At 48.9% G+C, this 70,688-nt stretch overlaps 3 protein-coding genes across 5 annotated transcripts in view; 1 reads left to right on the top strand and 2 right to left on the bottom strand.

Moving 5' to 3' along the window:
• The first annotated feature begins 10,693 nt into the window (after positions 1 to 10,693).
• On the top strand, positions 10,694 to 30,354 carry jupa (junction plakoglobin a). Of its 3 annotated transcripts, none has more exons than XM_066698892.1 (16): positions 10,694 to 10,843; positions 23,669 to 23,719; positions 23,846 to 24,034; positions 24,129 to 24,382; positions 24,624 to 24,862; positions 25,003 to 25,204; positions 25,303 to 25,447; positions 25,549 to 25,652; positions 25,934 to 26,272; positions 26,393 to 26,548; positions 26,819 to 26,938; positions 27,136 to 27,286; positions 27,419 to 27,540; positions 27,858 to 27,900; positions 28,069 to 28,225; positions 28,794 to 30,354. In XM_066698892.1, exons 2-15 carry the CDS (start codon positions 23,707 to 23,709, stop codon positions 28,212 to 28,214), a joined length of 2,223 nt encoding a protein of 740 aa, XP_066554989.1. In that variant the 5' UTR covers positions 10,694 to 10,843; positions 23,669 to 23,706; the 3' UTR covers positions 28,215 to 28,225; positions 28,794 to 30,354. The 3 variants fall into 3 exon arrangements, with proteins under 3 accessions (XP_066554989.1, XP_066554990.1, XP_066554991.1); XM_066698893.1 differs by lacking the exon at positions 10,694 to 10,843 and adding an exon at positions 10,860 to 10,997; XM_066698894.1 differs by lacking the exon at positions 10,694 to 10,843 and adding an exon at positions 23,273 to 23,292.
• Positions 30,355 to 30,688: 334 nt separating this feature from the next.
• LOC136746181 (protein AF-17) lies at positions 30,689 to 47,484 on the bottom strand. Its single transcript, XM_066698896.1, has 22 exons — positions 47,017 to 47,484; positions 44,651 to 44,730; positions 44,493 to 44,495; positions 44,350 to 44,365; positions 44,073 to 44,108; positions 43,645 to 43,754; positions 43,455 to 43,558; positions 43,209 to 43,302; positions 42,787 to 42,900; positions 41,415 to 41,510; positions 39,274 to 39,439; positions 38,190 to 39,041; positions 37,793 to 37,959; positions 37,186 to 37,303; positions 36,888 to 36,954; positions 36,417 to 36,562; positions 34,994 to 35,155; positions 34,336 to 34,424; positions 33,783 to 34,123; positions 33,614 to 33,689; positions 33,210 to 33,512; positions 30,689 to 32,930 (listed from the first exon to the last, which is right to left on the bottom strand). Exons 1-22 carry the CDS (start codon positions 47,123 to 47,125, stop codon positions 32,898 to 32,900), a joined length of 3,282 nt encoding a protein of 1,093 aa, XP_066554993.1. The 5' UTR covers positions 47,126 to 47,484; the 3' UTR covers positions 30,689 to 32,897.
• Positions 47,485 to 67,491: 20,007 nt separating this feature from the next.
• LOC136746197 (SKI/DACH domain-containing protein 1-like) overlaps positions 67,492 to 70,688 on the bottom strand; it is a 3,518-nt gene continuing 321 nt past the window's right edge. Inside the window, exon 1 of the mRNA XM_066698897.1 lies at positions 67,492 to 70,688. This exon is cut by the window's right edge and continues 321 nt beyond it. Within this exon, the coding sequence (XP_066554994.1) occupies positions 67,670 to 70,276 (2,607 nt within the window). The 5' untranslated portion in view covers positions 70,277 to 70,688 and the 3' untranslated portion in view covers positions 67,492 to 67,669.

Raw genomic sequence — 70,688 nt, forward strand, 5'->3', positions numbered from 1 at the left:
GAGAGAGAGAGAGAGAGAAAGAGAGAAGTGAAGAGCTATGGAGGAACACAGAGTCAGATTAGGGATTAGAGTTCCCTGACTTATTAATTTTCTTTTAAATGTCTCTCTCTCCAAGTACAAACGTCTCGTCACCTGAGGGAGCTGGTGAATGCTCAGAGGGGGGTCCCGGCCTTTGGGGATCCTGAAGTACCAGTGGATCTGTATGTCTTTGCTCTGTTGAAAAAAATCCTAGCAGCTGCAGGGAGAGAGAGGGATATAGAGAGAGAGAGAAAGAGGGAGAGAGAGAGAGAAGCATGACGTGAGGCGGGGAGACACAGATGGCAGCTGAGTGTCCAGTCCTTTTGGATAAGGCACAAACATTTTCAGCAAGAGCTGCCTGTTGGCATATGGTACCAGTCCCTGCTGCCCCTGGAGAGGGATGCCACCCCCCCCTCCCCCAGCCCCCCAGCCCCCCAGCCCCCCAGCCCTGGCCTTGGCTGGCATCCTGCGCTCTGACACCCTCTGCGGGGCTGTGGGCACTGCTGCTCCCGCGGCCCAGTGAGGCTTGGGCTCTGCAGGGCTGCAGCCTCAAGGACAGAGGTGTCGAACCTCTGGGCACAGCTGTCACCTTGTGAGTCAGAGTCCGGGCTCAGGAACTGCACAGGCAGCTGCTGTAATGATGCTTCGGACACACTGACACACACAGACTTACACACACAGTCACACACTCATGCACACACACAAGAGGAATCAAAACACATTGCAAGAGACAGGAGGGGAACCTGACATGTAAATAATGACAACGACAGAAGAGACAAAATGAAGAACCTCCAACCTCTCTCTTCTCCTCCCCTCTCTCTTGTCCTCTGCACTTCCTGTGCAGTTGAAAGCTGAGTGGGTGCAGAGTTGACAGCTCTCTCCCCTGCCATCTCAACTCTGTTTCAATCTGCCGGACTCTCCTCCGCTCTGTGCCGACGGCTGACTCAGTGCTCAGACTACTCTGAAATTAATATAATTGACAGAAAAAGGTACAGTTTAATGAGCCATATTTACTAAACTAAATGAAATAGCATGGTTTCAAGAAAGAACTGTTCCCGAAAACCACTTCCAACAATGCACAGGGCAGAGCGAAGAGCCATTGAATATAGGGCAGGCTCTGCTGCAGCAGCAGGGAGGGGTGAGGTGGCATGGAGGTGCGAAGAGGCAGGGAGGGGCGGGGAAGGGCTGAGTGTCAAGAAGAAGCCAGGTGGCAGAGCGGGGCAGGTCATGGCAGAGCAGGGCAGGGGTCCCTGGTGCGTTCCCACACACAAAGGCCCTCAGCCAGGAAGGACAAAAAAAAGAAAAAATGATCAATAATTGATAGTGCTATAGCTGAGCTCTGCCTCCCTGCTGCTGCAGTTCAGAAGCAGCGCAGGGCTGAGGGCCGTGTGTGTGTGTGTGTGTGTGTTTCTCTATGAGTGTGTGTGTGTCAGATAGGTAAAGGCTGTTCCTAGCCTGCTCTCTGGCAGGACGTGTCAAACTCTGCAGTGGAGACACACTGAGTCGCTCCAAAATTTTAATATGAATATTTAAATGTTACTTGTTTTACCACACAGTCAATCCTGAATCCTCAGGCTTTTGCCACCAGCCAGTAAGGGCAACCAGTAACTGCTGTATGAGTGTATCAGTGTGTGTGTGAATATAATTGTGTCAGTGTGTGTGTGAGTGACTGTGTGGAAAAATAAAAATGTGTAAGCTGTAAGTCACACTGGATAAGGGCGTCTGCTAATAAATAAATTTGAAGAAAAACATGAATAATCTTTCACTTAATAAGGGCCTGAGGGTGTGAGAGCCTCAGTGTTCCACCTGGGTGTGGGAACACTCTGGGACCTATCTGTCTGTCTGTCTGTTTGTCTGTCTTCTTATTTGTTTCTGTGTGTCTCCTCTCTATGTTCTAGTATTTTGTCTCACCTTACTCTCAGGCCCCTGAAAACACCCATTCTCCCCCTGTCTCCCCCTCACTCTCTCTTTCTACCTCTCTCTCTTTCTCCCTTTCTCCCTCTCTCTCCTCATATTCCTCCGTCTCCATCAGTAGCTTCCACAGTGTAAGTCTGTCTTCTTCACTCTCAGTGCATTTTCCTGACAGGCAAATCAAGCCAACTGTCAGTTCTGGGAGTGTCAGATCCCAGGTCTCAGAGCAGCAGGCCTGGCCGCCAGTCAGGGCCAGTCAGCGCTCCTGACACTCAGCTGCCTGCACGCCTGGGTTTCGCATGTCCACTGTGCTTTTTTTGGTATTTCTTTCACTGCTTACTTTCTTTCCTTCAGCTCTTGCAGTCTGAGTCTCACAAGCAGGCTGAAACAAACAGCAACAGCTATAAACACACACACGCACACACACATGCACGCACACACACGCACACACATTCTCTTACTGTGCTGTGTAGAGGCTGGCAGTGCAGGGTGTCAGTGTCATGGCCTCGGTGTGGGAGTCTCACAAGCCAGGGCCTCGTACTGCGGTCAGCACTGTGAGTAACCCACTGTGGGGAGCCACACAGGGCTTCGAGGTGGACACTGCTGACCCTTTGGCCTCCAGCCCTGCTTAGACCTGACCACTGAGACCCCAGGAATATAGACTCTGAACTGCGGTCAGAGGCAGCACCCCTGGTACTGTGCTGTTGACCAGAGGAGTGAACCAACCCCTCTCTCCCCTGGACAGCGTGCGTGTCCTGGCTGTAGGTTCCTGACCTCCTGGACGCTGCTCTCTCCTTGGCTGGGCTGCTGAGCTGGACAGCTCACAGAAAGAGCCACACAGGGACACAAAGCTGTCTTTCTTTCTTTCTTCCTTACTTCCTCCCCCTCTCCCCCTCCCCTTCCTTTTTCATGTCCATTAATAATTTACTGCTCTGTCCATTAATCCACAGTGCGCCAGGCCCTGCCATCTCCTCTGCGGTATGGGCTGACAATGGGCCCTGTAGCTGGGGCAGCAGGCTGGACAGCGTCTCTTGTGTGCGTATCTGTGACTCTGGAGTTGGTGTCAGTCTCACAATGGACAGTGGTGGTTGATCCCCCCCCAATTCCCCTCCAGGCCTGGCACAGTGCCAAGCAAGCCAGCCAGCTCCCTCTCTCCCCCTCTGTTTATCATTCTGTTTCTCACTCTGGCCAAGCGTATCGGGGCCCCCCCCCCACCCCAGCTTCCCATACAGGAGGCCCCAATCCGTGCGGTTCACAGCAGCCTTGCAAACTGGTGGCAGAGCGCCGGCCAGCCTGCCATCCACATGCTGGGTCTATGGGATCCACGCTGTGTCTGTTTCACTCGTGCAGTGTGCATTACATGCACATGCGCTCGTGTCACATGGTCGCAGTGTGTGTTACATGCACATGCAGTGCAGCTCAGGTGCTGTGTGGTTGGCCCCATTTTAATTAAGCTTGTCACAATTGATACGCAGCACTGCAAGACAGTTTGGACTCAGAACCCCCCCACCCTGCCCCCTGGCCTGTCTGTCACATGCATGTTAATGACATGTGAGCGTCAGACCCCACTGGGCATACCTCTGAGCACCTGGTCCAGCTCAGCCACCAGCCAGCAACGAGACAAGCAGGGGGGTCCCGGACGTTGTGCGGCTGATAAAGGCGCAGGGGCTGGCCTATGTGGTCAAGAACTTCCAGGCTGCTGGCAAGAAAGTGAGTTTTATGAACCGCTTTTATTTTGCCAGCAGCCTGAGACCATTCGGCCTCTGTGCCATGGATAACACCAGGCCGCACTCGTGGGATCCCCCGCCGTTCTACAGGGCACTCCGAGCCTTGGCGCTCGAAGTAGGCCTCCATAAAGTCGTGCTGGCCTCCTGGGATTACAAGACCATCTGTAGTCAGATGAGATCTACCCAGGAGACCAGCCGGACAGAAGATTTCCCTCCCGAAACCTGCTGGTTTATCTGGGCTAACGCTACGCACGTTTGCCTCACAAATACGCAGAAAGATGTCTCCTGGATGGCTGTGAGTCGGTGTCTCCCCACCCGAGTGTTCATGCACAGAAGAGGCCTAGCCCCTTATGACATCTGCCCCTACAAGGGTTGCCTGGAGAAGGAGAAGGAGGCTCACGTCTTTAGGGATTGCCCCTCCGCCTGCAGGGTCTGGCTCCTGTTTTCTCCATTCCTCCACAGGTTTGCCGTTCCTGTGCGGGCGACCGCCCAGCAGATCCTATATGGTCCAGCCAGGGTACTGATATCTTCTACTCTGAGGTGCTGGTGGCGTGTCGTCTGCGCAGTGAAACAGGCCCTGTGGGAGGGATGGAACATCTGCTTATTCAACAAGCAGGAGCTGGACCCAGTCGTCATCGCGCGGAGGGGCATGGTACTAATTAGGGACTATGTCAATCTGGAGGTCCATCAGAGGGGCAAGGAGGAAGCCTTTAAGAACTGGCAAATACAAGATCTGGGGAGCTCAGGATCTCGTGATGGGACCCACCTCTGGGGACGGCCATCTCCCCCTGCTGGAGCCCGAGTCCAAGATCTTCAAACCATTTTTATAAAAAGATTGTTTTTAAAAAAAAAAGACTTTTAAAAAATGAATTTTTACTGTTTTTAAAGATTTAGTTGATTTTAAAAGCACTAGTTGTTTGGGTTTTTTGGTTGTTATGTTTTTTTATTTGTCAAATACATCGACCGTTTGGATTTTAATTTTAAATGCATCGGACTGTTTTGGTTTGTTTTTTATTTTATCGTTTTATTTGTTTTTTGCTTTGTCCATTGCATTTTCATTTATTTTCAATGTATTTGACTATATTGTTTATTTGTTTAATTTGGCAGTATTGCCCTTATTCACAAGTTTATTTGATTTATTGCACGTTTATTTGAGTTCATGTATTTTGTTAATCACATTAAGATTTTAATTTTTTTTAAGTGATTTTAGGAATTGATTTTAAAAATTTTAATCATAAGTATTAAAATTTTGAATGTTTTTATTATTGATTTGTAAAATACTTAACCTAATAAAACAGCAACGAGACAGTGTGGCGTTTGTGACAGTGTGTGTAGTTTTAATATGTGGCAGAAAGGTAGGTCCCTCTGTTTTCCATGTGCTAAAGATAGTCTGTGTTTGTTTTCTTGATTTGTTTTGTGTACATTTAAAGCATATGGGAGTGCATTTTGAATATACACTCACCTAAAGGATTATTAGGAACACCATACTAATACTGTGTTTGACCCCCTTTCGCCTTCAGAACTGCCTTAATTCTACGTGGCATTGATTCAACAAGGTGCTGAAAGCATTCTTTAGAAATGTTGGCCCATCTTGCAGTTGATGGAGATTTGTGGGATGCACATCCAGGGCATGATGCTCCCGTTCCACCACATCCCAAAGATGCTCTATTGGGTTGAGATCTGGTGACTGTGGGGGCCAGTTTAGTACAGTGAACTCATTGTCATGTTCAAGAAACCAATTTGAAATGATTCGACCTTTGTGACATGGTGCATTATCCTGCTGGAAGTAGCCATCAGAGGATGGGTACATGGTGGTCATAAAAGGATGGACATGGTCAGAAACAATGCTCAGGTAGGCCGTGGCATTTAAACGATGCCCAATTGGCACTAAGGGGCCTAAAGTGTGCCAAGAAAACATCCCCCACACCATTACACCACCACCAGCCTGCACAGTGGTAACAAGGCATGATGGATCCATGTTCTCATTCTGTTTACGCCAAATTCTGACTCTACCATCTGAATGTCTCAACAAAAATCGAGACTCATCAGACCAGGCAACATTTTTCCAGTCTTCAACTGTCCAATTTTGGTGAGCTTGTGCAAATTGTAGCCTCTTTTTCCTATTTGTAGTGGAGATGAGTGGTACCCGGTGGGGTCTTCTGCTGTTGTAGCCCATCCGCCTCAAGGTTGTACGTGTTGTGGCTACACAAATGCTTTGCTGCATACCTCGGTTGTAACGAGTGGTTATTTCAGTCAAAGTTGCTCTTCTATCAGCTTGAATCAGTCGGCCCATTCTCCTCTGGCCTCTAGCATCAACAAGGCATTTTCGCCCACAGGACTGCCACATACTGGATGTTTTTCCCTTTTCACACCATTCTTTGTAAACCCTAGAAATGGTTGTGCTTGAAAATCCCAGTAACTGAGCAGATTATGAAATACTCAGACCGGCCCGTCTGGCACCAACAACCATGCCACGCTCAAAATTGCTTAAATCACCTTTCTTTCCCATTCAGACATTCAGTTTGGAGTTCAGGAGATTGTCTTGACCAGGACCACACCCCTAAATGCATTGAAGCAACTGCCATGTGATTGGTTGGTTAGATAATTGCATTAATGAGAAATTGAACAGGTGTTCCTAATAATCCTTTAGGTGAGTGTATGTGTTTCTGTCATCCTTTTATTAACTTTATGTAAATATAGATACGTGTCAGACACACAGCAGACTGATATCAACCTTTCCGTTGGTTTAGAACAGAGACATAGCCTCTCCCACGCACACTGATGTACACCCCGACGCAGACACAGCCCCCTCACCTGCCCAGAGCAGCGCCGTGGCTGCCGGCTCCTCTGACACACACTCACACACACACAGGCACGCTACGCCGACCAGGGCTCACAATTGATCCGGAAACAAATTACCTAATTGCTTTGGGCAGACGTCAATCAATGGAAACGATTCAATGTGGGAGCAGATCTGGTGTTGCCAAATCTGTCTTTTGAATAATTTATGTTTACATGCATGCAATTAAATAATACAAATAATACTAATAATAATAATAACACAACACAGTATATATTCACTATTATTTACTTCTCCGAGATGGTCAAAGCTTCAACTCCAGCCCTCAGCCCTGGCCTTGGGGGGGGGATGTGGAGCAGCAGGATCAGCCTTCCTCTCCAGGCTTTGCAAAATAATGACCATGCAGTGCCATGGAGCAGCAGGATGGCTGTAATTCAATTATTATTATTATTGTTGCTCATTATTATCCTTACTGAACCATTCTATGTCTGTAGTTAGTTAGTTAAGTGAATTGCGGTGCACGCTGGGTAGACTCGACTGTGGGAGCTGCTGCTTGCCCCCTCGCAGCTCTCTCACACACACACACACACACACACGAACGCATGCACGCACGCACACATGCACGCACACGCACATGCACATGCACGCTTACAGAGAGAGAGGGTCAGGGATGTAGATACACATACAGCCTGTGATGATATTGATGTAATAATAGTTCTGAATTGTGTAGATAGTTGTACTCAGTCAGTGTATCATTTAGTCAGTCCACAGTCCTGTCCCAGGGAGCTGCACAGGAGCCCTGTAATGCCACCTGCAGAGAGCCTCTCCACGTTCGTCATGTAGTCTTGCCATGCGTGTCTGAAGCTCCCATCCTGAGTGTGTGCAGGAGGGCAAGGGGCTGCTTATGAGAGAGAATTATGCATACAGTGACCCCCTGCCTCCACCCCCCCCACCTCACCCTCAACAACCCCCCCTCCCCTGGAGCTACTATACCACACACTGACTCACCACCTGCCAGGGCTGTCTCTTGTTTGACTGTTTTAATTAGTAGAAAATTGATTAATTCATAAAGTCCGCGCGGTCTCGGGTCACACGCCACGCTGGTGATCAGGCAGGTTAATAGCAAAGAGACAGATTGCGTTGCTCATATCTCGTAATGCTCGTATTCTGTTTCTAATTCTTCCTTCTCTTCTATGTCCTCTTCTTCGCCGCATACTTCGCATGTCTTTACGGGGCAAGGGATCCTCCAGGACAGGTCTGAGGTGCGAGAGGAAGACATGGGCCATGCGGACCGCCACATCCTGTGTCACCCAAAGCCTCTCAGTGATGTTGGGGCACCAAGGGGTTAAAAAAGAGACATGGTTATTGGACAGTCTGCCTGCTGCCTCTGTAGGAGCTAATTTAATTCCAGCCTTATGTTCGCAGACAGAGCCTTCTATTTATGAACAAAGCTCTGATGATTCTCTCACAACTGACAGACTTTCAATGCGAATCAAATTTGATTCATCCGGTTATGATGGCGTGGAGCTTCTGTGATTTAATTAACTACGTGGACTCATTTCCTTTTGGAATCAAAAGAACAACACAGAGACACACACACACACACTCACAGACTCACACACACACTCACATAGTGTGTAGAGGTGGCTGTCAGTGACTGGGTTCTGTGAGGACAGAGCTGTGACGTGTTTGAGTCGAGAGGAACAGGGAATCGGGTCAGTTAGAGCTGCACCTCGCCAGGCTCTGCTCCCATTATGCCCCCACACCCCCAAAGAAAGGGAAACTGAAACACAAAGCATTACGAAGTGCCTTTTGTGCTCCATTATGTGCTTCGTCTTTGTTTTTTTATTTTATTTATTTCGTTCCCTACAAGTTGGGAATTCGCTCTGCAGCCCCTGAGTACATTAGTTGTTTCCTCTTTAAGTTTTAATTATTAGTGCCGAGACTGGGCTTGCACTGCAGGCTCCTATTTATAACACCAGTGCCCAAGGGGGGTGGGGACAGTGGGGGGGTTATTTTAGGAGAACTGCCAGCCCCCCCCCTCCTCTATTCTCACAGTCTGTCAGCTCTAACACAAATGGCATTTTGGAGATTCAGTGATTCCCACTCCTCTGCCAATCGGTGTGTGTTGGTGGGCTGTGCCAGGGCGGCAGGGCTCTGCGTGGGCAGCCGATCGTGTGTGGGGTGTGGCAGCCGTCTGATTCAGTTCTTAATTGTTTAATTGACTGTGTGGGTTTGAGTCCCTCTCAGGAGCAAACACTAGACTGGGGCAACAGTCTCAGCTGAGGGGGGGGGCACTCAGTAATATCCTAGTCTCCTGGGGACGCCTTGTGTACTTTGTGCAAGCAACCATTGCAAGTCTATCTATAATACATTATAACATATTACATAACTGATTATGTGCTCAGTCTGAATCTGGTAAGCACAGGTTATTGAAATCCTCACTGAGTTTGAATGACACGAATGACTGATAAAACACCCCCCCACCCCCAGGAGTCTAATGAGGGCCAATTTAAGGCTGCTTCATGTTTGGCAGACCTGCCATTCCTTCCTTCAGCGCAGGAAGTTCCTGAGAGTTAATTAATTTCCAGCTCCCACTTCCACAGCCTTAAGAATAAATTAAGGTTTTGCAATGCATTCTGTTCCAGTTCTGCTTCTGTGCTGTTTCTGGAAGGGTTGCTCACCAAACCTGGGTTAACAGAGACATCAAAAGCAGCCAGTAGCCACGGTGATGTGGACATAATTGATGCATCTTGTTTAAAAGGTTGTGATGTGTACTAAGAGCTGCTGGGAGTCAGTGTCATGTGTAATTTTACAGTAAATGCCAGAAACCCACTTTACCTCCATCACAGACTGGATCCGGCATGGAAGATTAAAAAAAGAAACACTCTCTCTCCCTCTCTCTCTCTCTCTCTCTCTCTCACACACACACACACACAAGCTCACTCAGAGACAAACACAAGCAAACAAACAGGACATTAAGAGCCTTCAAACAGTGCCGTTAATTCACAAGCTGTCAGCTGTCAGCGGGGGCCCCTAACCACACTGAACTCAGCACAGCGAGCTGAGGGACGAGCATTCGCAACTCGCACAGCACACGACTGCGGCAGATGACACAAAATAAAACCAGCGCAGGGTGGGGGGGGGTGGCAGGACAGCAGAGACCCCCTGTGATGGGTTGAAACAGAAGCAGCCCTGCTCTGCGGCTCCGGCCCGCCTGTCCCGGGTCAGAGTCTGTCCTGGCCCTCTCTTCTCCGCCTCTCTCCAGAGAGCCTGAGCCGGCTAAACCCACACACAGCTGTCCATCGGGGGCAGACGTAAAAATACCTGCTCTCTTGTGTTACACCTGTGAGAGAGAGGTGGGGGAGTGCATATGGACGGAGGTGGATGGATATTCACACCTTGAATAGTTTTAGTCTAATTAATCTAGAACAACATGTTAACTGAGTGGGGGAGTGCTCGTGAAGAATGTCTGAGAAACACATTCTGTCACAGAGCGCCAAAACTCTGTCCACTGCAGGGGAAAGAGAAAGTGATGAGTCATAAATTATTTGTTTTATTTTAACTCGTAATCCTTTAATCCTACACTTCAATAAGCCTATTATGGATTATGATTATTATTACTTTTAGCAGAGAGTCACATTACAGTGGGGGCAGTGGCTCAGGACCTGTAGCAGTTTCAAATAAAGTCGCTACAGAACAACTAGCATTTGCGCAGCCAGTCTGAAACACACAGGGCACAATTCAGTTTGTGAGACAGGTGTCGGATGAATAGTGTGCATGCAGGTGTGTGGGAATTTCTAATCTCTCTGTCATCCACCCGCGATGAGTCTGTCTCGCTTTTCCCGACAAGCCCGTGACTCACGACTTGCCCGACTGCAGTTTCGTGACGTCACTCAGGTGTGGCCGCTCTGCAGTTTACCTGTTCTCAGGTATCGTGCTCCCTAGCCAAATGTGGAGGAGGGGCGGGAGGGGAGGGTGTTTACGCCTCCTCCCTTCTTATAACGTCACTTAACCCCCGCCTCCCACCCGCCCCACTAGCCAACCAGACCACGCTACTGGGTGCCACTAGATTGACACCTACAATTAACAAATCCCCTTTTTTTTTTTTTTTTTTCGTTTGGAGGGGTTGGTGGTCTCGCCGTCACTCACGCACCGCCGAGCCAACCCTGTGCCCACCTCTCCCCCAATGAGCGCTGTGCAGGGCGGGCGGCGGGATCGTGGGCGGCGTCGTGAGTGGAGCCGCGCTGTCACTGGCGTTATTGTTCAGTCGGGGCTGGAGCGGAACGACCGGAGGATTTGAGAGGAGACAAGCTTTGATACAAACTTCAACCCCCCCCGCCCCCTGCATCCGTGGATTTGCCGTCCGTGTTTCTTTCTCCAAAAGGTAACTCGCCTTTTAAACTCCCCGGTGTCGCTGGCTGCTGCTGCTGCCGCTTTCAAGGAGAAAGTGCTCCGTACTTTTGCGTGCGCCGGTGCTCACGGTCCTCCGGCACAGGAGACGGTGGCCAGGCAGCACAGTACAGTGAGATACAGTTTGGGTATGCCATTTTATTTGAGTGTTCACTTTGCTATCTATTTTAACCACTTGTTTAGTTATTGCATTGCACGAATGGCTGTTTTAAATATCTAGTTACGCCTGCGGTGTTGTATGTGTGCGTCTACTTCTGTGTCATTGTAGAAAGGCTTTTTTTCAGCGATACCGAAAACAACTGCTAAAACGAATCTGCTGGATTTCTCTCGGAGTCTCTCGGTGTGTTATTGTATTTGTAATAATATAAACTAGGTCTTGATTGCGTGTAGGAAATGCGATCTGCCGTAAATATTTCTCTTTCGGTTTATATTGCTCAGTCAGGTGTGTTGCTGGTATAGGAGGGAGAGCGCAGTGTGGTGGGGGGGATGTTTTGCGTGCTTTCTGATCCAGTTTCGTGTAACATTTTCTGTCTGCTGTGGGCTGTGCCTCAAAAGTTACATCATGTGCAACAGACGCGCTGGAACAATACCCGGGGCTGTGGGACCATGGCAGGCCTGGCGGCAGGGAACTCCCACGACCCCCGGGCAGCGCAGCGCCAGAGCCCCGGGGATCCCCGCCACGGGAAACGCGCAGGTTGAACGAGCATAACAGAGAGCGAACAAGAGCCGGGGTGGGGTTAGTCGGGCGGGGTGGTTGAGGCACAGGTGGTTCCTTGGTTGGACAATGCAGTGTGATTATGGGGAACATGTTCCAGGTTGCTTCCCTAGATGGTGAGTGCAGCCCAGCCCAGGCGCAGGTCGGGGCAGTGTGGGGGCCGTGTGGGACCGGGCTCCCGCCGCCACACCTCACACCCCACAGGTTGGGCTAGATCTTAGCGCAAGTTCAGTTCTGAGAAGTCTGCACCTGCCTTCATGTGCCCATGCGTGAATAGATTAGGCTTTCCAAGTTCAGGTCCAAATTCCAACTTGGGTGCATGCTGTTACAATAGTAATGGTTATTATATAACAGCCTCACACAAGCATTACACGGGCTTGCTAGCTAATATGTTTTTTAATTGGTTAATGTATGGAACTTTATCATGGTTGGGATTGTATGTATAGTTTATTACTGTCTGTACGAGCATGCGTCCATTGAGACAGTGAATAGAGGCTGTTGTTAACTAACCCCCCCCCTTTGTTTTGCTCGATTATTCACGCTGACCGGGCGGGTCTGTTTCAATGTAAACAAGCCCCCGCCCTAATGAGACGCGCTGAGAGTGCTGGTGATTCGCTGATTGTGACGTCACTTTCAACTTCATTCGTGTCCTGTCGCTGTTTGTACTTGACTCTAGTGCGCTCCTCTCAGGTGAACCGCAGCGCCGGTTACGAAACGTCGCCCTCCATGTTGCACAAGGTGTGGTTCCATACCTGAGTTACCTGCGCTCACTGTACTCTATTGTACAGTGTGTACATGCCTGTACTGCGTTATGTACTGTACTTTACTGCACTGCTCTGTGATGTTCTTCCATGTGTGAAGGCCTCTGGGTTCTGCCTGCTCAGCTCTCCAGCCTCTCTGATCAGATCTTCACTGTGTCTTGGAGGCAGTCTGGCTGCCAGAGATGGTTTCTCAGATACTGCTCTTTCCCTCTCCTTGTGGTTAGAAACCACACCAGTCCAAACTTGTTTAAACTGGTATGGGTGCGCTACCTCTCAGCCCCAGGGAGAGCAGAGCAGCAGCAAGTGCAGATGCTGTGCTGCTGCTGCTGTTTAAATATAGCTTTTTGTGTGTGATTCCAATTTAATCGATTGTTAAGTAAGCTGCCTATAGTGAGTTATTTGGGTGGGGTGGGTGGGGTGGGGGGGGTAGGGGGTTGTCTGCCTCCCATGCAAGCGATTAATTAAATACAAGAAAGTGAGTACCCCCGAGCGAAGCTGTGTGTGAAGTCAGCCATTAGTTCAGTTCTGCGCTGTGCTGTGGGGGAGAGCAAGAGAGCCAGGAGCAGCTGTCAGCACTGGGCCGGTGGCAACTGAGCCACAACTGCTGAGCGGAACAAAACAGACAATGAGCAGAATACCCAGCATTCCAGTGCGGCCGCGGCGTGCGCAGGCCAGCGCTCCATCCCGCACAGCCTACCCCAGCAGTGGGAGAGAGGCAGAGCGAGGGTGTTGACATCGCCAGGCCTACACAACGCCACAGTGTTAGTGCTTAAATCCAGCTTTCAGGGTTGGAAGCCAGCTCAGTGCACAGCTGCTGGGACGCGCGGGCGTGTGGAGAGGTCAGAGAGGGGTCAGGGCCCAGTCGGTCTGCTTCACTGCCATAACGCCCTCTGTTGACGCTGCACGTGTGGCCAGTGGCCCAAACCCCCATCTTCCTTAAAACAGTTCTAACAGACTTCTGTCTATTCCAACCTGTTGATGTATGTTGTTCATTTATGTAATACTCTCTGTAGAGTTAATATGCTAAGATGTCTCTTGCTTTTCCTCTCTCACTCCGTGTCTCCCCATACCTCTCTTCGGTCTCGGCCCGTATGTGTGTGCAGGCGTGCCGTAAAGCGTGTGGTGCTGTAATGCCAGGGGTTTTGTGTGGAGCAGATGGCACCTTCCCACAGCAGCTTGTGGTAGATCAGATCTTTAAAACTATGCCACTCTTGAGGGGGGCAAATGGAGGGAGGTGGGGGCGACTGGTTACTTTTATGTATTTTATTTGGTTGTTTGTTTAATGTGTGGTCGGAGAGGGAGGGAGGCTATGCTGTCTGGCTGTGCTGGAGTGTCGCCCTCATGCTCCAGATGCTGTCTCCCACAGTGGGTCAGCCAACAGTCCCCACAGCTCAGCCCTGACCTGCGGTCATTTTGCACACATCCACAGCAGGCACTCTGTGCAAAGAACTGACTTTTTAAAAATGTTTTCTTGTATTTAATTCAGTCACCATAAAAAAAAATATATATAATTTGAAATTTAATTCCTGAAACGTGCTGCTAGTCAGGTTCCTCCCAGCCCTGCAGCCTCCGCTTATTTAACGAGTGACCCCAATGAGCAGGCGGAGAAGGGAGGGAGGAGTGTTCCCCGGCTCAGCCCTGTCCTGCAGTGCAGGTGTGCGAAAGGCATCCCTCTCCCACCTGCTGCACCTGTGCTCTTTACTGTGCCGTCGTCTCTGCCCGTGTGTGCCAGTCCGTTACCGTGCTGTCGGAGCTTGGGGTGAGGGTGACCTCAGAGGAAGCAGACCCCCTATGGAGCAGATACATGCGAACGAGGTCACAAATAGTTCTGTCTCCATCGTTGTTGTGTGGCCCGTGAAGCGGCTGTAGCTGTAGACGTCCGTGTCCTGGCCTGGATTCAGAGCAGTCTGTTATTTACTGCTCTGTGGGTCAGGATGACCGTAATCCTGGATATTGTCCTGCTCTAGCGAGAGAAGAGGCTATTAAATACACTGTGCTCTATAAATACCTCTAAAAAAAAAAAACAGAGATCCATTGAAGAGCTTGTCATTATGAATGCTTATCCCCCCGCCCCCCCGCGGCCCTGTTTTTAATAGGGTGTTTAATTGCTTTTGGAAGGCACATTACAAAGGCTAGGCCCTAATCCTCTTAAACACAGCCTCTCTGTGCAGATGTGAGTGTATGTTTTTATCGGGGGGCGCTGAGCACTAATCGCCGCGCTCGTATGCCTGTGCAGAGCAGAGCGCCGATCCCTGCTCCCTCGGCCCTCGGTTCTCCAGCCTGGCTCCACACACGGCTACAGCCCTGCCCCTGAGGTACTGGGGCTGTGTAGGCCGGCGCTGCAGAGGGAGATGCAGACGGAGAGAGAGAGGATGGGGAAGAAAGAGAAGATGGGGAGAGACAGACCAAGAGAGAAGAGAAGATCCTATTATCACTGCCCTGAAACCCAGTCTCTGCAGTGATAAACTGTACAATTTCTCAATAATACAGCATGCCTACCCCCTCCTCTTTCCCCCGGAGTTGAGTTAAGATTTAATAGCAGATTCCCTAATCCCCATTTGACCGTGTAAACAGACCAGAGGAATCTGCTTATCAGACGGCAGCAGTCTTCTTTGTGCAGATTAGCGTAGCATCGCTGTGCTAATCCACCCAGCTTAGAACTGCGCCGAAACCCGAGCCTGTTCATGCAGGTAATGAGGACCCTGCAGTGCTCTTTCACTCTTTCTCTCTCTTTCAATCTCTCGTTCTTTCCCCCCCCCGCATCTATCTTTCTCTCCCTCCCTCCCTCCCTCTCTCTCGCTGTGGCTGTGTTTATATACCTGTTCCTGGTGTTGCTCTTATCCATGCTGTCACGTGGCTCGGCCTGCGTAGCAGCCTGTCCTAGCATGTGATGTTAGCCAAATGTAATTCAATTCACCGAACCATTAACCTGAGCAGATAAGGGAGTGCAGGGGGGGAGGGCAGAACGAGGCGGAGTGTTACACTTTGTTTGGTTATTTGGTTTTACCTCTCACTCTCTCTATGTCAAATTCAAATTTAGAGGTTGATTTATTGACCTGACCAGCAGGAGCCAAAGCAGTTTTACACTACATAAAATAAGTGAATAACAGGAATAACAGCAAAATAATTACATAAAATATAGATGCATAGTATACACACACACACACCCGTCTCTCTCACATTCTCTCTCACTGTTGGGCAATTGGTTACCTGTGAGTCAGAAGAGTCCCCTGGGTGGCCACGTCCCTGTGGCCCCAATGTGGTGGAGCAGGAAGTGGCCCTTAGCCTGAGCAGCCTGAGACCGCACTCACACAGTCAAAATAATCCCTCGTAGCACAATGGGATGCCCCCCACCCCGGTGAGCGTGCAATGGGAGATAATGTCCTGTGGTCTCTCCTCGCCATCTCCCCCCCTCCCCTGCAGTTGGGAGAAAGCTGTGGTGAGATTGATTTTCACAGGAAAGTGCTTTGGGACTCATTAGGCCCCTGGGGTTGAGCTGCTGCAGTATTAATGGATCTGGGGGGGGGTGGTGCAGAGGTGGTCCTGGGAGGGGGCACCTGGAGGGAGATTACTTTTATCATTCTTTATTCAACCAGCTCAAAAGTGTACATTCTGACTGCTGGAGACATGGTGGGAGAAGATCAGACCGTTGTGTGTGCAGTAACAATTTATAGAAGTTCACTGGGGACTGTCAAACCTGCGTTGCAGTGGAACGCATTACAGTGCTGTGGGGAGCTGCAAAATGACCTTGTACAGAGATTAACTTTTCACAGGGACCCAGTTGAAACCCTTGCTGTTCTTGTATGCAGCCTAGGGGCTGTGCGATGTGTTGCGGGGAGGGGTGGGCTGTTGTGTTTACAGAGACAGAACAGCAAGTTGACAGGCAGCTGGGAGATGGCCAGGAAACAGCAGGGACAGGAGAGACAGGGACGCACCAGCCTGCTCCTCCCGCCCGTCTGGACAACTGTGTTCGACTTGTGCTTTTTCTTGGGAATTTGAATGAGGGGGAGGGAGAGTTGGGGAGGGGGAGAGAGAGTTGGAGAGAGAGGAGTTGGGGGAGGGAAAGTTTGAGAAGGAGAGAGGGGGAGGGGGGGAGTGGAAAAAATGCCACTGATTGTACACTGGCAGTGACATACTTTCACTTCTCTCCCATTGAAAGTTACTGTAGTCCACTCCCCTCTCCCCTTGCGCTCTCTCTCTCTCTCTCTCCTGTCACAGTCGTTCTGTCAGGCAGAGTCTTTGTTTAACTGTATTAGAGCCTGGAGCCTCTTCATTGACTTCCTACTGCGGACGCCTTCATCACACTATTGAATCCACTGCCATTTCAGATTAGTGTATCTCTCTCTCTCTCGCCTGACTCTCTGAAAACTCCCTCTCTGAGTCTCTCTTTCTCTTCTCCGTCTCTGTATCTCTGGCTCTCTTGCTATCTCTGACTCACTCTGTGACTCCCTCTTTTATCACCTGGAGGGGGAGGGGGGGTGTACGGCCTTCAGCTGTTTAATTTCCCAGGTTATGAGTTGGGTGGGGGTTGGCGTCACAGGAGTTCCTGGCAGTGATTAAGCCGAGGGAGCTCAATGTCTAACAGGCTCTCTAGTGTTGAGATCCAGCCCCTCCCTGAGTCCTATCAGCCGCAGACTACAAAGCCATTTCTCTTCAGGACAGCAGAAGAAAAAAAAAACGAATTTCCTCAAAGATAAGATAATCTCTACCAGAGCCTGTCCCCGAACTTCAGAAGGCTCATTTACAAAGATCCGGCTGTCCGGAAATGGGGTTTTTAGCTCAGTTGGCAGGACCCTGGGGAGCCGCTTTCACTAATTAATAATTCATATGTTAATTAAATAACAGTCGTAGTAAAGGAGGAGAAAACGATAGAACTAAAGCACCACCAAATGATTAAAGTCCAAGGTCTCGGCTGTTCCCTGCACCGGTGTGCCCATGCTTGACCCGTGCCTGGAGCCGGGCACTGCGTCCCATTGGTCAGGCCAAGCCAGGTCAGTTTTAGTTTGTCCATGAGGGTGCTATAGCCAAGGGGCCTGGATAGCTCGGGCTAGCAGTGGCCTTATCTGAGGATGTTCGTGCACAGAGGTGAAAAGACGCATTCGTGATCATTCATGACTGGCCCTGTGGGGCATGGAGATGCTGCCCAGACCTGGGCTTATTAAGCAGACTGGGCCCTTGCTCTTGCTGATGTTGTCTTTGTTGCCGTTCTGTTGCTGTTGCTGTTGTTGTTGTTGCTGCTGGTGGCGGCGGCGTGGCGTTTGGAGAGCCGGAGCAGCGCAATGTCTATGTAGGTCAGTTGTGTCGCTGAGTGCCGGAGGTGAGCACTGACTCATCTCGCCAGCCCAGGGCAGCAGCTTTCAGAGAGACCGCAATGGCAAGTGCGCGCTGTTCTCTCCCTCCCTCCGTCTCTCTGCAGCACAACACACTGTGAAATCCCTTTGAACCCTGACAAAAGGCCGAAATCCTTAACCGTGCACTGGTGAGGAGAGGCAGCTAAACGGTTACAGTTGGGGATCAAGACCCCCTGTCCTTGTCTACTGGCTGGCCCCCCGCCCCAAGTTGATTAACTGTCTGTGCGCGTTACCCATGGCCTGTCAGAGGAACTCGCGCCTGAATTCTTGAAGAAAGTTTGCCCCCCAACCCCCCTCACTCGCTCACACACTCATTCGCGCTCGCCTGAACCTCTGCCTCCCAGATCCCATTGAAATATTCATTGGCTGTCACTCCGCTCTGCACGCTGTGATTCACTCATGCATACCTCCAGGGCGCTAATGAGCCAGGCTGCCTTGCACAGGGCAGCCGCTGCCACTTCCTACCTGCACAACAGACCCCATGGTCAGAGGGGTGGTGGGGAGGGGGGGGGGGGTCTGTTGCGCAGGTAGGAACTGGCAACGTCCCTGTAACCCACCCCCCCAAAACACAACCCACCTCCCACAGGTCCCACCCACACAGTGCCGGCTGACCCTGGACATGGCTTCTGGGTGTCAGTAGTGCAGCCCCTGAAAACAGGCATCTGCAACCACAAAGTCTTCCCTCTCTCTCTCCATTTCTTTTAATCTTTCTTAACCCCTTTTAGCCCCTTGCTGCTGCGGGGTTGGCTCTGTGCTCGGTGGCATCTTGCTGCTCGGTGTGCATCTGTCTGCAGCCAGCCTGAGACTTGCCACTGGCTTGGAGAATGCATGACATGTGGGAGAGCGAGGGAAGGGAAGGGAAGGGAAGGGAAGGGGAGGGGGGTTGGAGTCGACTGCTGTTCTCCCTCAGCGCTGGTTACCTGGTTACCTCTCTGTGGCAACACATGGCAGCAAGCATGGGCAGTCTATGCCCCCTTGTGCCACCTGAGCTGATGTCTGAAATCACTTCTGTTCACATCAGTCAGGCAGTGGGAGAGAGGAGAGGGATGCATTGAATTGAACTGACACACAGAGCCAGATCTGGAGGAAGGGGGGAACAGTTCAGTAATGTTGCAGAGGTTGATATCGGTGGGGGCTTGGGAGCGGGCCAGGGGCTCGCAGTGATGGGGAGTTCAATCTGAGTTGCACGGAGTGATGGGAGTAGACTCTAGCACGCTCTCCTACGTGCCGTTTGTGATTTCTCCGCTAACTGTTTGGTGTTGTAGCAATTTTCTGTTGGCGTTTGTGTGATAATCTGTTTAACAGTTATTCTGCCTGCACGTTCACATACTGCCGCAAATCTCAGTTTGCAGGTGTGCCTGTGTGTGTGTGCGCGTGATGTACATCCATGTGACCATGTATATTTTGCAGGACCCTTTCAACGCAGTTATGCTGCTGCAGACAGACCCATTGAAACTCATTAGCCCCCCAGATAAAGTGGCTGTAGGGCTCTCTGAATAGCTGGGCCAGAATATACCTGTGCTGTAATGGCACAGTGCAGCACTCTTAGCATGCAGCGTAATGGGTGTGAAACAGCTGGAATGAGAACCCCAGCCTAATGGACATCAAAGTAGAGCCAGTACAAATAGATGAAGTGATTGTTCGAAATAGCCAGAGTTCCTGTGCAGCACAGTGACGCTACAGTCCTGCTCGGGGCCCTCCAAGGCGCTAATGGACGCAGATTGTGGAGGCTGAGAGTTGCGTAGATGAAAGTCTCTCCTCCACACTCTACCTAGCTCTCTCTCTACCCCCCCCCACTTTCTTCGGAGACATTCAAATTATCGTGCTGCATCGCAAGTCTTCTGAGCGTTGTGCGAGACCGTGTACGTGCCGGTGTGCGCGTGTATGTCTAAAGGGAAAATGAACTGAGAGTTTTACTGAGCCCTGTGGTATTCATTTTCTTCGAGAGGAGCGGAGGTATTTCTCGCTGGAGCTTGGGAGCCTCCGCACCTCTTCGCAGACTGGTGTCTGGTCCTGCTGCTGCTGCTGCTTAGTTTTTCACTCTGACTCGACTTTTAACAGATCAGCAGAATGAGGAGAGAGGGGAGAGGGAGAGGAGGCATGCAGGTGTGTTGTGGTTTCCCAGTAGTGCTACCTGCAGCTGGGTGTACCAGCGGGCCTCTGCGTGGCTGACAGGTGGAGACTGCGGCCCCGGCATCCCTCCCCCTCCTGTTCCCTGGTGCTTAGCGCTCAGGGGCTGGCTGCCTGGTCAGCACTCAGGAATTTCTCAGCCTTGTTTCTCCTGCTCCCCGTGTTCCTACCGCTGGTGTCTAAACAGTCTTAAATCAGTATGCACTGGAAGAGGGAGGGGTGGGGGGGCTGCCCTGTTATACAGATGCCTTATAGCATGAGCTGGCAGGGGCCCTGGCATCACCACTTATCTGACTTGCAGAAATCTAGACACTGCCAGGCAGCACTGAGGCTGAGGGAATAACACACACACACACACTTTCTCTATCCCTCCTGCTCCCACACTGCTGTAGCTGTCCTGCCTGCCGCTGTGCTCTGCAGCCCCGGTGACGGGAGCAGATAAGGGCAGCAATGATTAACTGTTTGGGTTGAGTGTGAGCAGTGCAGTGAGCCTGGGGGCAAAGGGCAGCTTCCTCAGTCCAGCCAGGGGAGCGGCACCAACCGCACTCCTCCTCACCACGGCTGTGCTCAGTCTCTATTCTCTTGCCCCTGGTTTGTTTTTCTGAGCAACCACTGAATACTATGGAAGCATAATAGGGCCACGTAGGGAGTGTTTTATCTCTCTCGAAGAGGGGGCACGCAGGGGAGTTATAGTCTGAGAAAAAAAGTCACAATAAACTTCTGAGAAGTGCATCTGCCCATTACTCGATAGTTCCTCCTGCACAAAGGCTATTACTTTGTTAAAATCCAAATGGTTTCTCCTTCTGAAAAGGTCCAGCCAAAGAATTTCTAAAGAAATTCAAAAATAACTATTACAGCTTTCATTTGATCCATTTTAAAGAAGCCCCAGTTAATAACTTGGAATCTCAGAAATTCTGACTTCTGAATTTTCAGAATATAACCCCCCTGCACTTTGAAAGAGGAAAAAACTAAACAAAACAAAAAAACATTCCCTACGTGGCACAAATATGCATCTGTAGAATACAGAATGTGTGCGTTAATAAGAGTAATTTATGTAAAATGAAGTCTCAATATGTCTCTGGTGTTAAGGTTAAGATTCCCAGCATATCCATGTGTCCCATTAATGTTGCGCACAGGGCTAATAGGATTAATGCTAGTCGAGTAGCTCCTGCAAGTGTACATTACAGTTCGGTGGGGGAGGGAGGGGTGCAACAGCAGGAACCATAGCACCTCAGTCTTGGAAGTCTAGTGTGACAGTGATTTCTTCTGTTCAGAGGCTTGTGGTTTTGTGTGGCATCGCTGCCCATGTCTGGAGCTCACCATCCACTTGTCAGCTGTGCATTTTTAATTGCGCAGCTCTCTGGGATGCCAGCACTACAGATAGATGGATGGATAGATAGACTGAAAGAGAAACATGAAATGCAGGATGAAGAGAAAAAAACTAATCAGTACTGTGTTGTGATGTGATGCATGTTAGTGTAGCGTGTCACTTCCCCAAACACATGTAGTGGCGCTGAGACGCGGCTAATCGTGCCTGGCAGCGGGGGGGAGCCCCTGCCCTCTGTGCAGATCTGCCACCACTGGTCAAATAGTGACCCACGCAGCAGCTGTGCTCCCAGCAGCTGTCAGCAGCCTGGCTAATCCGCTCTCACACAGGGTCCTCTGTCCACACTGGCCCGGCCCTGTGAGCCGTGTGGAGGAGCCCGCTGTCCCCGGGTGGACTCGGGTCCGATTCCCAGGGCTCTGACCACTGGGCCGATGCAGCCAGTGGTCAGAGCCAGCTTCCGGTGCTGGGGGGCGTCTGTGTGCAGTGGGCGTGGGGCTCCTGTCTGACCCTGAACAAGCACAGGCAGACACAGCACTTCTGACTCACTGGAAAAAAATGTTTGTGCAGATGGCCGTGTGTTTTTGTTCCCCTGATTATTATTATTATTGTACAATTATATTTTACGGTTTAATATATAGTAACAGAATAAGAACAGACGTTCTCTGGCTCTGTTGGTGAAACTAGTTCTGTTTCTGGAGTGGCTGCAGACTGGCGCTGGACATGGTGCTGCCGTGCAGACCATTTGTTTAACTCGTTTCCTGTTTGCTGGATCTGAGGATGGATCCCTGAATGGGGACACCAGTGACAGGAAGTTACAGGAGAGAGAGGAAAGAGCAGAGGGAAGGAGGGGGAGAAAGAGAGAGGAAAGAAGGGTGAGAGAGAGAGGAGAGAGGGTTCTCTTGCTCTTTCTTTCAAATTCAGAACAAGCTTAATAGGCACGAAAACTTGACAAGTGTTTCCAAAGCATTTACAGATAGACAATATAATAAATAAATATAAAGTAAAAGTGTAAAAGAGTTAAATATCTCTTCCTCCCACACACTCTGACCAGCCAGTCTCCTACCCTGCACTCCCACACCCCCAGAGATCAGGTGTCTGCAGCTGCCATTCCTTCCCCTGCCCCCCCCCTTCCCTTCACCACCACTCCCTTTCACATGCCAGAAACCCCCTCAAACCCTGCTCCACCCCTCCGTCTCCTTGCATTCCTCTGTAACTACACTGCCTGGTAATTATATTGCACCTTCAGCATGGCTAACCTCGCGGACACCAGTACAAGCAGTGAGCCTGAAGGGGTGAAGGGGGGGGTGGCCAGGGGGGAGACTGTATATAGGCCGAGAGCCTCGCGTCTCCATGGCCATGTTGCCTTGAGGACAGGGTGGAGGACAGGGTGGAGGACAGGGTGGAGGACAGGGTGGAAGACCGGGAGTGTGACAGAGTGAGACGCCAAAAACCCCAGCGTGTGTCGGTGCACGTCTAGTCTCCACTCTCCTTGGCTCCTGATGTTGTGCGCTGTGTGGCAGGAAGCTGTGTTTTTTTTTGGGGGGGGGATGATGGGAGCAGCAGCACAATGGGAAGCTGCAGGAAAGCCACAGTCCAGTCCACTCCTTCCTGCCGGCTTGTTCCTGGCAACCGGACACTGCGGGGTGGGGGGGAGGGGCAGGCAAGCAACACAGCACAGCCATTCAAACCCCCTGTGGCACTACAGCCTGGCCCCTGGGACTTTTAGGCAGTTACACTCCAAGGCAGCAGGAAAGCAGCTCTGTCCAGAGAGTGTCGAGAGAGTGAGGGAAGCACTTGCATTGTTTGTGCTGGTATCAGGTTACCCCCTCCCTGCTGCTCCCTCCCAAGCTCTGGGGACGATAGGGCTGTGTGGGAGGGAGGGAGAGGGGGAGTGACGGAAGGGAGGAGGGAAGGAGACAGAGGGTCTTACCAAACCAGTTAATCCTGCTCTCTGTGCCCCGCCCAATCAGACGGGTTGCTTCAAGTCCTGTGGCTGGGGGAGTAGAGGTCAGGTCAGGAGTGATTTACCAGCATTCCAATCCAAGGTTCTTAGTTTTAGAACTCAGGAACAACTGCACGTGGTTAACCCCTTCAGAGCGGCACTGAAATGTCTGTTTTTGGATCTTCCAGAGTGTGATAGTATGTGTGTTTGTACGCAAGTCTTTGTGCATGTCTTTCACATTAAGATGTTGACGGTGCTGTCTATTCTCCATGGTTAGCTGTTTATAGGGCTGTCTCTTCACTCTGTATCCTGTCAGCACTCAGACCCTGTGTTCCCAGAGGAAATGCTGATTTTATTTATTCTTAGGAAATAAATAGTAGTAATAATGATCAAAGGAGGTAAAAAATTGTCCGGCTGCTGTTATAAATAACTCCTGTGTTGTCACTGAGGAGGGTGGCAGGTAGTTTTACTCTGATCATCGCAAAAACAAAACTGAGTTGTGCGTTGATGAAGATTGCTGGCTCTTATGCATGTCCTGGCTGTCTATCTAACGGTCTGTTTGTCTGTCCACAGGTGGTGTTCTGTGCAGCTGTGATTGAGACGAGGCGAAGATGGCCATGCATAGTAAGTCTGAGTCACGAGGGTGTCTCTCTTTCCCTTTTACTCTCACACAGAAATGTCATTCTTAATTCTTGGCAGGTCTTTCAGTAATCTTCTAATTCTTCTTGCCACACCCTCTCCCTCCCCCAGTGACTGAGTCGAATGACGGCATGACGAAGGTGACGGAGTGGCAGCAGCAGTCCTACTTCACGGACTCCGGTATCCAGTCGGGCGCCACCACGGCTGCCCACTCCATGCGCGGTCTTCCTGACGATGGCAGCGAGTACAACAAGAAATACACAGTCACCACAACGACGTACACCACTGAGAGCCCCGCAGGTATGGCGTGCGTGCGTTTGCGTAGGTGCGTGTGCTGCGTGTTTACCAGGAGCTGTTTTGAGTGACTGAACCCTTTCTGTGTGTCTCTTTGCAGATGTGGAGTCACAGTACGCCATGACGCGTGCCCAACGCGTGCGGATGGCCATGTACCCGGAGACTGTGGTGGAGGGCTCCACTATTCTGTCCACGCAGACCGACCTGAGCCAGCAGACCAACGTGCAGAAGCTAGCGGAGCCGTCGCAGCTGTTGAAGACGGCCATCATCCACCTGATTAACTACCAGGATGACGCGGAGCTCGCCACACGCGCCGTGCCTGAGCTCACCAAGCTGCTGAATGATGAGGACCAGGTACGCATCGGCACATGCCCACACAGACATGCATGCGTTTACACATGTACAGGAGGATATAAACATGTGCGCACAAAAACACAGACGCATGCATACACACACACACACGTGCAGTTTACGTGTAGGTTATGCTGAGCCGGAGACGGCCTAAAGCATGCATGCTGATTGAGCCGGGTGGAGCAGAGGCCAGTGTTGTGGAGAGTGCCTGATGTGACTGACTCTGCTTGTCTGTGCCCCTCAGGTGGTGGTGAACAAAGCGGCCATGATCGTGAACCAGCTGACCCGTAAGGATGCGTCGCGGCGCGTGTTGATGCAGTCACCTCAGATGGTGGCGGCGGTGGTGCGCACCATGCAGAACACCAACGACATGGAGACGGCCCGCTGCACTGCCAGCATCCTGCACAGCCTGTCGCACCAGCGTGAGGGCCTGCTCGCCATCTTCAAGTCTGGGGGCATCCCCGCACTCGTGCGCATGCTCAGGTACCTACTGACCAACCCACACACCTGATCTCACACACACATACATACATGCATGCACACGCACACGCTCGCGTTCTCCAGGGAACTATACTGGTCTGTTATAGTTTATATAGAAGAATAACAGGCCCCCTCCCCCCCAGCTCTCCAGTGGAGTCGGTGCTGTTCTATGCCATCACCACTCTGCACAACCTGCTCTTGCACCAGGAGGGTGCCAAGATGGCAGTGCGGCTGGCCGACGGGCTGCAGAGGATGGTGCCACTGCTGAAGAAGAGCAACCCCAAGTTCCTGGCCATCACCACCGACTGCCTGCAGCTGCTGTCCTATGGCAACCAGGAGAGCAAGGTGAGGCTGGACACTGGACTGGACATTGTGCTCGGTGCGCACGCAGTGAACTGGACAGTCGTGTTTATCATTTCACTTTCTACCCCCTCCGTCTGCAGTTGATTATCCTGGCTAACGGGGGTCCGGAGGGGCTGGTGCAGATAATGCGCAACTACAACTACGAGAAGCTGCTGTGGACCACGAGCCGCGTGCTGAAGGTGCTGTCCGTGTGCCCCAGCAACAAGCCTGCCATCGTGGAGGCCGGTCAGTAGCCCTCCCTGCAACTCGCCCAACCTCTCTGTGTGTCTCTCTGTGTGTCTCTGTATTTGACTAATCCAGTGAGTTAATAACTCCCTCTCCCTCAGGCGGTATGCAGGCCCTGGGGAAGCACCTAACCGGCTCCAGTCCTCGCCTGATGCAGAACTGCCTGTGGACCCTGAGGAACCTCTCGGACGCTGCCACCAAGCAGGTGAGCCAGAGAGACACCGAGGACGCAGAGACGCAGCACCCTGCAGACCCTGCTGTCTGTCATTCAGGCGGTCTGTAATGCTCTCCCTCTCAAATCACATTCCAGTTAAGCTTCACCAGCATGACGAGCTCACGCAGGTGTGGCAAATTGTTTACAGAATGAGCAAAGCATACAGATACAGAGCAAACAATGATGAATCTGTTAATCATCCGTACTTAATCATCTGTACTGATGTTTTGCATAAATATACAGGCGTTTACTCTCTCCCCTCGCTCCCTCAGGACGGTCTGGACGGGCTGCTGCAAATCCTGGTGGCCCAGCTGAGCTCCGACGATGTGAACATGCTGACCTGCGCCACGGGCATCCTGTCCAACCTGACCTGCAACAACAGCCGCAACAAGACACTGGTCACCCAGAGCAATGGCGTGGAGTCGCTGATCCAGGCCATCCTGCGCGCGGGCGAGAAGGAGGACATCACCGAACCGGCCGTGTGCGCCCTGCGCCACCTGACCAGCCGCCACGCGGACGCAGAGGTGGCACAGAATGCCGTGCGGCTGCACTACGGCATCCCCGCCATCGTCAACCTGCTCAATCAGCCCTACTACTGGCCTGTCATTAAGGTACGGAGCTGTGTGTGTGTGTGTGTGTGTGTGTGTGTGTGTGTGTGTGTGTGTGTGTGTGTGTGTGGCTCGCTGTGCCACCTGTCCCATCCGATGCTAATTGAGTCCCTCTGTCTTCAGGCCACTGTGGGTCTGATCCGGAACCTGGCTCTGTGTCCAGTGAATCAGGCCCCCCTGCGCGATGCCGGCGCAGTCCCCCGCCTCATCAACCTGCTGGTCACTGCACACCAGGACGCCCAGCGCCACGCCACCTCCAGCACCCAGCAGACGTACCAGGTGTGCCTGAGACGCCTCCCCAGCGTCTGCACTGTTTTAGTTTTCCGTCTCCATCTCTTGGTCTCATTTTCTCCATCTCCATTTATTCTCATCAGAGCGAGTGACTGAAAGCTCTCCACTACTCTGTGGGAATTTATTCAGTAGCAGCTAATCTTCTTAGTGACTGCAGTGATAAAGAGCTTTATTTATTTATATATGTTCTTACTTGGCTTTTTTTTCCCCTTCAGCAGCCCAGCCATTAAATCCTTCTCTCTCTTTGTTCTCTCCCAGGATGGAGTGAGGATGGAGGAGATAGTGGAGGGGTGCACAGGCGCTCTGCACATCCTGGCGCGGGACCCTGTGAACCGCTCAGAGATCGCCAACCTGCACACCATCCCCCTCTTCGTACAGGTAACCCCTCTCCCCACCGCTTGCTATTGTCACGCAATGTACATAATTCACTGAACGTATTAAGATTGCTAAAAACGCACTTCCAGTCCCTGTGTAGTGTACAGCACACAGTACTGTAAAAGTCATGCTCAAAGTGCCAGCAGCTGTACTGTGTCTGCTGCAGATGTGTGTGTGAGACTCTGGCTCCCTCTCCCCAGCTGCTGTACTCTCCCATCGAGAACGTGAAGCGTGTGGCGGCGGGCGCTCTGTGTGAGCTGGCTCTGGACAAGCAGTCGGCCGAGGAGATCGATGCCGAGGGGGCGTCCGCGCCGCTCATGGAGCTGCTGCACTCCAGCAACGAGGGCATCGGTGAGAGAGGCAGGGGACACAGGGAGGGGTGAAGAAAGTAGGGGGTCATGTGAGGGTACAAGAGCGAGGGAGGCCGTGAGAGGGATCATAACCTAATAAATGACAGTCAGTGACCAGCTCCTTCCCCCACAGCCACCTATGCCGCCGCTGTGCTGTTCCGGATCTCCGAGGACAAGAACTCCGACTACAGGAAGCGCGTGTCCGTGGAGCTGACCCACTCGCTGTTCAAACACGACCCTGCCGCCTGGGAGATGGTGAGACATGGGTGGGGTGGTCTGATTTTATTTGGTCCAAAACAGGAAGTGCTGTCCACCGTGCGCTGGATTAGTCGGACAGACCGGCCTCGTCCCGGAGTGCCACAATTTAGTTTTGCGTTTTGACTCGGTGTGATCAGCTGTAGTGAAACAATGGTGGCTTTCATGTTGTGTGCGTGGCCCCAATGTGTTTATTTAAAAATGTATCGTATTCCAGATCAGTTTATTTTTTTATATGGGGCTCTTGTAAGCAGCTGCGTATCGGCAGTGTACAGCAAGATGTTCTCTCTTCTAATGCTGGTCTCTCTCCCTCTTAGGCCCACAAAACTGTGCAGATGGATCCTAGCTATGGTGTAGATGGTGAGTGTCTGTCATCTGAAGGGGGTGTTGGGGGGGGTATTATTGTCAGGGTGTATAGACAGAGCCAAACCCCTTTCCCCTGCAAGAGAGTCATCATTCATGAGTCAAACAAGAAGGCCAGAAGCTGTGGCAGGCATGCGTGAGGCTAATGGTCTGTCACTCCTGCAGAAATGGACCCTGGGTACCACATGTACGGCTACGGGCAGGAGTCTATGCCCATGGAGCACGTGCCGATGGACGATATGGGCCCTGAGTATGGAGAGGACGTCCCCATGGACCACATGCTCAGGCAGGGCTACCAGGACCAGTACTAGCACTGCAGCAGGTCAGAACACTCTCTCTTCTCGATTTGGTTAAGTTGGCTTCAGCCTATACCTAGCTGTTGTGCTTAAATGTACTTATTAAAACTATATTTCACTGGATAAACAATAGCAGTACAGTAGAAAATACCAACCTGGTCTCAAAAATAAAAATAAATCCCAGGAAGTGACGCAGGGGAGGGTCATTAATGTTATGTAGGCCTCTGCTGCCCCCTGCTGGCTCCCAAGAGACGGATTTTATTTTTGTTGAATGTTTTTTTTATGTATTCATGCACCCACTGTTATTTATAAGGGGTGGGAATGCACTTATTTACACAGACCAGACTGTCGTGCCTACTGTTTAACGCACTCTCCGGGGTTTGTCAAGGGGCAGTGCTCCAGTCCTCGAGGGGTTATCATCTCCCTCAGGTTTTATTGGTGCTTTTCTGATCTGGACCATGAAACCTGGGGAGGAATGAAAACCCAACACCCCTCTGGCCCCGCAGCAGCGGCCCGGCAGTGCGTTAGTGGGCAGGCCACTTCCTCCCGTGTGCATCTGTCCTGTTCTCACACTCTTCCCTGGTGCTTTTGCAGAGTCGCAGTGGGGATCGCTGACGGAGGCCGGGGGAGAGAGGGGGAGTCACGGGGGCAGCAGGGGTCCGACCAGCGTCCGCACTGATGGGCCCAATCAGGGATTGCTTCATTACAAAAAGGAGAGGGGAAAAAAAGTTTTTCAAGGTTTTTAAGCCATTTTGTTTATTGAGAGGAAAAAGCTTTAACTTTTTTTTTTTTTTTTTTTATTGGTTCATTTTAAACTCTCTTCTGTACTGTTGACTTCCTGTGTGTGTTTAGATTTTTTTTGTTTTTGTTGTTTTTTAATCGGGGACAAGCTGTCCGCAGAAAGGGACAAAATAATTGCTTTGAGTTTTAAATTGCAGAGATTTAACCTTTTTAATTACAATATTGTATTTTTCAGATTTTTTTTAACATATATTTAACATTTGTGAGGTATTTTTTCAACTTTAAAGGGGAGAGAGAAGGAAGATAATGGCGAATGGTGTTGACGGGACTAAATGTTAGTTTTTACCGGCTCAGTTGTAGGGGGCACTGGGGCGCACGGGGAGGGCCGGTGTAATAGTGCACTGCAGCCCCGCATCACAATGCTCAGTCTGCTGTGGAAATCCTAACCCAGGCACAGAAATTATTTAGCTTCTTCATAGACTTAATAATTTTGTAAAGCGATCTGTTGGTGTTTTTGTAGAGGGTTGGGGAGGTGTGTTTTTTCTTTTTGGGGGGTGGGGGATCTATGCCAAAGAGATTTATTTTGTGATGATAATCCCGTTTTTACCTGCTGAAGCGACGTGCTCGGGCAGAGGGGCTGGCTGGCATGTGTGTGGCTCGGGGGGGCACTGTGGTGGTCTCGGTGGGCTTTGTGAACACAGCCGGACTGTACTGCCCCCCCCCCCCCCCCCCCCCACCCCCCCCCACCAGTTGCCCGACTCGCAGTTACAGCCACCCATCTCGGCTCCTCGAGACTTTTTATTTTTCTTCCCAATTTCTAATTTTGTATGGTTTATAAGGCTGCCAATGAATGTGCAATCCTGAATGCTTCTCTGCGGCCGGTCTGTCCCGATACATTTACCTACACTTATACCTTGTACCTGTATATGCGTCATAATAATGATGATGATAACTAATACTCATGTCAGATTACACTGTTTTACTTCCAAACCACTAACTGATCAGAGGCTTAAGTTCTTGCAGAGTTTCAGCACTTCCCCCCCGTCCTTGTTGATTATTGGGTTTGGGGGGCTTCTCTGTGCACATTCTCTGTGGGGGCGATTACTTTCGAGCAGTGCTTGTTTTACTCTGGGGTTTTATAGATTCCTATTGGGTTAGACGCTTGTATGAGAGGAGCAGTTGGTGTCAGGGACAGTGAGTTCTGTGTTTGCTGGGGGGGCATGTGTCAGGAATAACAGAACAAAAATAAAACCACAATTTTAAATACAATCCCGTCGACAAGATTTGTAAACGATTGAACGTGGTGCTGCAGAACGCCACCTAGCGGGGGGGGTCCGCTTCCTACTTCTGTAACTTTTGTATAGACCATAAAAAAATATATAAATAACTTTAAAAATAAAAAGCTTCATGCAGACCTGTTGCTTATTGTTTTTTTGTGTTTCAGCCCTGAGCTCATGCTCACACTCACACACATGCTTATCAGTTCTCTATCTTTAACACAGCTTGTCTTACAATGAGGGTTAGAACTACCTTAAGGGCTACTGGGTGATGATTTTAAATGGATGTTTATGTATGTAATGTATTTATTCAATAATCTTTTAACACCCACTGATTTAGTTTCAAGACTTCAATGGGATTAAAATGGCACTACATCACGCCATTTGTGGCAGGTATATTGCATGCATCCCCAGCTGAAGACCCACTGTGAGAAGAGTGGGAACCATTAAATAAAATTCCAACAAAACAGGTTCAGTAAAATACATTTATTGACAGTAAAAGATCCGACACAATGTATCGTCCCAAAAGTTCCTTTTTTGTACTTTTTGCTTTCATAAAAAATATTAAAATACTTTACACAAGATTTTTCCCTACATCAGCAATTTCCTGTTACATTTTTTGTTTATAGTAAAATTCCCAGCCTCGTGGCCTTTTCAAAAGAAGTGCTTGTATTTATTATATTTATTTGTCAATTATTTTGGAACAAGTTTTAAAACTATGCATAGTCTATGCTTGGTATACCTAGCAACTGAGCTGTAGAAAACTGTAGTTGAAATGATCCTATGTGACTGTGAGCCAGTACCTAGAAATTCCTTACGCACAAAGAAAATTGTTAAACAAAGGTGTAAAATTTTTAACAGTCGAGAGAAGCAGGACAACATGTACTTATATAGATATATATTACCTAAGTCACCTCAATTGCAAAGCATATACAAAAATGTATATATATATATAAAAAATAAAAATATCCGAATTTTAAAAACATTTCCATTAAAATGGGCCAAAGTGCCCCAGTGCAACATAGAGAATCTAATCCTTCAAAATCGTTCGTTCTGCGTTTCTCAGTTCCTCGACCTGCGTGGGAGGCAGGTTTCACCAATTGTGTTTAAACATTGGACTGCATCTGACAACATGGACTGAGAGGTCCTGGACCTTCCCACCCCCCCACAGTGCTCCAGAGGGGAATGCTGAGGGATACAGTCATCACTGCCCAGGTCTCTGCTGTAAGCCTACTACCCCACACTGGACATGAACTACCCCTAAACATGTCCTCACTGTGGCCACAGGGGCCCAGAACACTGACCAAGGGCCATACTCTCACATGAAATGTTTCTCAGGATAAAAAAAACAATCAAATAAATAATCCTACAAAAACTGAAGATCTTAAAGAAAGAGTGACAGGAAATGTGAACTCCACTAGTTTCATTCTTATCTCACACACACACTCTCTCTCACTCACTCACTCAGCCCCTAGTCTATCTACAGAGGCCTCTGCAGGTGCAGATCTGTGCTCCACACACATTCATAAGTGCTTTATAAAAATTTTTAAATGAAAACAAATATCTGGCAGAGGAGGGAGCAAGCATGTCAGCATGACCCCTGACCCCTGCCGTCCGACCTGCTGCTTTTACTCCAAACATTTCTTATTCCTTATTTTATTGGAGGACTGGCCACCAGTTGTGAACAGCCAGAAGTTTAACTGTGACCCAGGATGTCAAAGACCCTGTTGAGGACTTCTAAAAATTAAAGAATAACTAAAAAACAACAATAGCAAAAATAATAATAAATAAAAGAGAAAGCATGGAATCATAATCAGGGCTCCAGACTGCAACCTTTACTCGAGTATTTGTGATCGACCCTGTCCTTCTCTGTGGAAATGTTTTTCTTGGACGCAAAACCTGATTCTCTTTTCAGGCCAAACGCACGCGCATCATCACCTCACGAGTGAAAACCACTGCTCGGCAGCTCCCCTGAAGTCTCTACTTGTGTGTGTTTCGCGAGCGGACTGAGCTGTGTGAGAGCCCTCTCTCTTCCCTGTCACCCTCTCCTCCTGACGAGGGAGTAACGATGGGGGATTTACATGCAGTGTTACTAACTCGTGAGATGATGATGCGCTTTTATGAATACATATTGTTGTACCACAGTCTCTTTCCTATACAATGTGAATGCAAATATCCACATCTCTGACTGCAATGGCATATGCAATCATTTCTAAAATGACATTTTTTTTCTTTTGCGTGATGCCGCAAAAAAATGATGGTGCGACCAAATCAGGTGCTGGTGCCACGAACTAAAAATGTTAGTCTGGAGCCCTGGTAATAACAGTAAGTGCAGCAGCTTTGGGGCGGGGCAGGGCAGGGCGGGGCAGGGGCAGATCGTTTGGAAAGTGCAGTATGAATCCTCTCCTCACACCGGCACAGCTCAGGTCCAGTCAGGGAGAGGGAGAGGGGAAGAGGGCCTGGGGCAGGAGTGACCTGCTCTCTCTCCCTCAGCTCCAGGTTCATCAGCTCTCTCAGCGCTGTGCCAGCCTGCCGTCCTCATAGAGGGAGTGAGAGGGAGGAGCCCTCAGTGCCACAGCTGCCCCCCCGCCCCGGCTCCTGGCTGGTTGCCTTCTGGACGATGACGTTTCAGCCCTGGTGAGGACCTCTGACCTGGCTCAGGGTGCAGTGGGCGGTGACGTCAGCTCTTGTCCCCGCCCTTCTCCCCGCCTCTCTGCACAGACACACAGAGAACACGCAACGCACACAATAAACACAAACTATGCAATAAACTCGCAAAAATACTATCAGCAAACCGCACAGGGTCTGTACTCGGCAGCAGGGAACCAATGTTTGGCCTTGATTCCGAATAAAGACCCTTATTAAAATATTAACCACTGAATAGAGCGTCAGAAACTATATGAAACCAGGCATACACATCAGCACAGGCCTGAATATATGCTTATTAACATATATATAGGTTTAATGGTTGGGCCGGTGGTCTCTCTCTCACCCCGATCTTCTGCAGAGAGCTGTCCTGCTGCAGACCAAAGAAGGGGTTTCCCTGGCCGGCTTGCAAGGGCGAGGCGGTCGCCGGGGTGAGCAGGCTGTTTCCGGGGGCGCTGAGGGGTGAGGGGGCCATGCCTGATGTCATCATCCCGCTGCCGGGGAGCAGGGTGGGGGACGAGGTCATCAAGCCGCTGCCCAGGGGGGAGCCGGCCGGGAGCAGCGCGGGGGTGGGGCTGGGCTGCAGGGCGCTGGCCAGCGTGAGGCGCTGCAGGTCGCTCTGTCTCTGCAGCTGATGCTGCTGGAGCATCTGGTACACCACCAGAGAGGGGGGTTGAGAGAGAGAGAGGGATTGAGTAAAGGAAAGAGGCAGACGGAGAGACAGAGAGGGACAGGGAGAAGATCGAGTACCTGGGTGAAGCTTGGGAGAATCTGCTGGAGGAGAAGCTGCTTCTGCTGCTCAGAGAGGAGGGAGGCATTGGTCAGCCTGAGAAGACAGAGCAGCCCACTTTCACAGCACAGCCCAGGACAACCGTCACTGACAAGAAGACAATAAAACTGAGAGAGACATGGTACTCACGCGTTCAGGGTGTTGGGTAGCTGAACACTCTGGGTCAGGACCTGGGGGGCCAGGGAGGGGGGCTGGGGGGCCGTGGCAGGGGGCTGGATCACACCATTCAGGTTCCCCATCCTGCCATTCATGGACAGCTGAGGACTTCCTGTCAGGCTGCCCATCAGCCCACCCACCATGGGGAGGGCGGAGTTTGTGGTTGGTGCCCCTCCCCCCAGCACGCCACTCACCACGCGTCCCAGGCCGTTGACCAATGGCTGCGACAGGGAGGCGGGGCTCTGCTGAGGAGGCGGGGTGTCCTGGAAGGAGAGGGAGGAGCTACTGCGGCTCTGACAACCGGAATGAAGCTCCTGGGAAAAGACGGAGAGAGGAAGAGAGGGAGGAGAGGGTGAGAAAGAGAGGAGGATTTGGGGGAAGGTGGAGGTGTGATGGAAACAGGATTAACAATCAAAACAAAACACACAACAGTAGAACAGAGGCAGGCTGAGTGGGGGAGAGGGGAGAGGGTGAAGGTGCAGGGAGATGGAGGGGAGAGCAGAACGGGCTGGGGTGGGGGGCTCACCTCAGAAGACGTGGTGAGCGAGGTGTCATTCGGGAAGCTGGTCTTGGAGGGGGGGCTCCTGTTGCTGATCAGCGGGTCGGAGCCGCAGACTGCAGCCAGAGGGAGGAGGAGACAAAACAACAGACAGAGACTTCTTATAGGACGGACCAGAGAGGGAGGGGCGCAGGCAGGTGGGAATGTGTGGGGGTGGATGGGTGGTGGACAGGCACTGAACTAGACGGCCCCACGGAGCTGGGGTCCTCGCACGAGTGCTCGCTACTCTAACGGCTGCAGATCCTCATGGGCCAGGATGCAAAAGGTTCTGAAGTCAAGTAAAATAAAAACAGATAAATAAACACAGACATAAATAAATAAACAGAGTTCAACCCCTGCCCCCCTAGACTGCACCCCTGACTACCTTCTACCTTGATCAGATAAAGGTTATATTGAGAACAAGAAGAATAACAAAATAAGAAGAATAAGAAAAGCAGAAAAAGGGACAGCAGATGCCCTGACTCTCTGCGCGTGAGTTTGAAGATGGAAGGAGCAAACATGGGACGATGGGGAGGAGAGGAATGAGGAGAGCGGGGTGTGTGTGAGGATGCTGGTGGGAGCGGTGGACTCCCCGGGGGCCCTCCTCACAGCCGGGGGGGCAGGGAGTCTGCGGAGGAGGGCTGACCATTGGGCGTGGCGGCAGGGGGGGGCAGCGGGGGGAAGGGCACGGCCAGCTCCACGTTCAGCAGCTGCAGCCGCTCCCTCTTGGCTGTCAGGGTGAGGATCTGCTCCTGCAGCCGCTGGTTCTCCTGCTGCAGGGAGTGCAGGGACTTCAGCATCTCCACGACTGAGAGAGAGAGAGAGAGAGAGAGAGAGAGAGGGGGAGTGAGATTCCATCTGCGATAGAAACTAAACTAATCTGTGGCGCGAGACATTGGAATATATGTCTGTCAGGTTGTTCAAAGCTGTAGCATCATTCCTTTTCCATAACAACCGTCTTTGAACAAAGCTGTTTGAAGACGCAGTGTAGCTGCAGTAACTGCACAAAGTGACTCACTAGTGCCTTCTTTTATTCACAGCAGCACAAGACACCTGTCAGTGACTCTTCAGGGGCATTAAGTGTCGGCTGTCTGTACAGTTACAGAGCCGCATTTTCTTCAATAGTCTAATAAATTCTCTCATGAGTCTCTTATGTTGCTATTTTCTAAAACAGAGTTGCAGTTACAAAACTATATGGGGCTACTTCTTAGTATTCAACATATTTAAAAAGATTTCAAACACATGGGTAAAGCTTGTTCTGTCAAATAAACTAATTGAGATGTGTAATTATGGTCATTCCATGAACAAGTGCTGTGAGAATAAAGTATCCTGCTAAATTAGACTCTTCATGGCCTATTAAACAGCACAATACATTTGGGCATTTTTTATTATAGTCATCTTATTTTTATAATTTGTAGGCTATGTTTGTTTTGTTTTAGTATTCAGTATTATTATGATTAGACAGGACACTTTTTTGGGGCTATTACTAATATAGTATTATTAGGCTACCATTTAAGAATTGGTTTTAAAAGGAATAGCGAAACATTGCAGCTCAGATGCGATCTTTGTTAAAGCCGGACAAAGTAAATATGTTGGGATTTCTGGCAGGAACCTCCACACACAACAACCTAACTGAAAGCATATGTTTGTAACACTTTCAAAAATAAATAAATAATAATAATATTGCAATTGAGTCATTTACATATCATCCTTTTAAATATTTATTTGAATCTAAAAAGTGTATTTCTGGTGCTCCTTTTAAAGTCTTTTATAACTTAAAAGAACACTTTGCAATGGAGTCATTTGCACATCGTTCTTTAAAATCTTTACTTTATTCTGTTTGTGTGTAGTTCTACTGTTTGATTGAACAATAAAACAGAACTGAAAAGTGAATTCCCACTTCTTAAAGAATTTCATAATAAGCCCCCATGCCCACCCCCAGGCGGTAATACCAGCACAATCGTAAATTCTTCAATGGCACAGCGATACTAAAAATCTGTCACTGGCACAGCCCTAGTCAGTCAGTCAGTCAGTCAGTCTGTCTGTAAGTGCATCTGTCAGTGACTCACTGTTGACACCCATCTCTCCATTGCCGTGTTTCTCCAGCAGCTGTTCGATGTGGGAGGAGGCGGCCGGCACATTTTCAGGACGACCAGTGCCTACGCAGCCCCCTTCCCGCTGGTCAAAGAGTAGAGGCAGACTGCTCATGGGAGACCTGCAGACAAAGAGACTGAGACTCAGAGACAGTGAGAGAGAGGAGAGGGAGAGACAGGGAGACAGTGAGAGAGAGAGGAGAGGGAGAGACAGGGAGACAGTGAGAGAGAGAGGAGAGGGAGAGGGAGAGACAAGGAGAGTGAGAGAGAGAGGAGAGGGAGAGACAGGGAGACAGTGAGAGAGAGAGGAGATGGAGAGACAGGGAGACAGTGGGGGGGGTAGAAGAGAGACGTGGAGACAGTGAGAGAGGTGGGTAGGAGAGAGACAGACAGGATGTGAGGACAGAAAAACAAAGAGCAGAGGCGCAGACTAGAGGAGATAGTTACTGTGAGGAGAGACTCTCTCGGGGGGAGCTGCCACGACACACAAACCGACAGTCGTCAATATCAGGCTCTGAAACAACAGGATAGGGGAAGAGACAGAGAGGGAGAGAGAGAGAGGGAGAGAGGGAGAGGGAGTTAACTCAAACATAAAAACAAAGTTTTAGCAGCTTGGAAAAAAAGTTTTTATTACAAAGGTTATTGCCACAGGACACGGAGGTTGGGCTGTATTGGACTGAGCTGAGCTGGGCTGTATTGGACTGGGTTGGGCTGGGCTGGGCTGTAGCAGTGATTGGAGGAGTACCTGTCAGAGAGCTGTGCGCCTGGCTGAGCAGGGGGGGCAGTGATGGGGCAGAGGAGAGAGGACTGCCGAAGACACGCGATGAACTGATACTGTAGGATGAGCTGGGGAACGAGAAGACCTGGAGAAAGAGAGAGGTTTTTGGGAGGAAGGAGGAGGGAGAGGGGGATTAAATGGGGAGAGGAGGGAAAATGAACAAGGTTTCCACTTCAATTGACAATACACAGCAACAGCCACCAGAGGGAGCACAGCAGCCACTTTAGGTTTGGTTATATGTGATGCTCAGCACAGCATCACACAAGATAGAAACAGATGATCTATCAATCTATCTCGTAGATAGATATATAGATAGATAGATAGATAAACATTATGACCCTGTTGCTGCCCTTCTTCTCTCTTCCTCTCTCCTAAATTTTGCTTCTGGATCTCCCTCTCTCTCTCTCTCTAATTAAGTTAAATTAAATTAAATTCAGTATAACTTTATTGGCTAAGTTACATCCGTGTTGCCAGAGCAATGACAGACAGGTCCAGTGCTCAGGAACAGGGATATGGAGATCAATAAATATAGTAATCCCTCTCTCTCTCTGTCGCTCTCTGTGCTGGGGATTACCTGCGAGTTGGTAGCTGAGGAGGGGGGGGGCAGGGTGCTGCAGCTCAGGGAGGACAAGGAGGAAACACCCTGGGGTGAGAGCAGAGCCGAGGACATGGGGGCGCTGCACACCGCCCCCAGGACACCCCCGCCCAGAGAGAGAGGGTCCTTGTTACTGTTGTAGATACCTGAGGGAGGGAGAGAGGGAGGGAAGGGGAGAGAGAGACAGAGGTAGAGAGATTGTCAGGAGAGGGAGAGAAAGAGAGTGTGGGAGAAAAGACAGGAAGGAGGAAGAGAGAGAGAGAGAGAGGTTAGGAAACTGGCCAGTTTGTGACAAGGCCATTTTAATATCCTTCAATCTGTGTGTGTGGGAGGGGGGGTTCTGACACATGCGTGTCGTTGTCCGTGTGCGACTCACCATGGCCCAGGAGAGAGTCTGAGCCCAGGCCACCAGCGGAGGTGTAGGGCCCGCGGGTGGAGCAGGAGGAGGAGGAGGAGGAGTGGGTTGGCGCGGGGTAGCCACTGCGCGGCAGGGCAGGGGGCGCAGGGTACAGGGAAGAGGACAAGGGAGGTGGGTGGCTGTGGGCGTGACTGTGGGCGTGGCTGTGACTGTAGCTCTGGGCATGGCCGTGGTGTGCGCTCTCCTTGCTCTCACGGTTCTTGCTGCCCTTGGGTCGGCCCGGCCCATGTTTGCTCTTCTTGCCCCCGCGGTGCTTCTTCTCCTTCACAGGGGGGGGTGGTGGCGGCGGAGGGGGCGGCGGGGGTGGTGGCGGCGGTGGTGGGGTGTGGGTCGGGGGGCTCTCAGTGGGGAGCTCCTCCTCCAGGGTGGGGGGTGCAGGCTGGTGCTTGTGCAAGGAGCTGCCCAGCGGGTTGGTCAGCTTGTACTCCCCAGGGGAGATGCGCCGCAGCTTTGCCGGCCCCCCCAGGCCGGTGGAGGTGATGCGCATGATGGAACCGATAGTGGAGATGGTCACCTTGGGTTCGAAAGAGCCGCTGCCCCCCCCTCCCCCACCGCCACTGCCACCTCCCCCTGATTCCCCCCCCGGCGAGCAGTGGCCAGGCTCCGTGAGCGTCAGGGCCAGGGGGGGCAGTGGGGGCGGCTTGCCGTACTTCTCCTCTTCCTCCTCCTCCTCCTCTTCTTCCTCTTCCTCTTCCTCCTCCACCTCTTCTCGCCCCTCCCTGCACTCCCCCCCCTCGCTGGGCCCCCTCTCCAACCGTGATGACGAGAAGATAAGATACTCCTGAGTGGAGGGCAGGGAGCCCCCACCCCCTGGAGAGAGAGAGAGAGAGAGAGAGAAAGAGAGAGAGGGAGAGGGAGAAAGAAGGAGAGAGGACCAGTTACACTCTGAGACACAGAGACAAACTCACAGGGTCCCACAGACTGAGCAAGACTGTTGGGGTATGGAGGGGGATTAGGGTTAATCTCTGGGACATCAGCATGGAAGGGGCACAGTGGGGTGAGTGTGGGGTCTGGGGGGTGCAGTGGGGGTGCAGTGGGGTACCTGTGTTGAAGGGGCTGGAGGAGCAAGATGAGGAGCAGCTTTTGCCCGCCCCTCCCTGCTTCTTTCCCCGGTGACCCAGGCCGTGACCTAGCAACTTCTTCCCCTTGACCTCTGACCTGCTGACCTCACCGGCCTCCTTGCTGCTGCCATGGTGGCTGGAGGAGACCTGCAGAGGAGAGAGAGAGAGAGAGAGAGAGGGAGGGGCAGACACGGTCACTTGGAGATGTTTACAAAGGAAATGCATCTCCTCCACACGGAAGACAGGAGCAGGTGGAGGGCGTGGGGTTGCTGCGGCCGCACTGTCAGGCAGCAGGTGACCCAATTTATATAATTCATCATGATCTCTGACCCTCCCCTCCATCTCTCCTTGTCACTCTGGCACACCTGGATGTCTGTTGGGGGGGGGACAACTCTCAGGTAGGAAACAGGGAACGTCAGGCAGCTGCACACATCTGGAGCTCCTGCTCTGGGTAATGGGCTCCAGATGCGAGCTCCAGATGCACTGACTCTTAAAACCCCACCGAGGAGCTGATTCCCTGCAGCTGGGGAGGGGCGGGGGGGGCAGCCAATATCTATCAGGTGTCTGTGCAGTCCAGGAGCGGAAAAGAGGTGGGGGATGTGTCTGTCTGGAGAAACATCATGAGGAATCAATCTGTTTGTTCTCTTTTAAGATTTATCCTGGGAGGGGAAGGGGGTCCTGCACAGAAGAGGCTTGATACTTTCTCAGAACTCGACCGAATGCTCTGGACACTGTTCCTACCCTCTCGTGCAGAAATACATTTACAAATAAATCAAATCAAATCAACAAATCCAGCAAATTCATTCATTGTTTTCTGTGGATGGAGAATTGAGAGAAGGAAGGGATGGCAGCAGCAGTACACAGTTGTTTTAGCAGTAGCAGTGGCGGCAGGAGTAGTTTCAGAAGTCCAGTCTATATCCAGCACAGCCAGTGTTCAGGTGGGGGGGGTTCTGCACTGTTCAGCAGCTGCACATAAAGGCCAATAGAGACTCCGCTCCGCCTGGCTGGCCAATGAAAAACCTGTAGCCCGTATCCTTGGAAACAAGAGAAAGCTGCAGGAGGCCTGGGGAGGGAAGGGGGGCGAGGGGTGTTTAATAGGACCCCACGTTTCCCTGGGAGACCGTGGAATGGGAGGAGAATGGGGAGGTGGGGGGGTCTGTTGCTGTGGCTGCCGTGGCGACCTCGGGCCTCATTGTCCCACAAAGCTGGGGCCACCCTCCACTGCGCTCCCTCTCTCCCCCCTTCTCTTTTCTCTTTCACTTTCTCTCGATCCGTCGTGCCCCCTGCTTCCTGACAAACCCCTTCACGCCACAGAGCCCCCAGCCCCTGCTCCCGCCCCCCCCACCTCCCCAGCAGGGTGTTCGGGAGCAGATGTGCGCAGCTGCCAGCATGCTGCTCTCACTTTGTTCTGCCAGATCAGAGTGAAGAAAGAGGAGAATGCTACTGCACCCACCCCCCCCCCCCCCACACACACACACACACCCTGTGTACACTGCACCCCCCCTGGTGTGTGACACAGCCAGAGCCTGATGCCCTCGCTCACAGCGCACAGACAGCCCTGCAGGATATTGACATGACACTGCACCTGTAGAGCCTCAGCATCCAGAACACACTGACTGACACACTGACACACTGACTGAATGACGGACACACTGACTGACAAGACAGACTGACGGACACACAAACTGACTGACTGGCTGACGCACTGTCTGCATGGCTATGAACGTGCTTTGTGTTCACAAACTGGGGGGGTGGGACAGGAGATTGAGAGGGGAGGGACCCCAGCTGTGTCAGTCGCACCTCCCACCCCTTCCCGAGAGCACATCTGGAGCTGCAGCATCCAGGGCACATTCCAAAGTCCCCCCCAGCCGTCCACATGTGCTGTGTGTTACCCTGTGCAGGCCCATCTCTCTGACCCCTGAACACTGCTCCCACTTTCAGCGCTCTGATAATGCAATGAATGGCTTTATTTATACTGCATCTGAAAGGACGAGGCAGACTGTTTTTGCACACACAAGCACAGGGTAATGGGAAACAGCAGGCCTGACGCGCACCCCCCCCCAACTCCAGCCTCACTCCTCTCCCTCTCTGAAACCAGGGCGGCCTGGCAGTCACTGCTTACCTTGTCCAAGCCGCTGGGCGCCATGGAGGTCAGGCTGGGAAGGCTGTCAGCCGGCTTCTTGTGTCGGTCCTTCTGCCGCAGCTTATCTTTGTGACTCTGTGATGAGCAAATAGAGAGAGAGTTGTCAGGGTGGGACAGGATGGGGCTCTTACACTCTCACATAGATGCACTCACACACTCTCACATAGACTCACTCGCACACTGTCACATAGACGCACTCGCACTCATTCACATAGACGCACACTCACACGCGCACTCCCGCACCCTCACATAGATACACTCTCACACACTCACTTTCACACGCAGACGCACTCTTGCAAACTCACATACACACTCTCAAACATTCACATAGACAAACGCTCACACACTCACTCACATAGATGTATGTCTGCACTCTCACATAGACGCACTCTCACTCTCGAACAATCACATAGACGCACACTCTCGCACACTCACTCACACGCACTTTCGCACTCACTCACATAGACATACACACACTCACACACAAGCACCCTGACACATACACAGTGACAAACATAAACTGATTATCTTTCTCACACTCAAGAACAAGGGGAAAAAAGTGCAGTGTGGCTTCCTGCCCCCCTTCCTCTGCTGGTGTCTCTGTCACCTATCTCGGTTAATCTGCACAGAGACGGCCCTGGGGGGGGCGGCAGCAGAGAGAGTAGAGAAGAGCAGAGAGCAGGGAGGGGGCAGGGGAGCAGCTCCTCTACAGACTGCTGACGCCCCCGCAGGGCCTATTGGTGTGTTCAAACGCAATGCAGAGTACTGCGGTCGCAGGACGAGAGTGCGAGTCTGCACACGTCTGTAAGCGTGCAAAAAGTGTGGTTGTGTGTGTGTGTGGGCTGGAGTGCATGAGAGTGTTTGTGCAAGAGTGCAACTGCAAGTGTGTGTGTGCGAGGATGTGCGTGAGTGAGAGAGTTTATTTAAATACTGCTCCAGCACCAGCCGGCCTATGCAAATGCACTGCAGATCAGGAAATGCAGTGAAATATCTAGCGGCTGCAACACAACACAGCCTCCCAGGACAGCCACACAACACTGTGCACCCCCAGCCCTCGCCCTGGCATCGCACAGCCACTTCCTCAACTGCAGCGCCCCGCCCACACGCCACACACTCACACTGCAGCAGCGGAAAACAATACAAAACACCTTGAACTGAAAAAATGCTGATTAATATGTATTACAAAAACCAAAAACCAAAAACAAAAACACAGCAGTGGAAAATAAACACGTAGTTTCCTGGACTTGTTTCCAAATAACAAGACAGACAGCCAGAGCTCAGAGAGAGAGCAGGAGGCAGTGAGGAGGAGGAGGAATGGGGGAGGTGCAGGAGGAAGAGGCTGGGTTCTTACCTTCCTCTGGCGGTAGTAGTGTGAGCTGTGCTTGTCCTGCGAGGGCGACGTGGAGCTGCTCCTCGTATGGCAGAACGAGCCGCCTGCACTGCCCCCGGCTGGCCGCGTCTTCTTCTGCACCCAGAGCACACCGCACAGAGCACACCACACAGAGTCAGTCAGCACAGAGCAGAGTTAGTAAAGAATACACAGCAAAAACACCTTGACAGAACACGCAGGCAGAGATACACACAGCCAAAATGCATGTCTTCACAATTGACAGGTGCAGCAGTACAGGTCAGTATAGCATAGTGTAATGCAGTTCAGTGCAGTTCTCTGCCTATACAAAATCAAACAGATCAGTACAGTGCTGAACATTAGAGTGCAGTGCGTGAGAGTCCAGTCCAGTCTAGTTCAGTCCAGTTCAGTCCAGCGCTGCTCACCATTTTGCTGTAGTGGTATTTGCAGTATCCACAGTATTTGACATTATCAGCCTCAGGACCCTCCTCTTCACACAGCAGCCCAGCCATCTGAGCACTGAAACGTAGGGCAGAACCAGTCAGACAGCACACAGCAAGAGCGCACACTGGCACACTCACACACTGGCACACTCACACACACACTGGCACACTCACACACTCACACACACACTGGCACACTCACACTCTCTCCCTAGCCCCTCTCCTCACCAGGTGACGTGGAAGGCCTGGCGACAGCCCTGCCGGTTGCAGGTCATGCAGGCCCCGGAAGCAGCCTTGCTCTCACGTCCATGATCCTCACAGATATAACACGTCTGCAGAGACACAGGGGGGGACAGAGTCAGAAACAGTGCTGCCAGGATGGGGAGGGGGAGGGAGAGGGAGAGGGAGAGGACAGTACCTTGTTGTATCTCTCATGGGGGACATACTGTAGCACAATAGGCTCCATGGTCAGGACGTTGGCAAACTGCACCTCAGGGATGTACAGAGCACACACCACATGGGCCCAGCCTGGGGGAGGAGAGAGAGAGAGAGAGAGAGAGATAGAGGGAGAGAAAGAGGAGGATGACAAGAAAAAAAAAAAGACGGTGAGAGAGGGAAACATGAAGAGACAGAGGGAGAGATCACACAGACACAGAGGTAGAGACATGGAGACAGAATCAGGCAGGGAGAGCGAGAGGGACAGGGACAGGGACAGGGACTGGGAGGTGAGGTTGTGTACACAGGGTAAGCAGAGCACAAATGGAAACACTTCGGGTAGTAATCTGGCATCCAGCGTAGAAGGCTGAGGGCTGTGGAGAATAACACAATACAGCTGGCCAGGCTCACCTCCATTGTCAGTCCTCTTCAGAGCGCCGTCCTCAGCTCACACCGCTGAAACACAGACATCGACAACACAGTCACTCCCTGACTGGCCTGCCCGCTCGTCCGCTCCCGCCCACTGAGTCACAGCCACCCTGAACCCTCTCTGCATCAGTGATTATGGCGCTTTAAGCTCCTACACAGTAGCCTGCAGCTGCACTATTAACTTTATTAGCATTACAGGTACCTGTCTGTGTGCAGCACCTCAAGTTTCCAAGGTTTAGAGACACTTGCTCTGGGGTACAGGGGCAGAGTGAGCACTCAGTCACAGACACAGTGCAGTGCAGAGCAGTGCAGAGCTGTGTGGAGGTGTGTTTGTGTGTGTGTGTGTCTGTATGCGAGCATGCATGTAACAGTTTGTGTGTGTGTGTGTGTCAGTGTCAGCACCCTCTGAGCTAATCTCAGCAGCCACAACATCCTCTGCACAGCGCCCTGCTCTGACTCCACCTCTTCCTCTAACCTCAGCAAGCACTGCTGACACAGAGAGAGACAGAGAGACAGACAAGACAGACAGAGACAGACTGAAAGACAGTCAGGCCACTCACCACCCTGGCGGCTCTCTCCTGGGATTCACATTTTCGGCAGAACCATGGTCCAGTAGGCACCTGGACTATCCCATAGCACGCTGCAATACAATACACACAATAACACACTGTTCACATAGCTACACACACCCTTACACCCTCACACATACTGTTACACACACAGGCCCTCAGGGAGGTGCGCCGTTCTGCTGTGCAGCCCCACAGTCAATGTCACTGGAGACACAGGCTCTCAGAGCTGCTGCTATTTATAGGCCACGATCACAGCTCTTATCTGGCTCAGTGAACGGCGCCACTCTTCCTCTAGCTAGACAAGAGAGAGAGAGAGTGCAAGGAGAGACGCACTCCTGGATTTAACTCCGCTGTGTCCGGCCAGATCAGTTGAATGAATTTAAACAAAAGTAAACAGTGTGATGTGGAGCTTCCAGGGTGCAGAGAGGGGGAGACCCTGTGGGGGGTGCTGAGCTCTCCCTCGCTGCCTCAGTTTGCTACAATTGTTTGTTTTGTTACAGATACATTAATCTCCTCATGGGTCAAAAATAGCAACAGCAAGAGAGGGCCAAACCCCCTCCCCCGGGGCCTGGCCGTACTTTCAACCCTCTCACCACACAGGGCCTTACAGATGAGCAATGCCTGCTGGCAAGGTGCATTTTATTTTAATTCAGTTAGGGTAAATTATTTAACACAATATTATGTCTAGATGTGACTATAATACTACACAGCAAAGCCCCCCCTTCTTCCCTCCTGACATCGCCATGCTCATGTTCAGGTCACAGACTGCTAACTCATACACACACACACACTACTCTGATATTAGAGAACCTGTACAGTACCCTGTGTTTCCTTACAGTTGCATTAAACTGCCCACTCAACCAGTCCATGAATTTGTACCTGAAACAACGACCTGGTTGACAAATAAGCCCGATCTGTTGTTCTCACCTACCTTGCCCTGCACTGAAAGCATCATGTTGGCTGTCCTGAATGATTTGACAGTGACCCGCAGCCCACATAAAAGCTCCAGCTGTCACACCCTACCCTACCCTGGAGTCCTCAGACACAGCCCAGGGTGTCCCATCAGGAACCTGAAAACTGTGCACCCCTGCCCTGAGCACACCCGTCCATACAACCCAGCCAGTGGCATCGCTTCACTTACCACCCCCTGTATCGGATAAATATGTCACCCACTCAGAAATATAGGCTGAGTTTTAAAAGAAATTGAACGACTCCACCCCCCACCCGTGAACCAATCTGACTCAGTTATTCTCCCCATCCCACTTTCTCACACACACAGAAGGCAATCTCGCTTCTCCACTCACTGCAATGCTGTTGCCGGAATCAGTTACAATCAGAAGTTCTATAACCTCGGCCCCCCCAGCACTGACACAGCACTGCAGGTGTCAGTATTAATCAGACAGGCGTAGGAGATGTATCAACTGTGTTTATGTCATGGGGGGGGGGCCCTGTTGACAGTGACGTTTCTGACAGAGGGAGGAATCCCCTGGAGGGGGACAGTCATGCTGGGGACAGAGGGAGCTCTGTGCTGTTCCCTGCAGGCTGGCTTTCGGTATTAGCACCCATCCTGCAGCCTCACCCCAAACGACCCCAGAGATACAGATTTACAACCAAATGACCGCCTGGCACTCACTCACTCACTCTCACACACACTCATACAAACACACATCAGCTCCCGTAACTGGACCTGACAGCTGGCTATGAGAGTCTGTGTGTGTGTATAGTAAAATAACACAAATGCGATATATTACTCCTCCTCTCCTCTGCATCGCGTCTCAATCGGACATCAACAAGCACACTTCCGTACCGCCGCTGACTCTACAATGTATCGCCGGCGCAGGTGCACTGTACACGGCGGCGACAATGTATCCGAGTTCACAGCGACGTGCCGGCCGCACTACAATCGCCATGATGGCCACGACTGCCTGACCGTGACGATCACACAAACAACAACACAACCCGAACTAACGCAGTCACACACGCTGGGTAACACGTCTCCACCGAACAGGCGCAGTATATACACACGATGCTTCAAGCGGGTGTACCCTATACTAAAAATATGACATCCCTGGGGAAGCAGATGGGTGTGTGAAAAAGATAAACGCAGGCCTGTCCAGCAGCGCTATTTATAACATCTCTCAGCAGAAGAATAAAAACGTGCGCAATCGGGGACAGAGGAGTGGGGGGCGGGTGGAGAGGCAGTAGCCAACCGTTGCCAGGCGCCTGGGGTTGTTAATTTACCCGTGATTGGCGTAAATGTGCCAGATACCCCCCCCACACACACACACACACACACACAGCCGCCATCCCCACGTCTGCTCCCTAGCCCAGCTCAATAACAACAGCCATGCAGTTACCCTGATGCACTGCAACGTTGCAGCCGTGTCCATCACAGTACACCAGCGGGTTCTCGGCCCAGCCCCTCTCGTCAGAGCACACACAGCAGCCTCCCACCATCTCCCGCATACTGTTCCGACGCGGCTATTTCCAGGCGGATCTTCTACTGCTGCGCGGCGCCGGGGAGCTTCGTATCCCCTGAAATGGTCGGCAGCGGCGGCAGCATGGTGCTCTCTCCACCGGTCCGGCTGGCCACTCAGTCCCCCGGTTGTGGTGCGCAGGGTTGTGACGGAAGCGCCGAGCAGTGTGTGTGTGAGAGAGAGAGAGAGAGAGATGTGTGTTTTCAATGGCAACACGAATCCTGCCGTCTGCCTCCGCGTCCTAGCGAGACGCAGTGCGCAGACTCTTCACCAAGTCACACTCAATCGCCGTCAGCCTCCGAGAACACAAATAAAGGCCTCTCTCTCTCTCTCTCTCTCTCTCTCTCTCTCTCTCTCTCTCTCTCTCTCTCTCTCTCTCTCTCTCTCTCTCTCGTAAATCTGCAGGTTCCTGAATCGCTGCCGCCCCAAACACGCCACCCGAGCTCGCAGAATTGTGTGCAGTTCCAGACAAAACGATTGTGTTAGAAAACAGACATTGTGTTTGTTCAGTGTTATATTATTAGTGTGCTACGATTATTTTAAAAATATAACCCAGAGCTAAATCCATGGATCTCGAATTCACTCTCTAATGAGAAACTTTAAAAGTAAATTCTAAAACAATATGAAAATCAGCTATACAATAATAAGAGTTGCTATGTATTACTACTATTAATAACAATAGTAATAATAGTAGTAATACTAGTAATAATGAATCAATATAAACATGGTACTGGAATTCTCATTAACCCTATTACGGCTGATTTTACTGTTGTCATATTTTTACTTATACCTCTGTAAATACAAGGCTTAAATGCAAGTATCTTATATGGAAATACGTAGCACAAACTGGACATTCAGAAAATAACATAAATACGCGTGTTTGCCCCACCACAGTTAGTACAGAAATCAAAAAACCAAAAACGTTTATAAGAAACAAAACTCAATTTATTGTCAATATTATAATTTTTAAAGCACAGGATAGCAGGTAGAGTATTATTTACTTATTTATTTATTAGCAGACACCCTTGTCCGGGGCGACTTACAAAATATCAGAGCAATACAAGGTGCAATAATACAGTGCAGGATAAGGGCGTCTGCCAAGAAATAATAATTATGACCACTGACAGGTGAAGTGAATAACACTGATAATCTCGTTATCATGGCACCTGTCAGTGGGTGGGACATTTTGTCCTCAAAGTTGATGTGTTAGAAGCAGGAAAAATGGGCAGCTTAAGGATCTGAGCGACTTTGACAAGGGCCACATTGTGATGGCTAGACGACTGGGTCAGAGCATCTCCAAAACGGCAGCTCTTGTGGGGTGTTCCCGGTCTGCAGTGGTCAGTACCTATCAAAAGTGCTCCAAGGAAGGAAAAGCGGTGAACCGGTGACAGGGTCATGGGTGGCTGAGGTTCATTGATGCAGGTGGGGAGCGAAGGCTGGCCCGTGTGGTCCGATCCAACAGACGAGCTACTGTAGCTTAAATTGCTGAAAAAGTTAATGCTGGTTCTGATAGAAAGGTGTCAGAACACACAGTGCATCACAGTTTGTTGCGTATGGGGCTGCGTAGCCGCAGACCAGTCAGGGTGCCCATGCTGACCCCTGTCCACTGCCGAAAGCACCTACAATGGGCACGTGAGCATCAGAACTGGACCACGGAGCAATGGAAGAAGGTGGCCTGCTCTGATGAATCACACATTCAAGGTGTTGACTTGGCCTCCAAATTCCCCAGATCTCAATCCAATCAAGCATCTGTGGGATATGCTCGACAAACAAGTCCGGTCCATGGAGGCCCCACCTCGCAACTTACAGGACTTATAGGATCTGCTGCTAACGTCTTGGTGCCAGATACCACAGCACACCTTCAGAGGTCTAGTGGAGTCCATGCCTCGACGGGTCAGGGCTGTTTTCGTGGCAAAAGGGGGACCTACACAATATTAGGCAGGTGGTCATAATGTTATGGCTGATCGGTGTATATAAAGTATGTTAAAAAAAAATTACAGCCTTAATACAACTGATGTAATTGGACCGTAACTGGACTGTAATCGAGTAATTGTATGACCGACACACAATTGTGATCCACCTCGGGTCTGCTAGTGGAAGTGCGGCGGAGTCTGTGTCGGTGCAGAAAAGTGCGGCGGGCGGCGCCGGGACACAGCGCTGAGGGGTGATGCGAGGCTAAGAGACGGAGCGGTGCGGCTTCTCATCCGGAACGAGCAGCGCTTCCACCTACAGCCGGGTCTCTGTGCGCTCCTGCGGGGTGAGAGCCCGTGGCTTGCTGCTTGGCGATGTGTAATTGTTTTAGCAGGAGTTGGGGCTGTAAGTTGCAGAAGTTAGTGTAGGATTAGTCTGCCACAAAGTGAGTCAGTAGCGGTAGAATGGTAGTGTCCATGATAGTGTGCATGTAGCATTATATGTATGTCAGAAGCAGTAATAACACAGCAGTTATTATTATTATTATTATTATTATTATTATTATTATTATTATTATTATTATTATTATTGTTGTTGTTGTTGTTGTTTGTGTTTTTGTAGTTGTAACAATAGTAGCAGGTCGATGCCAGTCTGAGAGCTCGATACCGTCAATTGGTGGGTGCCTTCACACAACATACCTCCACATTCATTCAGTCACTCACACGCTGATTCAGTCACACACACACTCATACTTATTCAGTGATACCCACACACGCTCACACACACCTACACACTCATTCAGTCACGCTCTCTCAGAAACTGGCTCACTGCACTTGCTGTTCTCTCCAGCATGACCACGGGCACATTTCCAGTGCTTTATCAGTAACCGTTAAGAGCTAAGAGACTTTTGACTGGCTTTCCCGTCAAACTGTTTGATGCAATTTAATGTGAATGTAATAGCCTTCCATTATGCAACAGTTTTACTATGACTGCCAGCTCGCGTTATTACTCATTATCCGGCTCTCAGTGGCAGTATTCTGCATATCCCATGTTCTGAGCCATGTGACCCCGCTGCACGTAGATTTAACAATTAAAAATGAAAGTGTTCAGGTTGTTGATGTCCGCAAACAGACCGCCCCCCCGCCCCCCCCCCCCCCCCACACACACACATTTGTTCTTAATGTTTACCGCCAAGTTAAATTGTACACAGAAACACTGATCGATAAATAGACATTTGAACATCATAACGAGTAATTAATAAACCATTGAACTTTCTTTTTAGGCGTAATATTTGGCTTACTTATTTTTTCTGGGACAATAAGAAACGAGAACAATGAGTCTCACAGGAAACACAGTGTAAAACTCAGACGGCTAAACCTCGTGGGTACAGCGGGCCGCAGACTGGCCGACTCCAGCCTCTCCGACACACAGCGCCCATGGGCGGTTATCCGATAGGTGGAGCCCTAACCTTGCAGCTCTGGGAGTTTGACACCACACCGCTGGGTTCACTGGACCGGCACTACAAGCCTGCCTCTTCAGATACATCGGTGGTCTGTGTGGCAGACAGAAGTGGTGTGCACAGTTATACATACAGTGACTGAACAGAAACAGAGGAGGATGAGGAGATGCAATGGCAGGATCATGGAGCAGCGATGGAAGGCTCTGTGTAGACCTGATATTATTCCACGTAGCTGAATATTGAATAAACCAGACTGCTAACTGACGTCTGATTCATCTGCACACACATTGGGCAGTCGTGCTGTGCCATATACCTGACAGTGTGTTGTGTTTCAAAGAGCCATTTACCTGACAGTGTGTGTGTTCAAAGAGTAGGGGTGCTATATTACACACAAGCCTTCAGATAGGAAGGTGGCGTATGCGGCCTGTGCAGGGTAGTGGCGCCCTCTGTCGGCGAAGACAGCCGCATGCAAGCTTGTGAGCGGTGTACGTGCAAGATGTGCTTGAGGGTGGGAGGGGAGGGGGGCTTGCCTGTGTGTACCCCCACCCTTTCACTCTCTCACACATTCATGCATAGCGAAGAAAAGAGTGATTCACCTGGGAAAGAGTGAGACGAGAAAGGAAAATCTTTCACGTTAACAATGGAAAAATGATAATATAACCCTGGAGAGCACCTTTGAGTTGATAAGTTGGCTTATTTTAGTAAGAAAATGTAAAACAACATACAAACCTCCTAAATAAGAAAAATATATTCGCTGTATAGGCAGACAACATTCAGCCACCATAAGTCTGGAAATCTATAGGTCAGCCCCGTGGCTACACGCCTGTTTGAGGGCACGAAACAGTCCCCCGCCTAGGTGTGTGTTTTGCGCCCGTTACCTCGACAGACCGTCTTTCCTTTCTTCCAGCGAGTTTGGTCTCGTTTCAAAGCGCATGCTCGGAGCTTTCCAGCGAAGCTATGGTTACCTGTATGCTGAGTTCTGTACAGGAAACTACAGAACGCCGACTTCTGTGGAGACGTCACACTAAGATTCTCGAAGGTCCGGCCAATCAGATCAGCTGTGACTTGATAGGACAGGATTGGACGAGTCCAGCAAGATCCCAGCTCTACTGTGTGTGTGTGTGTGTGTGTGAGAGAGAGAGAGAGAGAGAGAGAGAGATTTCGTGCGTTGATACAACCGTGTGTTTTACCGGACCGTTTCCAAATCACTCCTGACCTTAACCAAAAAGCTGACAGGAAAAGATAGCGAGCACATTGTTTATGTTTGAAATACTGACTGTAGTATGTTTGTTTAGAAATACTGATAGATTAAAATGAATTTCATCTTGCGATGTTTCGCTGAAATATAAAACACATAGCTATACACAAATATGGTTACATCTTTGTATAATCGCTAAAACTATAAGTTATGCCGCTGTTTAAAGTGTTTATTCGAAGCTCTGTTATTTAATTCAGTTTCTATTTAGTTGATAATTGATATTTTTGACTTTTTGTCTCCTTCGAAACTTTTATTTTATCTTCTGCTATTTTTGATTTGTTTTAATGTAATAACGCATTAATTACTCTTGGGGGATGTTTCCACTGTCTGATCAGTTAAACTGTAGAAGGATCAGGCGTTTCTTATCAGTTCTCACTTCAGAGGTTTTGACTGGAAACAGTTATGGGGGGAAAAAAACTGTCCTTTGACTGTCCCGCCCCAATTTCCTTCATATTAATTAACAAGACAATCAACTCCTGCCGTTTGTCTATTGTGTGTGGCTAGATGTCAGGCACTCTTGAAAATGAGGGCGTATTTAGGACTGCTTCTGTTATCTGAAAATTCAAATTTTGGCACCTCGCAATATCTTGATCATCTCAATCCCTCCTCCCAGTATGGGAAGAACATTAGCCTACATTTATTGAATTAATCAATTAATCAACAACGAAAAAAATTATGTAGCACAGGGTTGTTCTACTAATGTGGCCCAGTTTTAGCTGCTTTTAAAATGTATGCGTGTATTATGCATTTGTAAGCTGCAGTGTTCCAAGAAATGTATTAAAAAAAAACACAATTCAGATAATCAGTTTTTCCAAATTTGGTGACAAAGAGAAAAAAGCAACATGTTCAGTACAAGCTCTTACATTTAGCAGTTTTATCTCATTAAGACCATTTATAGGGGCTTCAATCAACTATAATGTGAAAGAGATTGAAGTTACAGAAGCTAAAGAATATATGCATATCTCTGACACGTGAGTAAATCACGAACAATGGGAAATCGGGCCTGTAATGTTTTGACATCACACTCCGATGGAGGACACCTTTTGTGTTCACTGGGTCGAGATATTTAAGAGACCCTGCAGGAATCTCCATACAGGTTTTAGGTATGTTCATATGCGGACAGTGCCACCATCATGCGTATTGCATAACAAAAAATAGCAATAGGTCTGTAAATGTGATCATTTTCACCTCGTTGTTCACACTATTGCCTCCTCAGTTCCTATGTGGTCAAGTAAGAACACGTTAGTAACCCGTTCTAGAACGCGAGGGGGTGGGGGGGGGATAATAATATAACCAATTAAATATCGTCGCTGATTAATAATGCAATGTGCAAACGTTAGCGCTTGCTTGGTTGTGATTCTCAGCCTCTCCAGAGAAACAAAACCCCGGCGCTTCGGGCTCTCGCAGCAGCTCTGCGGTCACTCTGAGAGACAATGCTGTTCAAGCACAGAGGCAGCCCCGCCGTGCGCCGCTCTGGGGCGCCCTGTCCGGCTCTCTGCAGCCCAGCATCACCCTGCCCCTCTGCACCCCATCTGCCCTCCCGGAGGATTCCTTTTACTTCATTAAAAACATATTAAAGCATCTGTACTTTTTTGTATTCTAATATATTGAAATAAAAAAAATACTAATTGTATAATGTATTGGTTTAGAGCTATAAACTAATTCACATTATTATTATTATTATTATTATTATTATTATTAATAATAATAATAATAATAATAATAATAATAATAATAATAATAATAATAATAATAATAATAATAATAATATCAGCTGAATTTATGTTTGTTGGTTGGTTATGCTCCGAATTTGCGGGCTGTGTTTATTTTGCCTGACTTGTAGTGTTTAGCGTCATTTTGTATAAACAAATAAAAACAAAATTGCGACTTTAAATTATCATTCGGCACCTTAAAATAAATAGTTTTATTTTTAAAAGAATGAATCAATAACAAGTAATGTGTAAATTTCACGAATGTGTTTTATAGAGACGAGGGTCAGCGGGAACCTGTACACGTTTCCCGCACGGCAGGCTTGTTCGAAACGTGCACTGGATTTTGCGATTTTTCACCCCTTTTCGCTACAAGAAAAAAAAACAGGACTACTGTTTTATTCGCGGCTACAATTGTAGTTATATGTTCAGTTATCAAACGTGTGCGTGAGTGGACGGGAGAGCCGGGAAACGTGAGAGAACAGCCGAGCTGCCCGATCCCTCTCCCCTCTCACACACAAAGAACCACAACATGGCGACTTCAGCCGGGAGAGCGGTCTCCGCCGAGAGAGAAAAGTGTCGGACACGTATCTGTGTATTTATCTATGTGGCTATTTAAAAGCACACCAAACCAAAACTATATCGCTATTGTTATTTACTGCTTCACGTTACCACAACAGACCGCGGTCATTAAGATATAAATGATGATCCGTTTTGGTCGAGTTTGGTTTTGATTTCAGGGAGAAAGCGGTTCGTGTCGGAGCTGCAAGCACTTGCCGATTTAACGGGCTGCTCGGGACCCAGCTCTCCACACGCCCACCTGCACAGCACCCGACAATTCACAGCACAACATCAGTGCTATCAGATTTTGTTATTAAAAACAAACAAATTAAACTACACAAATATAGATCGCAGTTAGTATGTATTGTTAATCGCACACCTATGTTAAAATCTAACACGCATTTACCTTGTCAAGTGTGTTGATAAACTATATATATATATAGTTTCATCAACACACTTGACTATGACTATGGTGTGTTATTTTCAAAAGTGTTTGTTTGTTAGATGTTTAGTCCTGGCTACCAAACCATCAAACAAATACACAAATTCAAGGAACGAAGATTACACCTTTTCTAACTATTTATGTGTGTGTGTGTGTGTGTGTGTGTGTTTTGTGTTGTGTGACCTGTTAGTATCACACGTACATAAAACATACAATTAAAAACAAAAACATTATGCTCCTTAAATTTTAAACCACACGTTATTCATACATTTCAACACAAAAACATATAGATTAAAAAGTGTTTAAAATGTGTGTGTATAACGATTATAAAACCACCTTCCTGTATGAAGATGTATATTTGGCCCAGCAGGCGAGCGGCCTTGCTGTGTTTGATAGTGTGAACAGGACTCAGCTGGGTCAGTCTTTAACCCAGTATTTAACCCAAGTGATAGTTCCCCGGCCCGCAGCCCTGCCTGGCCTAGCCGGGACCGGATTCCGGGCTTATCCTGTACGTCCCGAGTGACCGTCTGAGACAGAGGAACCAGACGCGGACCAGCGCGAACTGCTTAAATTAAACTGCTGCATAAATACATAAATACATAACAAATATAAAATGCGGATAAAATAAAAAGTAAAATAAATAAATGTAGACAGAAACCATGCTGCATTTTAAAAATATATAATTTAATTATCTTAATATTTATCCGCTGAATTTTGGTATAATATTTAGGTAATATTCACAAGGTGTTTACAGACGTATAATGTATTGTATTATATTTTAAATATTAGAGTTTTAGAATGGAGTTAAGTTTTATCAACTCCTTTAATATTTCCTTTACAGCTCCACGCAAATTAATTAAAATCAAGTATAACTACTTTGATATGCATTTATAAAATGTATAAATAAAATGTAGTTATTAAAAACGAGTTATAATTATTATTCATAAACACAGTACAGTGCAATGTAATAATATATAATGTACTATAAAGGACCAAATGATCCTAGCATTAATTGGTGCTAAAACTTTGTTTGCAATGCTCTCCTGCCGTGTCTCAGCTGGGGGGGGGGCGGGGTGGTACCCCCAGAGATGAAAACGCAACCGACATAAAGTGTGGCACTGCATTCTCCCTTGTTGCAAAACGGAACAACGGCTCGAATCAACGGTTGTAAACATTACAAAATTCAGGTAAACAGTTGTACTTAAACCCATCTTTGCTGCACTTTTGGAGCACTTTTTTAACACCCGAACTCCAAGGACAGGACTACCGGTTGAACACAGTTTAAGACTCCGGCCACCCAGTTAAAAACACTTTTTAGACTTAAGTACTGAAGTAAACTGCTGAGAGACTGTTATCAGCATTAACAGCAGCGGCAAAAACACGTATGCAGGCCACTCTGATCGTGTAATAAAATACAATTTTACAAAATGTGCAAATACTTTAATACACATTTGAATTATTATTATTCTTGTTGTTATTATCACTTAATTTAAAACATATGCAAAAACGGCATGGCAAAACGGGGAGATTTTGCTTCTGCAACCCCAGGATAAATGTGTTTTTTAATTCCGGCCGACAGTGCACTGTTCGGAATCGGACTGAGGAAGTGCAGCGACACACAATCCTGAAAACAATGATTTCTTTTCGTTTGGCGTGGCTGAGGTTCACACATGCACGGGTAACGCCAGGGACCTGACAGAAACCGTAGGAACCGGCCGTGTGAGCGGTGGCGGGGTGTGTGCATCAGCCCTGCTCACACACGGCACACACGGCACACACTCTTTAACCCGTGAAGTACCAGAGCCGAGGAAAAGCGAGGCAGGGCGAGAGGGGAGGGGAAGGAGGAGGAGGAGGGGACCGACCTGTCAATCAGTCTTATGGTTCAAACCACCCCACGCGGTGTCGGATCATTAATTGTGGGGTGAGGAGGGGTGGGCAGGGCTGGCAGGGGGGCCGGGGGCTGTTCCAGTGTTGGCCGGGTGGAGTGCGATTGTGTGAGTGCATATGAGTTGTGTGTGTGAGAGTGAGTATGTATATGTGTGAATGTATAAAGGAGATGCGGGGGAGTCGTTTTCAAACACAGCTGCCAGAGAGTGGAGTTGAGAGTTCACAAAAGTTCAAAGTTGGGAGATTTTAGGGAGAGGTGGTCGAGGGACCCCCAACCCCCCCCCCAACCCCCCCCAGCGACGGCTACTGTATAAACAGCTGAGCTCCTAAATGCTGCCACATCATTAAAATGTAAATTGCTCTCATTAACAGCACTGTGTTGCCGTTGCAAAGTAAGGAAAAGAGGAATGGTGTGTGGGAAGGGTGTGTACTTCAGAAAGTAAACAAATAAAAGACAGAAATGCAGAAATAAATCGCAAACCAGCGGAGTCACCCATCGAGAAAGCTGTAAAGCGATGAGTTACGATGACAACTGACGAGCAACAGGGTTCACACCGGGGAATGCTCGGGAAGAAAGAAACAATGCAAAAGCACAACACTGGTCGATCACCGTGCGTTGTAACAATGTATGGAAATACATTCGCGTATAGACCTCGCAAGCACAGATGATTTACAGGCTATACTTTCCGATTTGCCATCAACACTGAAAAATAAATGTGTTTCTGTGTTATTGTTACACATCATTGTTGTACCTTTAAAAAAAAACCATGATCACATGTATCCGTCTGTTGTCGTGTATTTACACAAGTAAAAAGGAAAAACACAACACTTTGAAATCTACTTAATATAGCTACACTGTGAAACAATTTCCTCCATCATAAATTGGTGCTATCAAGTTTATTTATTTGTATATAAAAATCCTTCGCACTTCGCACACACGGCCTGGGCTCTGCAGCTGCAGTGCGGCGACACTGGCTGGAGTGGCATGTGCAATGTTTCATTAAGGCGCTATATAACCGTGAACGACTTTAATTCCGCCGCTTCATTACCACAGACGGTTAATTGGAAACAGCAGGCGGGCTCGTCCTCTTTGTTTAGCTGCCCCCCGAGCGGCCCAAACGTACCGGGCCTGACCCACACCGCTCTGGAGACACACACCCCCAGCATCCGTGAACCGCGACCAGGAAAGAAAGAACAAGAGAGAGAAAGAAAGACTGCATCACGTTTATCTGATTGTCTGTTATACATTATCCACATGTCAGATGCATAGATTACAAAGAAAGAAAGAAAACGAAAATATGAACACGGAAGATTTTTCTCCCACAATAGACAGATAGAGAGAGAGACAGACACGTGCAGTAGTCCGCTTCCTGACGAGAGCTGGTGCTTTGCCTGTCTCTGATCTCTCTCTTCAATATCTCCAGCCAGGAAACAGCTGCCTGCTCGCTCCCACAGCCACCTGTAACCCGCTGGAGCCGCACAGGAGAGATGTGGAGGGGGGGACGGGACTTATCGAAACTTTTTTCCTCTTCCTCCCTCTCTGTCTTTATATACATTTCCCATAATAAATTGTGACGTGCTTCCCCGTCTGTGATTAGAAACTTTTCGAACTGAAGCTGGTGGGTCTGTGAATGAAGATGAGAGAGAGAGAGAGAGAGAGAGAGAGAGAGAGAGAGAGAGAGAGAGAGAGAGAGAGATGTTCCTCTCCCATGCACCGATCAGTTCACCAGCATCCTTCCCTCGACGAATAATCCATCATTGGCAGCCTGACACTAAACTAAACAAATTGAACCTGCCGATCCCTCTGGCTACCATTGGCATCTATCCCCGATAGCAGCTATAACCGCCAGAGATAAATGCTTACTTTCCAGCAAGGAGGACACTGAGTTGAGCCTCTCTCTCTCTCTCTCTCTCTCTCTCTCTCTCTCTAATTAATCTAATTTCAAAGCCAAGCATGGAGACCACCGGGACTGGACGTTCATTTTTCATGTGGTCAAGAAAAAAAGCGAAAATACTTTAGAGGTATTCAATCAGCAAGCCCCCCCTACAGTCCATCATCCTCACCGAGTGGGTCAGTGGGAGAAGGCCGCGGCCTCCTGGATCCAGCCGGCAGGTCAAGTTCGGTGTGAATCGGGGAACTGATTCTTATTGACCACAAGAAGAAAGAAATAAACCACTTATAGGATAATACAGAACATTTATCAAGTGACTACCTTTTATCTTAATATTATTAATAATAATTCCTTATTTTGGGGGTATCACAAAATTCACTAAAACAGGCGTTAATTATTTTCCAAATTCCTCCTCCAGAAGACGGTACATTTCTATCTTCAAAAGCTAAATCTGTGTGAAGCTGAAGGAGAGCAGTATATAAATCTTATAAAATCATATTGCAAGTTAAATCTTGCATAATATCAAAATACCCCGATGTGTATTTCAGCCTGTACTGGACATCTGTTGTATATTGTGTCTCGTATTGTGTATTGGTCGTCGTTTGTAAATTAGGCTAATTGTTAATTTACAGCAATATGAGAACTCTTATTCATTTAAACCGCCACGGAGAAAGGATTATTATTCATAAACACGAATTTAAAACCGTTGGATATCTGTTTGTTTATTTACTTATTTACTTATTCAGCTCCCTAATATTACTTGATTCGAAAAAATGTTTTTAGTGAGACAGACTTGAGTTAATGCGACCTTATCCCTGCTTATTTTCCTTTCATAGTTGATAGTTGATTTAAACAAAACTTGTGTCCCTGTCTGAACACGTGTTGTCGTTTTAACACATATAAAGAATAAAGTGTCTAATGCAACGGGTCAGTGCGAGCTCTTTATAACCTGGTGTTTTGATGGAGCGTCCTGGTGTACCGACCCTGAGATAATACACACAAACCAAGGGCCGTGAGCCACCCGGGTCGCCTGTCCTGTCCGGCCGGCGGGGCACGGCGAAGAGCCTGCACAAAATGTGATCTGCTCCTTTAAAACTGACAGAAGAAGAAAGATCATTGTATTGGGGATTCCCCCTCCTCTTTCTGCCTCTCCCTCTCTCTCTGGTTTGATCAGTAAAGCATGTCAGGATATATTAACCCCCTCTTCCTGCACGGCCACAGTGATTTACATAGAAACGGAAAGACTCGCTGTGTTTTGCTCCCATACCATCCGTCCAATTACAGAGCAAAGGACACGGGGAGGGAGAGAGAGTAGGGGGGTGGGGGGCAGCAGCATTCCCCCGGGCCAGGCAGCAGAGCGCCGGCCTCTGGAACTGGACTGTGTAGGTGAATGTGTGAGGACCGAGGGGAAAGTTAGGTGACCCTTGCACAGAGATATTTGCTCACCCGGTTTTCTGGAGGTTACTGGTAATGTTTAAGGCAATTACAGTAAATTATGACTTTTAAAAATAAATACAATAATAAATACTTATTCTAATTATTATTGGGTACATTGGCGTTTCTGTGTTAACATTTTCACGGAGTATAACATGTCATTTGTATTATATTTGCGGAGTTTGATTATTCTTTGTGTCATCCCTCAATGGGCAGCACATTGTCCAACACTTATTTCCTTTAACAGTTTAGAGCTCTCTCTCTCTCTCTGTCTCTCCTCCTCCTCCTCCCCTCCCGTCATCCCTCTCTTGCATATTATAACAGACCAAAGTGTAAATTAACCCCTCAGTACTGTCTGTAGGCCCTGGCGAGTTAAAAACGTCCCATTGCCCGCAGTCACGTTTCGGGGCAGGGGGCGCCTGTTTTATCTCGGCTTACAGAGCGAGTTAAACTCTACCCCCCCACATGAGCCAAACGCAACCACGGCAACAAGACACCACGATAACACAAAATACAAAATATCACCAGCCACTACACAACACAAACCTGCAACACAATCAACAGCAAAAAACGAAAAACGTCTTACTCAACAGGTTATAATCTAACGGGCGCTAAATGTAAAATAAGGCAAGTGTTTGGCGTATATTTTTCAAAGATTTAACATCAACCATGTGAGTTTTTCCAGATTCAATAAATAATTAAGGCTTCCCTTTCTACATTCATAAACATTTATATTTTTAAAATAAATATTATACATGCTATACATTTCCGCAATTTGACAAAATATTTAACTAAACCCTAATTGTGGATTTTACAAACTAAATATTTATCTTATAAGAAATCCTAAATATCTGACTCACAAATTAATATTTAGCTTTGAAATAAATATTTAGATACAATTTTATAGAAAAAAGCTAGCATGCAAATGAGTCCCGCCCATTCGTACGTCAGCCTTCTCAGAGCAGTGGGGCGCGGATGCGACTGAGCAAGGGTGGCGGTGTCAGTGTGTCGACAGCAAGTCTGATATTTTGATATTGTTCAATTAAAATATAAAAACGTGTATACCACAGAACGTCGAATCTAGTTGCATCATGCATTTAACAATCTAAACGAACAGTTTATTGAGTGTTGAGTTGGGTCAGTGACCACTACTTTGTCCATAGACAGCATTAGGAAAACACAAGCGGACAAACCGCTCAGTCGCATTCCACGCCTCCACTGGGCTGGGAAGGCTGACGTAGAACAGATGGGCAGGAAATGGGCGGGACTAGTATACTTGTTAGCTAAATATTTATTTTGCAAATCCCGAATTTAATACTTAGATTTATATTTTAGCTACATATAGATTTAAGTTCCAGATATAAGATTTTATTCAATGTTTATTTCATGGCTACATATTTACTTTTCAAAACCCATATCTGGGGTTCTTTAAAATTAAAATATGTATTTTTCATAACAGATTTAGCATTGATATGAATAGTTCAAAATCAAAATATTTATAAATGTTTAAAAAGGGCCCAATTGTTTTAATCTAGAAAAACACATACGATTTAAATTAAATCTGTGAACAAAGACATGAAAAAAGTGAGCTGTTTTACATTTAGCGCCTTATAATAATCTCTGCAGGCTTCTGACATTAAATGTATAATTTATACCCACAGAAAAGCATAAGGGTTACCTAAAAAAACAGCAGCATGTAAGCTATAGGCTACGTCCGGAGACCTGCTTTGTAATAAATTGCCTATGTGTGTAATGTTAACATTCGTCTTTACATTGTAAACACAGGCCTGGATTAAATCAAATTTTAACCGTATCAATTTGTCGGTTTAATTTGTTAGAAGTAATTTTCTACTACTTATACATTTAAACGCAAAAGAGGTTATGCAGATACTATAAAGCCCCAGTGCACCCAGCAGTCAGACAGTCAGCTGACATAGGCAGCAAGGTTGTGACTGTCAACACCAAGCGTGTCCTACTGACGCACACGTCACCCCACTTAAAGTCATTAGATTCAATTTTCGCTCGTTACTGCTCGTCTTAATGATGCCCAACTGCAGCAAGGCCCAAGAGACCAGGGATTCCGCATACATTATTAATATTACAATAAAACAAACAACAACAAAAATCATTATTATTATTATTATTATTATTATTATTATTATTATTATTATTATTATTGTGGTACACCACTGTACTGTTAGGACAGCAAGACCAAAGATCTGCTCTTGTACCAGAATGCCTCCTCACACCTGTAGCAGAAACCTCGTCACGTTGTGCGGAACTTAACCCAAGTGTATCAGTAGCGTGGCAGTGGACTGCAGCTCGCCAGTGTGTGGTTGGGAGGCCTCTTCTTTCTCTTTTTTTCCTTTCCCCTTTTTTGCCTCCTGCCTAGTTTTGTGAGTGATTTGAAACCCCCGGCAACTCCGTGTCCTTAGCCAGGAGACTCGTACACACTGGTGGGGTTCATTGTCGACTTAGCGAGCAGGGAGCATACCTCTCTGAAAGTAAATGTTGCTGAGGTTTATCCCGGCACAAACATGTTTAGGTGGTACGACGTTCGCCACGGTAGACTGGTCTTAAACGCTCAATTTGATTTATTTTATATGCCGATATACGCTGTATGTACACATGCACCGTCTCCCTACATTAAACATGACAAGACCCTCCCAGTGTCCCAGGGTATGTGGTTTGTGTCCCAGACTGGGCTTGGTGCTGAGTGCATGTGTGAGTGTGTTGCAGTTTGAGTGTGCCGGTATGTAAGTTACAGTTTGATTGTGCGGGTGTGTGTATTGCAGTTTGTTCATATGTTATCAATTTAGTTAGACAGTGGACAATAGTCACTCCAGACAACCTATATAATAACTAACATGCCCGAGGAATATAATGCCAACACGCACACGGTCTGTAGGCCAGAGCGCACCTCTCTTCGCAGAGCGTGTTAATTAATTTCTTGATTTTGCACCAATTGCCGGTGCGGTTTAAGGCCTGTTTAGACTGCCTGTGACGGTGGCTGCGGAGGGAGTCGGCGACTAATAAAATGAATACTTACTATACAGTACTAACGCCCATGGCTTGGCGGAACGCGTACACAATGCTATCAGTGTCTGATTGATGGAGGCAGCGGAGATGTCAACAGAGCCGAGACATGAAAGAGATGACTGAGGAGATTTCGTAATTCCTGCTGAAACCAGAGTTAGGAATATCAGCGCCATTGTTTAACAGAACACTAGAGCAGTTAAAGTGCGGGCTTCAGAACGCCAATCACAGGGTGCTAAGTTGCACCTCATAAGGTACTGTCCTTCATTCTAGTATTTAGCAATGTCGTTGTCTTGTGTATGAGATGAAAAGAAGAAGCGACCAAATGGATGCAATAAAGTGCTTTTTTAGTTTTACCCTGCGGTTAATAACGGTCTCCCTTTGACACAAACACACACTGGAACTTTCCTGGGTCTCCATGGGCTCAGCAGGACGGGACGCCTGCCTGCCACTTAAATAATCTATTTCTAGCTCTCCCGGAGACGGAATCGGTATCGGAGCTTGCAGACTGTCTGGTGTGTATGTGTGTGGTGGTGGTGATGGTGGGCTTTTTCGTGGTCTCTGTCTTTCCAGCATGAAAGAAACTGTACTCCTGCAATGGTGGAGCTTCCACGTAACAGATGCTGTGTCTATACGGTGCACAGAGACCCCCTGGAAATCTCTCACGACGCAGTGGGGTGGAGGGGCTTGGTGGGGTGCAGCCTGCTGGTCAGTGCAGACACCCTGTACTGCCTGCCGCCAAGACACAGCTGTTTGTCGTCATCGATACATCATTAGGAACCTGCTCCCTCAGCCCGTCCCGCAGCAGGGGGGTTCGACCACGACTAACACAACTACTCCTCACAACAACAACTGCACGAAACAATTTTTTTTTCTTTCCTGAATCAAAGCAACAACAAAACGTTTCTATTGTTTCTTTCATGCACCGCTGGCCTCTCACCGTTCAAACATATTCAAGCAGCCCAGTGACTCCAGCCCTCAGATGGGATTCAACCCCCGGAAACCAGAGACACTCCGACCTGTGGAGAACCTCCGCTCTGGCTCAGCGTTTAACCCTTTCTTTCCCACCACTGACAATTGGAAACATGATGATTTTGTGTGTGTGTGTGTGTGTGTGTGCTACAGAAACCTGCTGGCGTCTGCCCACAGGAACAGATTGGTCCTGTTAGTGAGTCCAAAATTGGCAAAGAAAGGGTTAAACGACACACATTAGACCCCGACCCCCACCATCCCCCCACCTCCCTCAACCACCCCTCCCCCTCCAGGATGCCAGTAAGATGCACATTCTCAATGCCTCGTTTGACACAATGTAGTCGCCGGTGGAGGTGAACGATCCTCGTGTTTCTTATGCCAATGAAGGGCCAAAGGTGCGAGACAGAGAGAGACGGGAAGGCCAGAGACGCCGACCCTCAGTCACAGCACGCACACGTAGCCGGGGCTGTGCGTCACTCACGTACAAGGCCCTGACAAAGAACAGCGCAAGTCTGGTGTACGCGGGGACGGCAGTGTGCTCACCATCTTGCTCGCTGTGTGTTTGCGTTTTCCCCTTGTTACTGCAATCTTGCAATCTGAGGTTGTTTATCTTGATGCGTATTTCATATCATGCACTCATTGTACTCATTTGTTTAACATTCATTCATTCAATACTAATAATAACAATATAATGCTGGAATTCAGATAGCTCTAGTCCTCAAACCTCACACCCCATTCTGCACACAGTCTGTCTAGTCAGCTACTTTTAAACCAATGCTTGCTCTACACTACAAAACGACAAAAAGGGGATTTGTGCTATATTGTATTGTACCGAATTGAATTAAAGTAGGGGTCTGGGCCTGCTGGGAGAGAGCTGGTCGATAGCACTCTCCGTGGGCTGAACACGAAGTAAATGGCTTTTAGATAATCATGGCGATCGAAACTCCCTGGTCCCTAAAGCCAAAGAGGAAACTGCTCCCTGGTATTCCCGAGCCGTGCTCCTGTGCTTTCCCCCAAAAGGCCACGTCTCGGGGTTTCTGTTTAACCTTGCTTAAACCTGCAATCTCACCCCCCCCCCCCCCCCCCCCCCCACACACACACACACCACCCTCTTTCTCTCTCTTACTTTATACACACATCTCATCTGCTGCACGGAAACACCTCCGCCAGAAAAAGGATAAAACATCGACTACGAATTTAAAACGATCAGAGACCCCACTTATTATTAACCAATAGCTTAATAAATAAATAAATACATACATACATCGGCTCGCGTGTAAAACATCCACTGCGAAGCCACATGTTAAAGAATAAGGACTGAACTTTGAACTAATGCACTGCCATAAATATAGGCTATGGAACTGTAATATTCACAGGGCTGTATACACTTAGATACGTGGTTTACATTTTAATGCCGCTGATTTGTGGAGAGACCTCCGTAACGACAAGTCATGAAACCCATTACAAAAAAAAAAAATCTAACAACAACAGCAAAAAAACAAGTAACAGGGACTTGTAAATCAACAAAACAGCAGCATCATATGTACCTTGGACATTAAGAAAAGCTGATTTTGGCACCGAATAGTGAGCTGTTTGAATCGGCATGGTGTTGATTTATTAATATTAGCATTGCCATTTTCCCCCAATACTACAGTGGTAAACCGCGATCATAAATACAGATATGTAAAGCAAAAATTATTATAAGCGTCTTGTTCCATTAAAGACGATTTGGGCAAACGTGGCCGGATTTAAATTCGAAAGACAGGCAAGTCAGGTGTGTGTGCATATGAAGAATGTATTCATGTTTTTGATATAATTGATATATTGAGTAATATATTGATTAACACAATGTAGTTCTGTCCCTCAACATTTCACACTGACTCCTCTCGATAAATGGTTCAGGCTGTTCAGCTACAAATTCAGTAGCTATTGTGGAAAAACAGTGGAACTGACCGACGCCTCGTCTTGGGCCGGACCAGACTGGACCGCTGATCAAACCCAACCTGTGTAGTTTATTTTGGGCACCGTTTAGCGAATCTGCAGCATTTCAGCAATTTAAGACTTAGACATTTGCAAAAGTAGTCAGTCGAAGTTTTGATTGAAAGAAAAACATTTTCTTAACAAAAACAAACCAACTAAACAGTACACAAGAAGAAGAAGAAGAAGAAGAAGAAGAAGAAGAAGAAGAATGGTAATTTGACCACATTAGACCCCGATATATTTTCCCTAAGTTTGCCTAATGAGTGTCCCATTGTCGCGTTTGTGTTTTACAGCTCCCTTTAACACTTCTGATGTCACGGTAGTGTATTTCCACGGTCAACAAAGTTTACACTCGGCCCGCCCATTCACACACACACATAACTCGTATAAAAATACATACACAGAGTAAGGGACAGAGAGGGGTGGGCGGGGGAGACTGTCTGGAGTGGTTGAAATAAATACTAGCTTCCTGGACTTTGTTTTTCAATAATTTTTATATTATGTAATATTTATTGGCTTGGGACGTTTTTTCTTTCCTTATTTTTCTCTTTAAGTCATGCGCTCTTAAACGGAACGTGTTGAAATGAAAATAAATATTAATAACATACATACTTTTTGTTGATCTTTGTACGGTCTGTGTAGTTATTGTGTATCTCGTTGTGTGCTTTCCTTAATCACACCCAGTTATGTGTACATAACAAATTACGAGTTCAATAAATTATATGTATGTTTCTATTTGTTTATATTATGTTGGGGGCGGGATTTCGTCTTGGACTATATCAGACTGAACTTCAGTGTGGAGCCGAGCTGCAATTGTGGGTGTTTTTTCACTAATTTACAGCAGAAAACAGCACATTTGTTTGTTTATTTATGTATTTGTACTGCATTTATTTTAGTTTTTCTTACAGATTAATTAATTGGTAAATGTTTTTAAGCCCCCCTTCACTATCAAAAGCTTACAAATGCAGCAGCTTTTCGGGACAGTATTTGCAGACAGTTTCTGACCCGGCTATTTAGGCCTCGAAGCTTCTTCCCCGGGAATGTATGAAAACGACCTGGCTCGCACATGCCTTTAATAATCCGCCATTAATCAATCAAAACATTCTAGAGCCAAAATAAACAGCGCCTGATTAAAGCCGCCTGGGGACCCCAAGAAGAAAAAAAGAAAACTCACGGAAATTCGTAAGACGACAAACAAGCTCTGTACGCTGCCCATGTGTGCCGGCCGCTGTCCAAGGGTACACTAAACTTATTATTTCATTAATTTCGCTTTCCGTCCTGGTGGTAATTTCTTAAGTGTTGAACTCAACACAGTTTGTTGTGAAACAAGAACACGGTTTCCGTGTTAAAATCAGCAAGTAATTAAGTCTTTCACACCGTGCTCAACCGACCCTCCCCCCAACACACACGCGTGTCAACACAACAGATCACTGTTTCTGACTCGTTGGGTTCTTCACTAAATTATGTCACTGTCTTTCAAAACTACATTGGGGTGACTTCGACACTGTTATTATAATAATTATTAAATTACCGTTATTCCAAAAGGACAGTAAAACTGATTACTTTTATCACACCTACTATTAATAATAGTAACAATTGTGGCCACAGCAGACCTTTCTCTAAACTAAACCAAAATGTTACAAATTATAAGAAAATAAAACAAATAGATGACAAACTGAAAAATGACACAGTGCTCTCAGACAGCCATGAGACTCCATAGCAGCGCTACATTGCAGTGTTAGGACCACCACACTGGGGTCATAACGCAATACCAGAGCCAGTAAACAGAATGAAACACTCCTCTGAGGCCGTGATGCACACTTCCATGGAAACAGATTTTTTTTTGTTTATTCAAAGTTATTCTCCTTCACCCTTAACAAAAAAAAAACACAGAATCAGAACACTGTCCCCATACAACCCCACCCCACCCCCTATAATAATAATATAATAAAATAAAATAAAAAATAATAATAATAAATGCCTAGGCCAGTGTTAATCGTTCCCATCTAGGTTATATCCCCTGAATCTGTGGCTGGGGGGCACTGGGAGAATACTTCCCCCCAGTTGCCACATTCGACAAGGTGGATGCGCCAGCTTGTGAGGGAGGCATTTCTGTGAGCACAGTGAGTAGGCCGGACTCAAGTCTCCGTCCTTGCCCACCACCAGTGACGGGGGACAGGGGAAATTCTCCAGGAGGGAGAAAGACCTCTTAACGGGGGTCTGGGGCAAACTGGAGCCGCTGGCTTTGCGCTTGCAAGAGGGGGTCACAGCACCTCCGGCGGCGCTGCCCTTCCTGCCAATATTCCCGTTGCTGTCTCTGTTCGAAGTCTCTTTGGAACATCTCTGCAACCTCTCCGCGTCGCTGCCTCTGGGAGCCCGGGTCCCCTTCAAATTCCTTTCCAACCCATTGACTTTTAAAGCTTTGCTTGACAAGGCTGGGCGGCCTCTGGGTCTCGGAGAGGAGCAGCGTTTTAAAAGGCATCCGCCGCTGCCTCCAGAGTGCGCCAAGTGACTTTTGGCCGGTTTGGATTTGGAAGCCCTGGGTCCTGCGCTGTAGGCGGCAGCACTGGCAAATCCTCCGTTTTTGCTGTCGAAGTTGAATCCTTTTGCATAGCACCACAACTTCGACGTCCTGATAAGCCTCTCGAACTTTTCTGTGCGCGGCTCCCTTGTGTCCCCCTGGGGACCGCTGTCGATGTTAATGCGCTCTGGCTCCGTGCAGCCCAGGCCTGGGGCCACAGCAGGGGCTTCACAGCTGCGCAAAGGTGATCCTGCAAGGGCAGATTCCTGGGAGAGGTCCTCAGGCTGGCTCTGTGCTTGGTTGCTGAGGCCTAACGAGTGCCCATTGTCTGGGGCACCTTTGTGCAAATAGTTTCCATTTTTGAGAAGTGGAGGAGCTGCCTCAAAGCCTCCCTCGGGATGCAAAGAAGGGCTCTTTTGTTGTAGAAATTGCCTGCTCCCATCAGGGCAGATTGCGGAGGCCCCCTGTCTGGCACTGTGTCCTCTCAACGCCGCTGCACGCTCTGCTTCCCTCTCAGACCCCTCTCCAGAGACAGGCCCTGCGCTGGACGGCTCGTTTTTCACAGTGGCGACCCCCAAGCAGCCGAAACTGGGGCTCCTGACCGGTGACCCCGAGTTGTAGCTGGCCCACACCGGGTCCAGCTCCTGTGGGAAGAGGAGTTTCGTGTCAGGGCTGAACGGCTCTGTTTTTATTTTTATTTCCAGAAAAGGGGCAGGGGCGGGGGGGCTGCTTTTGTACACATCAGAAGCTGTCGACAGGGCTGGAATGTCTTCCGGCGCACTGCCCCTGGCGCCGTGAGAAGGGAAGCGTGAGGTGGGAGTCGGCAGGGCGGCCTGGCGGTAGCGAGTGCTCTGCACTGAGTCCCCGCTGCACGCCGAGCTAGAGTCGGTCTCGGAGGAGCTGCCTTCCTCACTGCTGGAGGACTGCGCTGACCTGCCGTCGAGGTTGTCATCTTCGTCCGAAGACTCGCTGGAGGTAGACTGGTAACTGGATCCGAAGTCGGAGTCCTTCTCAAAGTCCACACTGGATCCAGAGTCGCTGGAGTAACCCGTGGAGGTGCCCTGAGCGCAGCGTCCTCTCTTCCTACTCCCCGCTGCCCCGGGCTTGCCCTTTCTCTGGGCGAAGTTCAAGTTTCTGTTGTTCACTGGCTGAGGAGGAGAGTTGTGCTTTTTCACATACCCGTTGGAGAAGCCGCAGCTCACAGCACCGCTGTAAGACGACTTCTTGCTCTTCAGATACAGGGGGAGGCTGGTCTGGTTACATTCATTGACTGCAATGGCGGAATGAAGACTCTTCGTGTGGAAGCTGTTCACGATGCCCGCCGGGAGAAGCCCCGTTACCCCGGTCAGACTGTAGCAGTTCGCAGCTTTTGCAACTTTTTCATAGTTTCTAGACTGAGGACTAACCACCCCCGGTAGCAGGCTGTTCCGGCAGCTCTTCGTTTTGGAGGAATGTTGAGCCGGTTTGGAGCTGTGTCTCCTCTCCAGCAGCTGCGCCTGTTGTGCGACCCGATTGATAGTCAGCCCGGCAGCAGCAGTAACAGCAGCAGCGGCGGCGGCGGCGGCGCCGGTGGCAGAAGCTGCAGACTCTTTGGTAAGTGCACGAGAAGTAGAAATTGTGTTTTTGCAAACGTTGCTGCAGATCACGTCTGGGGACAGAGCTAACGCCGGCTCGGATTTCCTGCACTTTCTCCTCTTCCTCCTTTTCTTTGGGCTCAGGGCTTGGCAGGCGAGGCACAGCGCGTCCAGGTCCTCTTTGGCGATGAGGGAGCACTTGACGGCTCGCCCCGGCACCGACTGCATGGCTTTCAGGGTCCGCAGCTCCTTGATGTCGCAGCGCCGGCTTCGTATGTTTAAAACTTCCATCCTCTTCATGATCGTGGTCCTGGGGATGTCGCGGAACAAGGCGCTGAAAACCTGCGCCAGGGCGAACATCTTCCTGCCCTCCACACGCAGGTACCCCATGCTGACCCCCTCGATCTCCTGATGCCCAGTCTGGCACGCGCCGTCCCGCAGCTCGCAGTCGTATTCCATTCTGCGTGGTTCTGTGTCAACCATTGGACGCGTCCAAAACACCATTCACAGCACCAAAGGGAATATCCATTATTTGTCTTCAAATTAAATCAAACAAGATTAAAATGTAAATGAACAATGCAAAATGTAAAAAACGCAACAAAGAAAAAACAAAACAATAAAACCCTGCTACATGTCCAGAAATATCCACAAGGGCGAAAGAGAAACGCAGATGTCTCCACCAAAAATCACCAAAAATACAATTTTGTACAGCCAAAACAGTCATCTCGACGTTCCTTAACCCCCCACATAAAAAAGAGAAAAAAAATGCAATGGCAGTAATAAAATAATAAATTATTTAAAAGAAAACAAAAAAAATAAGTATTTGCAAAGAGCTAGAAAAAAAGATAAAAATAATAACAATACAACTTCACATCTTCTCATCCGCCGTCCATGATTCAGAGCGGTGTCGTGAGAC

Source organism: Amia ocellicauda, chromosome 3 (assembly GCF_036373705.1).
Source record: "Amia ocellicauda isolate fAmiCal2 chromosome 3, fAmiCal2.hap1, whole genome shotgun sequence".
In the NCBI taxonomy this organism is placed as follows: Eukaryota; Metazoa; Chordata; class Actinopteri; order Amiiformes; family Amiidae; genus Amia; species Amia ocellicauda.

Coding starts and splice junctions, on each gene's coding strand:
- jupa (XM_066698892.1), top strand. Junction 24,383..24,623: donor TGCTGAATGATGAGGACCAG/GTACGCATCGGC, acceptor TGTGCCCCTCAG/GTGGTGGTGAACAAAGCGGC. Junction 25,653..25,933: donor CGGACGCTGCCACCAAGCAG/GTGAGCCAGAGA, acceptor TCGCTCCCTCAG/GACGGTCTGGACGGGCTGCT.
- LOC136746181 (XM_066698896.1), bottom strand. CDS start 47,125: ATGCGGGAGATGGTGGGAGGCTGCTGTGTGTGCTCTGACGAGAGGGGC. Junction 39,042..39,273: donor CTCCAGCCCCTTCAACACAG/GTACCCCACTGC, acceptor CTCTCTCTCCAG/GGGGTGGGGGCTCCCTGCCC. Junction 33,513..33,613: donor TTCTCCCAAGCTTCACCCAG/GTACTCGATCTT, acceptor GTGGTGTACCAG/ATGCTCCAGCAGCATCAGCT.